The following is a 72,089-nucleotide window of genomic DNA, read 5'->3' as shown; positions in this document are numbered from 1 at the left end:
TTATGGAGTTTATTAACTCATAAAACCCCGACGGATAACCATGGTCAAACGTTTTGCATGGGGGACGTGTAATACTGATAGCCGGGTACCCCGATAGGCTAGAAAACGGGGTATATTTTCATCAACAGTAGCCTACAGGACGTCTCTCTCGCGTTTGCAACAGCTCGACGTAATGTAGGCTACTAAGCCAACAACGTGGGCACAGGTTCCCTGTTAAATCCCAAGATGAAAATGCTCATTAACCAACTACTATATTCTTACTACATCAAATATTAACGTAACCTAACATATCTTAGTATCAATCTTCCACTAGCTAGCTAGCTAGCATTAACGTCAGTGGTTTTTGCACAGTGATTTGCACGGCTACTCGCCACAACTGTTTGTCACCGTATGTATTCCAAAGTTTTGAATACACCCCTCCATAGCATAATTAAGTCCCTTTTGATAGCTCCTGGAGGGACTCAACGCCTGCTTTCATATACTGTCAGCTGCCATTGTCCACAATGTATTTCTAATCAAGTCTGGTTTGTTTGTCCGAGTTTTCACACGGTAACAATGGGGGGCGGAGCTTAGCGACAGGTCAATTCTGTTAATGGGGGGCCACACAATAAATTAATTTATGTTAGTATACACCAACTGGCCTGTAGGTGGCCGAAGACAGTTTTCTGTGAATATCTCGAGAACCGTAGGGCCTAGGAGGACCACCTTTTTTTGTATGTTGGTCTTAAGGGGCCATGTCAACCCAGGGGCCACCTAGATAAAAATTAAAAAGCAAAAAATTAGGTGTTTTTATCACAATATCTCTAGCTGACATGGTCAAAACTGCACGAAATTGAAAGTGTAGGATCATTATGACACCCTCCGAATGCATGTCAAGTTTCATGAACTTTCGTTCATGGGGGGCCATACAATACAATAATTTATGTGTACATTTAGTGACCGTACAGGGGTATTCAATTAATCTTCAGCGAGGTCCAGTTACGGAAAATTTCCTCATGCAAAGGTCCGGAGCATCATAATGTTTAACGTGCGTGTTTAGGCTATGTATACAGTATGTATGTGTGTATAATATTAGGATGGAGCCTAGTTGTAGATAGATAGATAGATACTTTATTGATCCCCAAGGGAAAATTCAAGAAATAGAAGATTGTAGGCCTTTCATTTCATTTACTGTTGACATGGTCCATGGAGGCTCAGATGGGTGTCCCGGGACCTGATGAACACAACTATTTATTTTTTTCTAGTCCAGCTGGTATAATCAGTTAAGAGCAAGCAAATATCACCTTTAAGTAAAGTATCCTTTCTAACATTTTGTTGTATTAGTTCCACAGTATAAAATAGCATTTAAGCTAAAACATGTCTGATGATAATTCTTCATATGTTTTCAGAGCCACCATGTCAGGTGGGTTAAGTGTGGAAGAGTCTGAAATTGAGATTCTTGACATCTATGGAGATGGAGGCGCTAAAGGGTTAAGTGATGATAAGGAAACTAAAAAATTTGTTAAAGAATTCAAAAAGTCTTCGTCAGATGCTGCAGTAAAGAAGATTAAAGAAAACTTTGAGACTCTGGATCATGTGACACTCAACATAGGTGTCACTGGAAATACAGGAGCAGGAAAGTCCTCCTTCGTGAACGCCATACGGGGTCTGAGTAACGATGATGAGGGAGCAGCTGACACGGGAGTGACAGAGACCACAATGGAGCCGACACCATTCCCGCATCCCACAATGCCAAATGTCACCATTTGGGATCTGCCAGGTATTGGTACTCCCAAATTTAAAGCAAAGACGTATCTGTCTGATGTCCATTTTGAACGCTATGACTTCTTCATCATCGTCACTTCAGAGAGATTCAAAGAGAATGACATTAGCTTGGCCAAAGCGATCAAGAAGAAGGGACGACTGTTTTATTTCATTCGCTCAAAGATCGACAACGACATCAATGCAGAAAAAAACAGAAGAGACTTCAACAAGGAAAGGATGTTATCTAAGATCAGAGAGGACTGTAAAAAGAACTTGAATAGTGTTGGAAACCCAAAGGTTTTTCTGATATCCTCCTTTAATTTCAACGATTATGATTTCAACAACTTGATTGACACCCTGGAGAGAGAACTCCCAGAAACAAAGAAACATGCTCTTGTCCTTTCTCTACCAGTCTACTCCTTAGAGGTATTGCAGAGGAAGAAGAGGCACCTACAGAAGATGATCTGGCTCACAGCCTTTGGCTCTGGTGCAATAGCTGTGGTTCCTGTCCCAGGTCTTACACTGGCATGTGATTATGGAATGATCTTGTCATTTCTAGAAAGTGTTTTCAGATCTTTTGGGCTTGAGGATAGCTCTTTGCAGAGGCTTGCAACAAGAGTGCAACTGAACACGATGGACTTAAAAGCTGAAATTAAATCAAGGTTTAATGATGGAGTCACACATGCTGCGGTGAGGTCTTTGCTCGCAACGCCTTCAATGGCCACCATCATGACTCTCAAAGGGCTCATGAGCGGCGCAGTCCCCCTCGGACAGCTACCAGCTGGAGCCATGTCTGTGCCCATCATGCACTATCTGCTCAACAAAGGCCTCAAGGAAATGGAAAATGACGGCAAATCTGTGCTGGAAAAAGCACAACTGCACTAAGTGGAGATTCCATAACTGAGATTCAGGGGGATCCCATGGGTATGTAATTGAGGTTACATTGTAATAAATGCATCCAAGCAAAAGGGCACTGGAAGAATTTGTGTTGTGGACTGGAATAGGTTTGACATTATCTCTGAAGATCAAATTTTTTACAAGTGAACGTGTGGTCATAAACACTCAAATACTGCATTTGCATCAGTTTCTTCTGGGACACAAGGATATATACTACAGTAGGTACAATAAAGATGAATAACAATGTCTGTTTTCTCCTCACACTTAACATGGTAGGATCAATCATACTAAATATTGTGCATTTCTGTTAGACTCATTATATGCATTTTGTTACATCCAAAGTCATATTTGTTTGTTTGTTTATTACCTTAATTGTTACACTTTACATTCATGGATGTATTGTCCATTTGATTTGTCTAACCAACTTTTATGTTTATGGTTTATAGACTTTAATCTTTATAGGGGGCTAAGAGGCTTTATAGGGAGGCTGGGTGCCATTTTCGTTTAACCTTATTTTCTCCTATTTTTGGCTTGTTAAGGAGTGAGGTTAGTTCATATTGTTAATTTTATCTTTTGTTTTGAGGTAAGTTAATTCCACTCTAAATAACTAGATATGGTTGCTTTATTATTTTGGTCTTTCCCCCTGCTAAAGTTCATGTTAATGCTTCCTGTGCGTTTGTAAATAAATCCAAACATTATTTGATAAATCTCTTGTTGTGCTTTAAAGTGCTGGGACAGGAGAAGGGAATTTCTAAATGTTTTGGTTATATCGCCCCAGCCCCCAACCCCTAGCGCTAAAAGTGCAACAATATTAAACAGCGTTCACTTGTGCTATGTTGAGTGATTACACACAGTACTATGTAATATTTTATGGTTGGTAGCATTTGGGTCTTCCATGACTTACTAACATAGGCTTCAAACATCCTGTCATCCAGACCCGGCGGCAGACACAAATTCATGGACGGGCATTACACCTTTCCAGGGGGGGCACGGAAACTTTAATTGATCACGGTAGTTTAAGCTTACACTTTGCACAAAACATTCTAATATGAAAATGTAGATGCAATTGTTGTAAGATGGTGCAGCTCCTTTAAGAAAGCCCCGTGCGCAGGGATGGAGAGAGAGAAAGTGAGAGGGGATGTGTGTGTTAGAACTGAGATGCGTGTGGAAAAAGTAGACGTGCTGTTGAGACTGGAGCTAGTCATATTCAAAATAATGCAAAAATAAATCCGCAGATAAAACCAAAATCCTCGTTCATTTGCTAACCACTTTCAGATAGAGTGTTAGGGAGTTAGCCCCGAAGTTACGGATAACTTCGGCCCTGGAGTGGTAACAAGCTCCCTGTTCTCCAACTAGGTCAGAAGAAAAAAACAGTAAAGGTTAACGCTATCAAACAAACCCAGAAACTACTTGGCCTACTTCTACTAACTACGATATGAAATATAGCCTACCTGCGAGCCGATTAGCAAATGACAGGGGTTAGTGCAGAAGTGAAGTAGACTGCGCCACGTAACCTCCTCTCCATTTAGGTGATGGGCTTACCTAATGTTCCTGATTGATTAGCTACGGAATAATACAGATTTTACAAGTTTTATTTGCTACTTGCTAGATTGACAAACGTATAATAAAGGCCTACATTTAATAAGTGTTCAATCTATGGGATTGGGATTGGAGCAGCCAAGCTCATCCAGGGCGGGCACAGATGATTTCCAGGACGAGCCTGCCCCCCCAAAGCCCCCCCCATGCCGCTGGGACTGTCATCACAATGTCTAGTGACATTAGTTGGTTGTACACCTTACGTTAAAGGAGAATTCCGGTGTGATATTGACCTAAAGTGTATTGAAACATGATACCGAGTGTGAACGTATGTCTCATAGCCCATCTCGGCTATGAGGGCCCTGACATTTAAAACGAGACATTGAGATCTTTGAAAAAGCACTGGTAGTTTACTTACAAGACGATTTATACAGACAATATCTTCACAAAGTTTAGCGTTTGCAGCCATCTTGAATTTAGTCACGATAAGTCGAGCAACGAGTAAGAATGAACAGGTATGATAAGGGATCAGATTCCAAAAATAATTCAGTGGAAATGCATGGATTCCAGTTTTCAACTGGATTATTTTTAGTTTTCAACTGGAATCCATGCATTTCCACTGAATTATTTACTAGTCACTTATCGTGACTAAATTCAAGATGGCTGCAAACGCTAAACTTCGTGAAGATATTGTCTGTATAAATCGTCTTGTAAGTAAACTACCAGTGCTTTTTCAAAGTTCTCAATGTCTCGTTTTAAATTTCAGGGCCCTCGGAAGTCTACCAATGAAGTGTGGAGATACATTGAGCCTCGTAAATGGGTGTAAAACAGTGATTTATTTGCATGGCTAGCCTGATGCCAAAGCACCACTATTGAAAAAGCTGTTGGTAGCATCGGCTAACTAGCGCCAGATTTTGGAGTGCAGGGGACAAGCCGAGATGGGCTATGAGACATACGTTCACACTCGGTATCATGTTTCAATACACTTTAGGTCAATATCACATCGGAATTCTCCTTTATAAAAAAAGTTAACATTTCATTACTAATAATATCCATGTTAGTACAAGATGTGTTTTGAGAACATTGTTTCACTGTCAGAAATGGCTTATGTAGAAAATATCCAGTTGAGCAATATTTAAAAACATTTTTTCTGAAAAATATGCTCTGTTCGCCATTCAGTGTTATTTCTAAGACTAATTTCTAATACTTAGTTGTACAATGCTTTATCATGTCACAGTCTGTAATCCAATGAGCTGTACAGAGGTATAATATGTTTCAATAAACGAGTACCTTGCCAACTGCCCTGTGAATTATAAAAGGATATAGGACACACAAAGATGTACAGAATGACCTCACACTTCATCCCATGTGCTTTGGCATAAGGAACAGATAATAAGGGCTTCATGGCTAAGAGATTACTGTACTCTGGCCAAGCTTCAACAACACACATAAGATCGATATTACCCCAACCACTCCCCTCCGGGAGGTATTACAGGGCTCTCCGCACCAAGACCAGCAGGTTCAGAGGAAGCTTCTTCCCTGCGGCCGTCACCCCTACTGAACTCCAACTCTGCACCTTGGAAACAACCAACCAATTTTTACTACTCTTACAATGTTAGTGTTAATAAACTGCACATATCCATATTTATTCTGCTCTTATAACGTTACTGTTATTACACTGCACTAGCCTGACGAGCCAGACCCACATCAAGATGTAGGGTCCAGGGACTCACCATTCGCAGTGCTCAGTCCGAGGGGCGGGATAAACGGTTGTCTTTCAAATTCCCTCTGCACGCAATAGGAAAACGCTACAACCCATGCTTTTCCCACCAGTGGAGCTAGTTGGCTAGTTGTTCAAACTTTGCCAACTTAAACAAAGCTTAACTCATGTCACACTGTTTGCCAGCAGCAGCATCCATCTTCTTTGTTTTCAAGTAGCAGGGAATTCACGCCGAACCATCGCAACTCTGGCATCATTAGGCCTAAGCCCGCCTACCGACTCTATACACGATGTGATTGGCCTGGTCGAAGTTTCATTTTTCCAGCTTGCAAGCCAATGGAGAGTTGCTAGACTACCGCTGCCACTAGGGTGCGTCTAGATTTCTAGGCTAACACTGCACATATCCTTACTGTAAACCATGTCTCTTAACTGTATACTACTGTCTCTACACTGCACTATACTGTATGTCATACTGTTCATAATGCACTACCTGTCTATACTGTTCACATTGCACTTTTCTGCTTTTTTGCACTTCTGGTTAACTGCATTTAGTTGTCTCTGTACAGTACTTGTACTCTGCACAATGACAATAAAGTTGAATTGAATCAAATCTAATCTAATCTATTTGCAGACAACATCCATATAGAAAAAAAATTGGATGACTGATAGCTGAGTGTGACTTCCTTCTGCAGGAACATAGGCGAATATCTTGCCCCTGTCGGATTGTACTACAGCATTGTAGTAATTAGCAACATAGCAAGAGGATAACCACCACAACATTTAATTAATGTTAGCCTGTTTCATTACAGTAGACTACTCATAATACAATAGACGCCATAGCTGCATTAATCTTTTATTTAGGCTATCCCAATCTGTGAATTAGTGAAACACACTCAGCACACAGTGAACACACAGTGAGGTGAAGCACACACTAATCCTGACGCAGTGAGCTGCTTGCTACAGTGGCACTCGGAGAGCAGTGAGGGGTTAGGTGCCCTGCTCAAGGGCACTTTAGCCGTTCCTACTGGTCAGGGTTTGAACCGGCAACCCTCCGGTTACATGTCCAAAGCGCTAAGCAGTAGGCCATGGCTGCTCCACAAGGGGCTGCTGCATTGGCTGGGAATCGAACCCGGGCTTGTGGCAGGTGAGAATTCTACCACTGAACCACCAATGCTGCTACTTTTTCATGCTGCACTATTTTCACTTCCCTGCTCTTCTACATGAATACATGCAACCCATACACTCCCACATGTGAAGTTGTTAGTATATAATAATAATAACTGAATCCAAAATCAAGAAAATACATAGAGAAATATGTCACAAACACACACACGCACGCCCACATCCTGATTAACAGAATAATTGTAAAACAGACACATTGAGTGCAACAATAAAACAACGATATAATATAGTCCAAAGCAGTTTTTTATTTTATTCTAAAACAATGTCTAATAAGGGCTATTATGGTGAGAAACAGAAATAAAAAATGCCCTTGTCTACTTAGGTTTCTGCCCAGCCCAGAACAGTTTAAAACACTGTATGATAATATAATAACAAAATTGTTTCACTCTTTGTGAAGAAGTCCCATTGGATTGTTAATACTAGTTACTAATACTACTAATTTAACTACTCCTTAATCACATATGAAAAGCACTTCACTTTAGAACAGGGAGCATATTCTCACTCATACTGGATTCATTCATACAGTATGTATTTAGGCAGAATTAACAGTTGTAGGTTTGCATTTCATTCCACAAGAACAGACCATGCTATTTGGGTGTTGTTAATGGAGAACGGCTGTTCTTTTGGAACTGCTACATAATAAGGCCAGAACTATGCATTGCCTGTTATGACCATAATTTGTGTCCTTAATTTACTAGTAATAATCAGTAGTTATATCTGCTTAGTCTTAGTTATTGGTCTGTTAATGGTTGAATATGGTCATGCCTTGTAAATTATTAATTAACGAGTGATAACTGCTAATTAAGGGATAATATCTTACTAACAAGGATGTTAGTTACTGGCTAATTAATGATTAATTGGGTGTGTTAATTTACTGTAAAGTGTTACCGAAAGCATGATTGATGATTGTTATATGAGGCAATACAAAGCATCCCACTTTGACAAACTATTCATTCAGACATTTCTTTAATGCTGTTGCATATACCTTGTGTAGTAATTGTATTTTTGTTGACGTCTAAGTGACACGTTGGCTTTGGCACCGAACATGACTAGCCTATTAACCAACGTTCGATATACAATTGCTTGAGGGGCTGCTGTTGTTGTGTCATTGTTTCAACCTCTGACACTGCCAACAATGCCAACTTTGGGCCAACGGGTGTTTGCTATCTGGGCTCCTCCAAGTGACAAACCTAATTTGCATATGACATTACTGTGACATGGCCAAAAGTTAACCAAAACTGTTTGCCAGAAACCTAAAATTTTTGTAAGGGTAGTTTTTCTGTTTGAAGCAGTTGACCTTTAAGGTCAAAATGTGACGCTAGCGAAACCACTAGGTGGCCACTAGGTGTCACCATGAAGATATGGGTGTTAGGTTCGACACAATTTCCAGCACAATTGCTTCAAACGTTTCATTGTTTCACAAAGCCTCACTTTGACCATCCCTATGACTGGTTTTAATGCAAATCAGCCATTAGAAGAGTTTCTGTCTAGACTATAGATATGAATACGTATGCATATTCCTGCTGGTTTGAGTGCAGAGATCCTGTAACGCCTTCCGGATGGGAGTGGGGTGAACAGTCTGTAATACAGTACATCTAATATCAAATACAGTAAAATTACAGTTTCCTTAAATAGCCTACTGAAACATGACACAATATGAAGAGCAAGTTAGTGCATATACCTGTCAACAGCTTTCCAAAAACGGGATTTTTTTTTATTACATTAGGACATAGACACAGTTTATGTGACAAGTCATGTTAGAAAGTGATGATGATAAACATGATGATGCTGTCTTTTTAAAAAAGTAGTAGGCTATCCATACAGAGCACAGTTTAAAGGATTTTTTTTAGCACTTTAAGTTTTAACAACATTGCACTTACGTGGTAGTGAGTAGAGGGTCCCTAAAGCCAAACCGAAGTATCCCGAGGTCTTTATGTGGTCGGATAGAGAGTCCAGAATGAATTTCATCAAGCCAGTACCCGGAAATGTTGCCATCTCGATTGCCAAGTGTGCTCTGGAAATTCACAATTTCGTCGCCGTTTAAAAAAAAAAAAAAAAAAACTTAGTCCAGTATTTCTTTTGAAATTGAAATGAAGTTGTATGGTCTGGACTATGATTGTTTTTTTGTTTTTTTTTTAAACGGCGACGAAATTGTGAATTTCCAGAGCACACTTGGCAATCGAGATGGCAACATTTCTGGAAAGGTACTGGCTTGATGAAATTCATTCTGGACTGTCTATCCGACCACATAACGACTTCGGGATACTTCGGTTTGGCTTTAGGGACCCTCTACTCACTACCACGTAAGTGCAATGTTGTTTGGAACTGTAGAAGAGGTATAAAAATAGCGTTTTGTAGCGGCGAAATGATATGCCCTTCTCACTTCCACGCTAACGAGCTTTGACTAAAAACGGTAACATCTAACTTTCCCAAAACACATCCGAATGACATGATTTGGATGTCAACTCAACGTATGTACTCCCAATCATCCGTAAATCGATCTAAAGTGCATTTTACTCCGGATAATTCCTTTAACAGGGTTATTTGTACTGGTGCCAGAAAACACGTTGAAAGAACATACTAAACACGTCTGTTTTATTTGAAACCAAAATACAACCTAAAATAACGTGTTTTGCTGCTTGGGAATTTCCCAATGAGTGTAATTCCCTTTAAGTGTTTTCAGTAAACGGTAAGTCAAAAATTCCATTGTATCATTGTTGGGAAACAGGGTACCGAATTTCTAGTTGAGCAACATTCATGAGCATGACTTGAAGGTAAGCATTCCTTTCATTCTAACTAAATTCATTACTCCTTTCATTCTAACCACATTCATTACTGTAGCCTTCATAAAAAGCTGCAATTTAGAAATAACACAATGTTCATGCTGCAACACTAGAGCTATAAAAGTGCATAGGAGTGTATAGGAGATGTATCTAAATAAATAATACATAACAACATACACATGCATTAATGAGAAATACACACACACACACACACTCACAGACATACACAAAACCACAGGGTATGTGTGACTCCACCCTAAGTTCAAGATAGATAGCAAGTAGAAGTTGGGTAAGTGAGCTCGTTGATTTGTGTCTCAAAAGGTAAGCCTGTAAATTTTGGTCTTATAATGATTTGCTAATGGTCGTTTAACTTTTAAAAAAAATTGAAAGCCCAAGCATTCAGGTTAATTGCTAACAGCTACAAAAAGAAAAAGATACACAATTGACTCAGGACTATTTGAGCCAGTGAATATTGACATATTTTGTCTCTTTAATGTATTTGAGGACATACATTTCATGTAAATGCAGAATGTCAATGTTTTTTCCTGTCAATTTGGTTTCTTATCCAGCATGAACTGACTGTTGACTCTTCAGAACAGATACCAGATCAGACAGATCAGATCAGAGATAAAAGGGCATCACAAAAGGTAAGACTACATGAACAGTGAACATTGCAATGGTTTCCTCCATGGTATAAAAGTTGTATGGTAAACTGACCACTGCAAACACTTACACACACAAAAAAAAACGCCTTTACTGACTTTGTCATAATTCTTTTGTTTGATATTTTAGACCGACAAAGCACCAGCATATTTTCCGACCGCAGCAAACAGCAATTTGAAGAGAAAATGATTGAGCTGAGCTTCTTCTTCTGATGTAGTTTTGAAGAAAGGTGAGACATTTTCTTTGTATCAGAGTACAGTGCTAATCATCACAGTATATGTAATAACGGAATCTTATGAATATACTGAATCATATATTTGATTTTAGCACTGAAGTGTTGGAAATGTGCACATTCCTCAAAGGTGGAAACTAAAGGGAAGTGGATAAGTGTCTCTGCATTACAATCTGCTCTATAGACTCTGATGTATATTCTATATAATGCTGTCTGTGTAAATAATCACTGTAAGATAAGAGGCCAGAAATGTAATGCAGAGTATTAACCTTCCTGTTATGCTCGCAACACAGTAGATCTAGTAAGAACTGACCAGCCTGACACATAAATGTAATTAATGCTTTATGCAAACATTAGATTTTGATGTATTTTAACTTGAACAATCCTTTATCTTTGTCTTTTTAGAGTTAATTATATTATATTTATATTCTATGGAAGCCTGTTTCTGCCACTTGACATAAAATAAAATTGTCCTAACCGGACGTAATGCGAGCGAACATATGAAATCTGTTTAATTACATTGTTTTCAATTGGAGTGTCCGGACTGCAAGTGACGGAAGCAGCGCGATGCAACTCGACGTTTTGCATTTCTGTATTTTCTTTCTGTCGCTTGCCTTACCCTGCTATTTTAATGAGGAATATGATGCAATAGAAGGGCATATTTAACAGATTCAGTGTAGACAGACGCTCGCCCATAGTGTTAGCCAATAATGGAAAATTCCCAGTGAACTTATGCTGACAAACCTATATGCATATGGCATTGCCGCAAATTTGTGGCAACTGTTTGCCAGAAACCTGAAATTTCTGTAAGGGGTCGTGAATTTATGAAAAAAAAAAAAAAAAAACTGTTATTTTCCTGTCACTGATTCACATCACCTTACTTTGCCAAGATGTTATCACATCACCGAACCTTTGAAACAGTGCTTGTGTCTAGGGCCTGTATGATGTGATTACACTGCATGCTACTGCCATACCTTGATACCTATACTGTACTGGTTTCTTTCTATAGGCTGTATGATTTATATAGGCTAGTCTATAGGCTACATCATAATGTAGGCTAGTGCATTATGAGTTTAGTCATTCAGTTAGGCTATTCCTTGACATCATGCCATGCGTGAAAGTACAGTTTGGGGAAGATGAGTTTCTTTTTGAAAAAAGATGAGATCTTTTTTCTCGTAAATTTGTGAGTTTATTTTCTCGCAAAGTTGCAACTTTACAATGTCAGAGAAGACAAATTTAACATTTTATTTTAATCTCAGAATTATTACCCCCTCCCTCCTCCAAATCACTATTTTTTTTCATACGATGGCCCTAAAATAAACCAAATGACCTTGTATAAACCAAATGACCTAATGTTTTTGAGTGTCTGTTTTTTTCAAAAGAGGGGATACATATGTTATCATACCCTACAGTGCATACATCTAGTACTAATCTAAATCTCAGAATTCAGAAAGTTCACAATGGCGGAACCACTGCATCGAGTTGACACAGAAGCATAAACTAGACTTTAAGGCCCGGTACACACCGAGTCCGATGTGATATTTCACATTCCATTTCATGCTCACTTCACGCAGGTTCATGCAGTGACCTTTGAGTGAATGATGGATAAATATTGCCCGCTAGACTCATATAGAGAGGGCTCATAAACTCATCAACATTTGAAACAGATTAGCCTTTGTTCATTCATGTGGTGCATTTTGGCTTGAGAGGTGCTGGGGAAATGAGAGCTTACGGTGATCCTTCTCGTCCCTGGTCTTTTGCTTTGTCTACCTGTGTTATTATTATAGTGCAGTTGAACCACAAAACACAGATAGAACTTTGTGAAATGGGGGCATACTGTAAGTTTGACATAAGGTACAAATGCAATTTTTTGCATAAATTGATAGGTATGGGGGTGTCCTTTCACAATCTGACGGGAACCGATCCGGCAACCTTAAGCATTTTCTTTAAAATAGCATCATCTGCCACATCCCTTTTTTGATCATAGAAAACTAAATTAACATATAAACCCATCGTGTATTATATGGTATCAAATAAAAACTCTTTGCTTTGACCATGAAGAAGGTGAAAAAATAGTTTAGGTCCCTCCAGAGAACAAAATACCTTTTGGAAAGTGACCTTTAAGGTCAGATTATGTTCCTTTTTGCCGCATAATAGCTTATACCTCTAAATCATGTCATGTTTGGTATTAAATTAAATAAATTATGGAACTGCCATGTAGCCTAATATATACAGGGATACAATCATTCAATAGTAATTCATTTTAATATGAATATTATAGCAAGTCTGATGTACCCTAGTTCACCAACTTGCCGGTTGGCTATAATTTCCCTTGAATCTGTCACTGAATTTCAGACAGCAATGTTGTGAGGTACTTCCCAGGTAGTTAGCACATTAATTATAACTGTCCATTAATTTCCCCCAGGATTACAGACAGCAATGTTTTTCATCTTAACTTTAAGGCTTTGAAAACCGACATCACAGCCCAGGATTGATACAAACTAAACTGATTTGTGAAGTACTTGACAGTTAGTTAGCATGTTAACTATAATTGTCCTAGAATTTGACCCCTGAATCAGGCCTATAGTAAAAAATATTTTTCATCTAAACATTTTCTTTAATAGCTGGGAAGGAATATGTGAAAAATCATGAAGATTGGGCACTTCTGGACAAGTTTTAGATTTTTGGCAGGGTGTTAGGTATAGGCCTAAGGTTTTCAAAAATCCATGGATACAAGTTGGGGTGGTCCCCCTAGTGGCAGTTATCCATAAAATCCAAAATGGCCCCCGCCGAAAAGAGAAAAGGTTATATCTCAGCTTCCTTTAGTCTTAAATTGTTGTATAATGTATTTTCTCTACTTTGTTTGATACAAGGAATCCAATTTTGATATGTTCTTATTTTAAGTCCATTTAAATCTAGTATCATAGTCATATTTAGCTCATAAACTGTCAATATCTCTGAAAATATCTGAAAAAGTCACATTGAAATATTACTCAGGTCCCTAGACCCATATTTTACCTCCAAGGTATGCTTTTCTTTGTTGATTGGACAGGTCATTATCACTATAGTGTCAAAAATCATAGAAATGCATGAGCTTAGTTTGTAACGGCAATATGGCAGTTGTCTACGCAAATCACACCCCTTCCGCGGCAAAATGTTGACATGTGAATACATTGAACCAATCATGTGCTGTGTTGTGAATACATTGAGCCAATAATGTGGTGTGTTGTGAAGACATCGTGCCAATCATGTGTTGTGATCTCACCGCTGGAGCCATATTGGTGTCGTGAAGCCTTGCACACGTGCATTTCTGCCGAAATGGATGCCCGATAAGTGCCCAAAAGGCGTTGCAAGGAACTTGCCTAAAAGGACTTTGCTTAAACATCATGTATTTATTCAAAGATTTTTGGTTTCACTCATCATCATTGTTAGTACAGCCTCCCTCACACTTGCACAATGTGGTACAGCAAAGTCCAGCTCGGTGGCACTTACAGTTGCCCATACAGGCAACCACACAGCCACAGTTGAGGAGGAGTGAGCATCCCTTGCTGGCATCTTCCAGATCTGTCCAATATGGCACCCAGACTTTGGTTCTGTCATTCCATTCCCAACCCCACTCACTGGGGTCTGGAATCTCTGGAGTTTTGGAGAGGGACTGCTTCCAGACAAAAGCTGCAGTGTGCAGGGCACGCTTTCCACGCTGGAATAAGGCATAATGGGTCGGGGGGATTGAATCCAGGGACTTGAGGCCATGAGTGAAAAGAAGCTTCCGGGTTTCATTGACTGACTCGACACCGCAGTTCTTACTATACATGAGTACAGTCCAGCATTTGAGAACTTGCATGTGCACTGATTCCAGTGTGAGGACCCAGCTGGTTGGGTCTTGGTGATCAGAATGAGGGTGTCGGTGACTTCTGGGTAGCTGCCCACGCAATCCATGCTTTTTTTTTTTGCCAACTTACTGATACAACGTCACATCATGTGAACGCTTCCCAATATACTAACCACCAATGAGAGCGTCTCTCGTATGAAAATTCCTGACACTTCCCATCTGAAGCTTTGTCGGGTCTTCAGCCCCGAATGTTTAAAATGTATATAGCCCTGAATATCATTTTAAAAGTAGTCTGACAAAGCTTATTGTTTTGTGACACAGCTAAACACTGGTACCTCATAGAACGTATAACATAGCCTAGGTGGTCGCAACTCACAAAAGTAAAGCAGATAGAAAGAACTCACGCAAATCTAGCCTACAACACGCAGACAGCTTCATGCGCAGGGGAGAGAGCGCGCGCGCGCACAGGTGCTTTATGATTGTTGGCTTCTGATGGTATCTTGCTAATTCACTGAGCATTAGGTGACACAAATGGTATTGCCTTTATCTTATAACTCCTTGTCTGAGCGACTACCAGGCCTATGGTTTTTAAAAGTCAGATATTCCATGACAAAGACATTCGAAAATTAAGAATGTTTATTGACTTGAAAAATACACTAAATTTTGCAAACTCCCGTGAAGACATCGCGGTCTGGTGCGCTATCAGTGTTGCGCGGGTTTGGTCACAAGCGGCCCGCGGTCGCCCGATATTTTAATCAACCCGACCGCAACTCGGACCGCGAATATTAATTAGGACAAAATTATATCCGACCCGCGTATTTACAAAATGTGTGCTTTTGGTTATAGCCTGCATGCAGTGTGACAGTAGGCCATTTCTGTAAAACAAACTAATTTATTTGCGAAACTTTATGCAGTACAACTACACGCAGTAGGCATGCAGGACATAATGTTTGCGCAGGAGAGAGAATGAGAATAAGAGCGCAAGCACGCACGCAACCACCAAGGATTAGAACACTAGGATAAGATTTGAAGGCCATGGACATACATCTTTCTTTCGAAAACAGAAATGGTGAGGCAAGGTATAGGCAAGAGAGATACATTGCTGGTCAAAACGTTAGCGTAAGAACTGGTTTATAATGCTGAATGAAGCACAAAGCACATTTACTAAAGCACATCCACTGTTTAAAGTCACAAACACAACGAACTTAGGTAACTTTTATGCATGCGCGAACCTATACAGTACATACCGGTAGATATGGCTGTGTAGTCTGTGCCATAACATTTATTCCTGCAGGCTGCCCGTTTTGGCTGTCTTACTTTTAAATGGCTTCGCAAGAAGTAGGCCTACATAGACCATAACTTGTACTACTGTCATCTTCTTTAAGAACTTTTCCCAATATTTCCCATAGCCTATATCGCTTTTACTGAAGGGGTGTCTATTATTTTAACTTGCGTCTTCAGCTTCTTTACTGTTGACTTTACTGTATTGATGCTAGCCTTCTCGTGATATTTTAAGTAGGCCTATTTGTAGAAAATATATATTTAATTAATTTTATCGAATATCATTAAAATATTTTGTTTATGACTCATAACCGCGGGTGACCGCTTAATTTCGGGCAGACCGCGCAACACTGTGCGCTATGTAGATCGTTTCTCGTTCCATAATTTCTCAGAATTTAGGTCTACTAGGCCTACAATAACGTCATCACCAAATACATCTTTTATTATTAGTTGATCAACCACAAAGAGTAGCATAGGCCTACTGTGCACAGTGCACTGACGACTGTAGCAGCCCAAGGTAACCAGTTGTTGTAGATGAGAGGCAACCCCTTGTTTCAGATAGCCTGGACAACATGTTACCTGGGTGTTGCCTACGTTATTAATTAATGGTAGCCTACAATAGTTAATTGATTCGCGTAACATATTAGTTGGCTCAAAGAGTAGGGAATCAGGATGGAGAGAGTCACGCGTGTGTTGCTTTTGCGGGATCGAATCCAGTTTAATGCTAGTTTTCAAAACATATTTTTTTTTACATGTCTTTTGTCCGAGTGGCTGTAATGTAGCCGAGCGCTCATGGCGTATGAAAAGCGACTTCAAACCGCCTAAAACAACTTGTTTGTGAATGTCTGACAATTGCTGCAGCACATACACGCGCAAGGAAACCAGGAGAAACCAGAAGGCACAGAACACCGGAACGATTTTAAGGCTATTTCGCATAGGCTACTCAATGGTGCTATTTCACACGCATTATAGCGACCCCCACTCACCAGGGTTAGGTGGAAGGTGTTAATAGACGATTGGCGTAGCCTACAGTGGACTAGGGCTGTCAAAATTGCTCAAAAATGACGTTCGAATATCCCCTCTAAAATAAACACATGTATTCGAATATATTGGAATATCTAGGCTATATTATTTGCGCATTATGTCAGTGACGCGCATCATGTCATCTGTTTTTAACTTTTTGTATGGTTATTGCTTGACAGGGGGGATCCCAAGCAGCTTTCAGCCATAAGGCATTTCCTAATTCACCCGACACTGATATTCAAAATGTTGAAACTATTTCGGCATAGCCTAAGCAGTTTAATTAAATGTAATGTTAGTTGTAAACAAACGGGCTATTTGGTGAGGCTTGGCCTCACAAATAGGCCTATTAACTGACCGCCCGATTCACGTTGGCTGGGGGGCAGGGGGGGCCATCAGACATTTGTTCCCAAGGGTCTATGAATTGTTAATCCGGCCCTGCCCTCAACGAACGCAACTTTCCACCTCTGAGACAGCTTAAAAGAAGTCTAGAGGACTCCTAACTCACTGACCTACTTACTGTAGGCTGCGCAAACCACAGGCCTTTTTTTGGGCAAGCCTGCATTCGAGGCAGGCCTTCTGTTGAAGAATTTTATATAAATCCTGCGCTAACAGTAATCCTCCTACCCCCGCTACCACAGCTGTGGATAGTGTGGCATGCTCATGTCTCCTTCTTGCAAACTAGGCCTATAGCCCAACCATTTACGTCTTAAAAAAATAACAACTTGCCAGATATGCCTTCATATCTTTGGGCTTCATTCAGCATTTTGTTCTTCCACTGGAAATGACTTCTATATTTGCTGCCTGCTGCATCCTTTCTGTTTGTATTGTTTAGAAAAGGTTTGACGTCTTGAGTTAATGCATTAAACATTGTTTGCTGGTAACCAGCCACAAATAGCCTACAGATTCTTGCGTGCATACATTCTCTATTCTCTCCAAAATGTGCCCGTTCTATAGGCTGGCCAAGTGCGTAATTCTGCGGCATAAAGCAGATGTATTTGTTTATTGTACAGAAAAATAAAAATAACCTGTCAAGCAGTCAATTGACTACATTGCAGTCAATAAGTATGGGCAAATTACGAAACCAAAACATGGGTCATAGTTGTCTAAGCCTCTGCTGTGAGGCCAAACCCATGAACAAAGACGCATTGATATCTGCAATAGAGTTTTTTTGGCGAAACAAGCTCACAGCCGAACGAGTCATAGCACTGAAGGGAGAGGCAACTGCCATGTGATCTCCCCATGGGCCAATGGATGTACAAGTTTTCTCCTGTGACCTACGATATTTAATCCAGTGTTTTGTCAAGTTGCAAAATGCTATTAGTTTTAACGAGTTTTTATGATAGTATGAAGTACTTTTTGTATAGGGTACTATCTTAATTGCTTTATACTCAATACTTGACCAATGGCTACTGCATCTGTCTATTGAAAGTGAGAATGTGGCATGTGATCTACTGTGTAGGCTTCATAAAATAAAATAAACAAATTGCTAATGGCCTACATGGGGTGCGTTTCCCGTACAACTACAGAGGTTAGCTTTTTACTAACAGGATGCATCGTTCAACTAACCAACATGTAAGTTACGACTGTTTCCCAAAACTGTCGTACTTACATAGTACTGTAAGTTTGGACCATGATAGTTTCCAAACTTCAGTAGTCTGGACTAAGGTGGTTAATGACGTTTAGTAGCACGTGAACGGGCACCTGCACATACTTCTGTGACGCATTGCGTTAAGGCCAGCAGATGACAGCCGCCGTTGCACAGCAGTTACCAGTCCCCTGTCCAAGAGTTTGAATCTGGGTTAAGATTTTGACAACAATATTGACATCGTTGTTTACCTAAGTTTATCTTTTGTGCAGATCATATTATCAAAATCAGAATCCGCCTTCTTGGCTTGGTTTGCGTAAACTAACAAGGATCCCCCCCCCCCCATGAAAATCAAAGGCTAGGCTACATATTCTCAGCTGACTCGTCAAAAAGTATGCACCACCTTATTATTATCTGCAGGTGTGTGACTTTTACTTACGTGCACATGGCTGCAAATTGACTTTTAATTTATGTATTTTCAGATATATGTGCTGTATATGTGCTGTTAACATCTATGTGGGTGGGGTATGTGGTAACAGGGTGGTGGGTGAAGAACCGTAACTGTGTGTACCTATGTATTTCATGTCTGTGAGGCTTGTATGGTATGTGAAAACAAATTTCCTATGTAAGGACAAATAAACAAACTAACTAACTATTTTCTGCCTTGGGCATTTTAAAATATGGATGTATGGTGGTTAGAAGTGTAAATATAAATTAGAAACCTAAATATATTTATAATTATGAATTTTCAAACAAATAACTGGCGTCAGTGACGTCTTTGACATGAAGATCCCTGGAACTATGCTTCTACTAGCATTCTACCACAGGTCGAGAGTGTGTAGTAACTACACAACTTTACGATAGTGGTTGCGAACGTTCGTTGCTACTATGGTTTTGGGAAACACTAACGTAGTGTAACGATGCATTGGACTAGGCCTATGTAAGTTCCAAATATGAATGTAATTCTGCGGCATAAAGCAGATGTATTTGTTTATTGTACAGAAAAATAAAAATGACATTGCAGTCATGGCAGTCAATTGACTACATTGCAGTCAAGAAATAGGGCAAATTAATTTACGAAACCAAAACGTGGGTCATAGTTGTCTAAGCCTCTATAGCGTAGCCTGTTAAAAACGTCGCAGAAGCCTACCCAAGGCTACAGATTAATTCTGAACAGTTATTTCTCTACTGGCTCAATTATCACACCACTGTTTTGATTTGCGTAGTTGCTTTACCCCAGCACTGACAATAATGTAGACAGCAAATTTCGATTTCGATTTTCGTTACCAGTAGTCAAGCCTTAAGCCATACCCAAGTAGCCTAAATCGAGGTAAATCGAGCTTTTTCAGAAGGGGCGGCAGGCAGAGCGATGTACAGTGGCAGACCGACGCACAGTGGCTGAAAGTGGTACTAAAGCTTCACGCAGCCATTTGAAAGCAATGCCCACTGTATAAGTCCTTGAATTTCCCGCCTTAATTACAGTAAACAAGTAATGAGCATCATTACTCTTTGCCAGAGTGACTCGCTGAGCAAATTCAAATTGTGCTCCCGCGAGAACTCTGGATTTCCAGGGTAGTGAATAATATTTTTCATCCAAACATTTTTTTGGAATGCTTAGAAATAGGGTCCACAATCCAATTTTTTTTTTTCAGTGACAAGAGAGCAGCTCAAGATGATTTAAAACCAGAAATGGCTTCGTCAGACTGTTTTTTCAAGTGTGAGAAAAGTGCGAAGTTGATTACAGGAGAGGACAGAATCAAGAAAATAATTTCTGTATTGCAAGGAATGACATGTATCATTTGGAATTATAGCAATAAATATAACAACAAAGTAATTGACATCAATGTGACATCAATTGTGAGCTCCAGAAATCGAAACTTAATCAGGCCAATGAAATCGTGTATAGAGTCGTTAGGTGGGCTTAACATAATGATTGATGGCAGAGTTGCAACAGTTTGGCTTGAATTCCCTGCTACTTGAAAACAAATAAGATGGATGTTGCTGCTGGCGAACAGTGTGACACGAGTTAAGCTTTTATTAAGTTGGCAAACGTTTGAACTAGCCAACTAGCTCCGTTGGTGGGAAATGCTGCCGCTGTCCTATTGCGTCCAGAGGGAATTTGAAAGACAACTGATTATCCCGCCCCTCGGACTGAGCACTGCGAACGGTGAGTGTCCAGACCCTACATTTTAATGTGGGTCTGGCTCGTCAGGCTACCGCGACACAGTATCGTTGATATGAATGTCGCATATCGTTACAGCCCTAGAAAACAACCAAATGCACACTTAGCACATTTAGCCCCAAAATGGTCTTTTGAACAGTGGTGGTTCTGTCCGTGTGTGTGTGTGTGTGTGTGTGTGTGTGTGTGTGTGTGTGTGTGTGTGTGTTTATGAGTGATGTTGTGTGTTGTAAGTGTTTGTGGCAGATTTTGATGCCTTGATGACTGATACTGGGGGCTCCCATTTAAAGCACTGTGGTTCAATGTCAGCCATTTTCACAGTCATGAGGCCATCCTTAAAAATATTCTTGTTTGCAGTAACAGCCAAAAAAAAAAAAGGTATGAATTTAAACAAATGTGCATATTGTGACGTAACTGACTGGGTCCTCAACCTGTGCCTTCAGGCGCATAACTGCAAACCTCAATCTGATGCAGGTTATGTAGACCAGCCTTTCTCAAACTTCTTTGACCTGAGGCCCAGTCATGGCAGACTTTGGGGTCATAGGGCTCATCTACACGTACCCAACCCCACTCCCTCCAAATCAAATTGTCATTATCATTATCACAATCATTATTTTGCCTATATTGTTATACATGCACTTTCACTTAAATGTTTTGTGACATGCACATCAGAGGACTGCTTTACTAATCTAAGATATAATTAGTTTCATTGCTTTTGCATGGTTGCATGATGCTTGCATAAGAAAATAAATACTTCTCAACAATTATATGGGTGCTATTGTTTTGGGATGTTTCCCTCATGCAAGCATCATACATGGTAGGAAATGGAGAAAAAAAATACATGTTTTTTAATGAAGTTTAATTTGAATGCCTGAAGGATTCAGGAAACACAATACCAGCTTTTTTGGCGAGCAGATAGGCGTAACTGATCTGTTGATCTTTAACAGATAGAAAGAAGGCTACAATATCTTTTGGCCACGTTATATTCAAATTTGACTATACAATAGGCCTACTCAGTGCTATACAGTGTATTATACAGTCTCTGCTCTGTTTCTATGCAAGTTCCAAAAAGCAACGTTGTTATCAAGTGTCGTTAAACAATTAAATAGCATTCAACAGGTTGAAGCGGAGCTTTGATACCAACGTTATCGATTAGTTTCAGTTTCTCTCGCGCAGGCGCCTGCATTGAATGAACGCTCATACCACCACTTTATTGTATGGCTCCATGTTTAATGACATCGATAGCAGAAACGTTTGTTTTCTTTTTTTGTCGGTCCGCGGTATCTTGATTAACTGCGCAGCAAATTATCAGACGAAGCACCGGGCCTAATTTCACTCCACGACTCCGCGGACCAGCAGTCTCCACGTTGCGGACCGGAAATGTTGCCATCTTTGCTGCCATCTTTAGGGGAAAGTCCGTAGGAGTCGATTGCCAAGTGTGCTCTGGAAATTCACAATTTTGTCGCCGTTTAAAAAAAAAAAAAAAACATAGTCCAGTATTTCTTTTGAAATTGAAATGAAGTTGTATGGACTGGACTATGTTTTTTTTTTTTTTTTAAACGGCGACGAAATTGTGAATTTACAGAGCACACTTGGCAATCGACTCCTACGGACTTTCCCCTAAAGATGGCAGCAAAGATGGCAACATTTCCGGAAAGGTACTGGCTTGATGAAATTCATTCTGGACTCTCTATCCGACCACATAAAGACCTCGGGATACTTCGGTTTGGCTTTAGGGACCCTCTACTCACTACCACGTAAGTGCAATGTTGTTTGGAACTGTAGAAGAGGTATAAAAATAGCGTTTTGTAGAAATAATATGCCCTTCTCACTTCCACGCTAACGAGCTTTGACTAAAAACGGTAACATCGAACTTTCTCAAAACACATCCGAATGACATGATTTGGATGTCAACTCAACGTATGTACTCCCAATCATCCGTAAATTGATCTAAAGTGCATTTTACTCCGGATAATTCCTTTAATAGGAAGACTAATTATGCTACAATAGCTTTTGGCCATCTTATAGGCCATTTAAATTTGAATATATTAGCCTATACTCAATTCTAGACATTGTATTAAATAGTCTCTGTTCTATTTTTATGGAAGTTGCAAGAATCCACATCGTTCTATTAAATGTTGTTAGTTAGCCTACATAATTAAATAGCCTTCCAACAGGTTGAAGCGAAGCTTTGCTAACAATGTTATCGAGTAGTTTCAGTTTCTATCGCACAAACGCGCACATGTAGACATTGAATGAACACGCATACCACCACTTAATTGTATGCCTCTGTGTTTGATGACACCAAATTAGCAAGTATTTCCTCCTGATTGCAGAAACGCGAAATTTGCACAGCAAATTATCAGACGAAGCACCGGGCATAATTTCACTAGTTTGAGAAACGCTGGCCTAGACACACATGAACCCCAGAAGGCACACGCATTGACACATCAAGTCCAAAGCAACAGAACCACTATGCTGTGATTGTGAACTGGTACCTGGCTCTTCCACTTCTCGATCAGCATCAGTTGTGTTTGCTAGTCTGGCTAGTCATGGCAATTGCAGTTGGTTAGCTAGTGGTGGTGGGAGGGGACATCCACAACAGCAGGCTGGCTAGCCGGTGGATTCATGGAAGCACTCCACATATTTGTTAATTTTGGTGTCTTCTTTAGTAATTATAATCTTCTTTCATCCTTTAGATCCTTTCACTTTCTTTTTTTTGGCCCCACTCGCATGCTTTCTTTGACTGGAAATTTTGGGTGAAGGCAGAAATGGATTTCCTTTCTTGCCTCTACTATGGAAAGACTGTTGAAAGCCTCAGCAACATGAGATACATGCTATTCACCAACAAAAGAGATCCTCCTAAAATAAAGAGTCTTCCTCCAACAAGAGATTGTGCAGCGGAACGCAACAAGCATGCATGGCTGCAAGTCATTCTGTGGGGAGCTGCTGACAAAAAAAACCCTCCCGTGTGTACTGGTGATCTATCCCTGTTTGGTTGGAAAATAGAGGATGGAATTCCTGTTCATGGCAACACTGACATTGCACCCAAAACAGCTCTACAACTTGTTGCATGCTCCAGGGCCTCTTGCAGCTGTCAGTCAGATGGACTACCATGCACCACCTACTGCCATTGCAAAGGTGGCGAACAGTGTGCAAATAAAAATTCTAAGATGGCTACACTTTCAGTGGAGGATACTGATGATAGTGAGGGAAAAATGTCTGATTGAATGAATGTTTTTTGGAGGAGACATTTGATGTTTGTGATGTGTACAAGGCCAGCCTGGCAACATGTTCTGTATATAATTGCTTTCAGAATCTGTGAGAAAGTACTACTTTGTTCCTGTAACTTTGTCTATTTGATTAATTGTTGAGAGTTGAGACAATTTATTGCTCAGCCTACCATTTCAGCAGTGTGACCTTACCAGATTTTACAGATATTATGTTCTCTGGAGGGACTTGAACTTGGCATGACACATTTTTATATTTCAATGTATGAAAAACAAAACAATGATATTTCAAGCGAGTTTAATTGTAGTTTTTAGGCCTTGTGAAACAAAACTCTTACCTTGATTGTGAAACTACCCACTCAGTGTGTAGTGTTATTGGCGTGGTGGAAAATATCAGAGACAAGCACACAATTCGAGAACAAGGCGACAGCCTGCTTCTTTACTTCACGTTCAACAATACACTACACTTTACATCCTTATACGTCACATGTAAAACCATTCCAGCCAATCAGAGGCATTCACCATTAGACTATATAACTTGAACAGGTAGCTGCTCATGCTACACAGTGGGAAGTATAGGGCGTTGTATACTGGTAAAAACAGTGCACTAAATGCCTTGTGCCAAATAGGGCAGTGAAGTCATTGAATTCTGATTTTGTTTTATCAGAGTGTGGATGAATAAAACTCTGGGCACAGAGCTTCCAGGGAATCCATAAGGACATCGCATTGAATGCACTCACACTGTTTGCATGCACTGCAGCATCTGGGTTATGAGGCTTATGCCAGTTTTTATCATATTCATGGTTACATGGTGGTTATACTGTACAAATGCCCATATGGCTGCATAATAAATACTAGAACTAATACTACTAATACTAGCACTGATTACTGTGCAGCTATGCCTGTGCAGGTAGTCAGCAGCTGTCAGCAACAGGGATAAGGGGTAGGCTATACAGTACATGCAACAGTATCCCCATCCCCAGCTGGTACAATCAGGTTAATAGCAAGCAGAGAGCACCTTTAAGTAAAGTATCCTTTCTAACATTTTGTTGTATTAATTCCACAGTATAGAACAGCATTTCAGCTCAAACATGTCTGATCATAGCCCTTAATATGTTTGCAGACACACCATGTCAGGTGATCTTAACGCAGAGCCTGAGAGTGACATTCTTGACATCTATGGAGATGGAGGTGCTGAAGGGTTAAGTGATGATAAAGAAACTCAAACACTTGTTAAAGAATTCCAAAACTTTTCATCAGATGCTGCAGTAAAGAAGGTTAAAGAAGACATTGACACTCTGGATCATGTGACACTCAACATAGCTGTAACTGGAAATACAGGAGCAGGAAAGTCCTCCTTCGTGAACGCCATACGGGGTCTGAGTAACGATGATGAGGGAGCAGCTGACACGGGAGTGACGGAGACCACAACGACACCGACACCATTCCCGCATCCCACAATGCCAAATGTCACCATATGGGATCTGCCAGGTATCGGTACTCCCAACTTTAAAGCAAAGACGTATCTGTCTGATGTCCATTTTGAACGCTATGACTTCTTCATCATTCTCACATCAGAGAGATTCAAAGAGAATGACATTAATCTGGCCAAAGCGATCAAGCAGAAGAAACGACTGTTTTATTTCATTCGCTCAAAGATCGACAACGACATCAATGCAGAAAACAGAAGAAGAGACTTCAACGAGGAGAGGCTGTTAGATAAGATCAGAGAGGACTGTAAGAAGAACTTGAGTAGTGTTGGAAAGCCACAGGTTTTTCTGATTTCCTCCTTTAATTTGAACGACTATGATTTCAACAGGTTCATGGACAGCCTTGAGAAAGAACTCCCAGAAAAAAAGAAGCATGCCCTCATCCTTTCTCTACCAGTCTACTCCTTAGAGGCATTGGACAGGAAGAAGAAGCACCTACAGAAGATGATCTGGCTCACAGCTTTTGGCTCAGGCGCAATAGCTGTGGTTGCTATCCCAGGCCTTACAGTGCCATGTGATTATGGAATCATCATGTCATTTCTAGAAAGTGTTTTCAGATCTTTTGGGCTTGAGGATACATCTTTGCAGAGGCTTGCAACAAGAGTGAGACTGAACTGGAAGGACTTAAAAGCTGAAATAAAATCAAGGTTTAAAGATGGAGTCACAACTGATGCAGTAACATCTTTGTTGGCAACGCCTTCAATGGCCTCTATCATGACGCTCAAGGGGCTCATGAGTGGTATAATCCCATTTATGCAGCTACCAGCTGGAGCCATTTCAGTGGCTGTCATACACTATCTGCTCAACAAAGGCCTCAATGAAATGGAAAATGACGCCAAATCTGTGCTGGAAAAAGCAAGACTGCACCAAGTGTAGATTTCATAACTGAGTGTTGTAGACTGGAATCTGTTGTATTATAGTGTAGTTTTGTTTTGACATAATACTCTCTGAAGATCAAACTCTGTACATTAAAAAAAAGTGAATGCGTGATCATAAATGCTCAAACTGTATTTACTAGTTAATTCTGGAACAGTAAGGATGAATAACAATGCATGTTTTCTCCTCATACTTAACTTGGTAGGATCAATCATATGTGTATTAAGAATGTAACAACAATAAATCATACTCTTCAGAAAAACATATCAGTCATTTAATGTGAAGATAATTGTAAGTAAAATATGTTTGTACGATGTATTGATACATTTGACTTTAATAAATAGATCCTTAAGTGCACTGACTCTTTTCATTGTCTGCTTTAGAGGAAGCATCACTAACATTTTGTCTAATGCAAGTGTAAAAATGTAGTTTTTAAAAAAGTATATTGTATTCTGGCATTGACAGGTCCCACTTACAGATACGTTATGTTTGGATATATCCAATGAAAAAAAACAAGCAGTTTATGAAGACTCTCTCAAGCAGTGAGTTTATTTATGAATTGCATAATTAACTGTTCTGCTAACTAGCATACCACATTATAGCTATATGAATACACAACATATAAAACCTTATCTTCACTTTATCTTGCTTTTTCAGAGTTGCAATGGCCCGTTCAAGAAACGTCTACACTGACCCTGACTCAGATTATTATTTCAGGGAAATAGTTGACATATATAAATCAAGCTCCACAACAGAGGCAGCTACTACCATAATTAAGGGTAAACTTGAGCAGCTCCAAAATGTCACACTTAATATAGCAGTTACTGGAATGGCAGGGGCAGGTAAATCAACACTGGTTAATGCCATCAGGGGTATACCGAACAATGACCCTCGAGCAGCTCCAACAGGCGTGACAGAGACAACCATGTCCCCTGTCAGGTACGACCACCCCACCATGCCAAACGTCAAAATATGGGACCTCCCCGGTATTGGAACCACCAACCACCAGGCAAAGAACTACATCAAGCAGAAGAAATTCGAGACGTATGATGTCTTCATCATCATCACTTCTGAGAGATTCAAAGAAAATGACGTCTTGCTGGCTAAAGCCATTCTTAAAAAGAAAAAACTTTACTATTTTGTCAGGTCAAAGATTGATAATGACATTTATGCAGAGCAGCAACTAAGTCGCCTCAATGAAGCGCAAGTCCTTGCCAATATCAGATGGGACTGTCAAAGATACCTGAGAGATTTAGGCAACCCAAAGGTCTTCCTGATCTCTTCCTTCCATTTGGAAAAGTATGATTTCCCAGATTTGGTAACTACTCTGAGGGAAGATCTTCCCGAGAATAAGAGATTGGCTCTCATTCAGTCCCTGCCGGTGTACTCTATAGGTGTTCTGATTATGAAAAGAAAGCAGTTCAGGAAAATGATTTGGCTAACGGCCTTTGGTGCAGGGGCAATCGCACTGAACCCAGTTCCCGGTCTGTCGTTAGCGTGTGACTTTGGTATTCTGTTGAGCTTTTTTGGCAAAGTCCACAAGGCTTTTGGCCTAGATGACGAGTCTCTCCACAGGCTGTCTGTGCGAGTTAACAAACCAGTATTGGAATTCAAATCAGCCATGACATCACAGTTTAGGGATGGTGTGAATCCTGGAGTGCTGACCAAATTCCTCTCCACGCCTCTCGTCACCGCCTCTGCCACAGTGCAGTATGTCATGACTTTTTTTGTGGGCGTTGGTACCCTCGCAGCTGGAGGCATCTCTGTTGCTACAGTGTATCATCTATTGAACAAGGGAATAAAAGAGATGGAGGAGGATGCCAAAGCAGTACTTACCGTAGCTCATTTAGTTTGAAAGAACATGTACCTCCTTTTACACACATTTACGTTTACATTTATGCATTTAGCAGATGCTTTTATCCGAAGTGACTTACAAAATGAGCAATAACATTCAAGCTATAAATCAGAGCAGCCCTAGGGTAACAATACATGTTACTATGCACAGGAGACCTACCTATCATTGAAATGGCTACAAAGTGAGAACAATCAAGCTTCTACTTCAGAAAAATAGTAAAAAGCATTAAGGAACTAGCAGAGTATAAGGTAATTCAATGAAATGGAAAGTTATTCTCAAATAAAGGTTTTATTTATGCTTTAGACACTGAATTGATGAGTTCAGATTAGCAACGCTAATTAACACTATGGGCATAGGGAACTGGTCTCAAATGTGTATGTTGCCAGAAGTGTTTCTGAAGTCAACTGATATGCAAAAGTACCTCAACTGACAGAAAGGGCAGGACTCATTTTCTACTTGATTGACAATGTTATTGTTTCAATGGCGTCAGCCCTATATTTGCCTTATTCACCCGGCGGCCAGAACGAGGCTACAGGGTACACTTGTCATCACCCTTCAGTCTAGCAGATGGGAGTAATGCACTCCATTTGCAAACTGCCAAAAAAAAGCTGGGTTAGCTGGCCTGCCAGAGTAACATTCTTCTTCACTGAGACATTCTTTTTGGCAGTTTGCAAATGGAGTGCATTACCACCATCTGCTAGACTGAAGTGCGATGGCAAGTGTAGCCTGTAGCCTCGTTCTGGCTGCCGGGTGAATAAGGCGAATTCCCAATTCCCATTTTCTCAAAATTAAACCCTATGTTCCCACATTTCTACATTTTCAAAATTAGGGTTAGGTTAGGGTTGGAAATGGTTAAGGTTAGGGTGGGAACATAGAAATGTGGGTGGGAACATAGAAATGTGGGAACAGGCATGCTCCCATTTCAACTAGTGATATCTTCACTTTGTAAATGTGAGCAGAGAAAATGTTGCAATGAATGTCAATGTTGTCATTCTTGAATGAAAATAAATATTTTTGCTACTTCTGTCTTTTGTTGCTTTAAGAGCTATTTTCTTTATATTGATTCATATCAGCTTGATCGCATGTTTTTTCTTCCCCCATGCATCCATGCACACACACACAATCATTTTGTTGCAAAATCTTTGAAACCTGAAACTGAGATGTCTTAAGAATATTTACATGCACAGCAGACTCTCTTAAGATTTGTACGGTAAGGATAAGAACATTAAAAAGATAAACACAATAAACACATAGCTCAAGCATATCGTAACTAATTTTAACAGAGTAGCTCAATAACAATTCATGTGTGGATATTTAATGGGTTAAGAACAGTGTTGGGGAGTAACGGAATACATGTACCGGCGTTACGTATTCAGAATACAAATTATGAGTAACTGTATTCCAATACAGTTACAAGTTAAGTAGTTGGTATTTAGAATACAGTTACATTGTTGAAATCAATGGATTACATGACGATACTTCTCTGTTTCATACGTTTATTTACTCTCTAAATAAATTAAGGCAACTCCATTTCCCAGAAGCTCCTGAAAGCAATCTATGATGAAATTGTTTCCATGTTTAAATCCAAGCCCCGCCGTCTTGCACTAGCCTCAAAATGCAGCCAGCGCGCATTATGGATGCGTCATCGAAGACCCTGAAATGACTGTTTGCACAGCAAATTAGGAGTAAAGTAGTGGAGGTAACTCCTGTTCCTCACTGATCGTGGTTCCTGATTTCTGTTCAAAGGATATTTTCCCAAGTATTAATAGCTCAGGCTACTTCGACCAATCGGTTACACAGTTTGCTAATCAATAAATTAAGCCTAGTTCATGTGTTGATTTAGACCTACAATAAAACCAGTCTCTAAAATAGGCACAGCATTCTAAGTTTATTCTAACTTAAAATAGCTTTATGGATTATTATTTTTTTCTAATTAGATCTAAATTTACGTTTTAAAATGAATTATATGGTGCAGCCTCTGAAGAATTATTCTTGCGAGTAGCATATTTTTTAACGTGCGGTTTTTGATTGTCATTACGCGATCACGTTTATTTTGAGAGCACTGATATACAGTAGCCGATAGTATGTACATTTACAGGTCATTTGCGTTCCACCTGCCATATGCGCCCCTCACTTGTACTGGGCTGATGCCACCGAAAAATCTCACAGCACAGGCACACCTTAATTATAATTTCTGGCAACGCCCTTAAAGTAGACTATTTATTTTGTTTGTTTTAATTAGCCTAGTCTGCTGTATAGTTTTAGTGGTCACCTTGCTATTTATGACCGCCGCGCAGCGAAGATTTTTTTTCTTTTTCGCATGTACAAATTTCCGTCAAGGATTCCCGGGACACTGAAAGACCAGGGTAGACGAAACTTGGTGGGCATGTAACCCCATATGGATAGCATGGAACCATCGTTTTTCGTTTTGATCTGTAGCCCCCCCGCTGGACTGCACCCCCCGAAAGGAGGGTAGGGCAGACACAGTTTTCTGTGAATATCTCGAGAACCGTAAGGTTTAGGAGGACCATTTTTTTTGTATGTTGATCTCAAGGGGCCATGTCAAACCATTCCATAACCACTCATTTCATGTATAGCGCCACCTAGTTAAACACAAAAAAGTAAAAATGAGGTGTTGTAATCGCAGGTATCTGTGACCTAACATAGTCAAAACTGCACGAAATTGGAAGTGTAGGATCATTATGACACCCTCTGAATGCACACCAAGTTTTGTCGAATTCCGTTCATGGGGGGCCACACAATAAATTAATTTATGTTACTATACACCAACTGGCCTGTAGGTGGCCGGAGACCGTTTTCTGTGAATATCTCGAGCAGAGATAGAGAGACCGACAGAGACACCATTCCAACTTTAAAACGTCCGGTCAGTACCGGTGTAAGTTGGTCGCGAAGATGACGTCAGGTGGGCGTGCCGTTCGTCCGCCATATTGGATTGAACAGAAAGCGAAACTAAATTTTCACAGGTCACAAATTTGGTCCGAACGCCACGAAACTTGACGTACATTATCCTTGGACCAAGCCTCACAAATGTTAGCGGAAGGATTTTTGATTTTCGAAAGCGTTTGCCCGTCACAGCCAAACGAAATCGGCGGCGAAGCTCCGAAACAGGAAGTCGTCCATATCTCAGGAACACTGTCACATATCGATACCAAATTTTGTATATGAACTGGGGACTCCAGTGTGAGGGTGCATAGGCAAAAAAAAAAAAAGAAATATTCCAAAAGTTTCCATCATTTGGCAAACCACCCACGGGTATTTGGTAACTCACACCATTCACCTTTTCACCATTCACCTTCTATCACAATGCCTTCCATGAATGCACAATGTCTCCAGGTAACCTTGCCCAATCATGAAATCCTTGCTCTGCCATGGGATAGTATGGACTTACGAACTGAAATAGCAAGGAGAACAGTAGCTATATATAGCTTACATAATAGAGTTGTTTTCACATTGACGGTATTCAAATTAAATTTTTCATTATTGTTACATATCATGATGGGAGAGTATTATTAAAAATGTTACAAGTATGCAAATGCATATGTTTACGGGCATTTAGGTTTTACTGTGTTGTTTTGTTGTAAAGACATGCAAGGCATTCTGGGCCATGTAATGAACAGTGGTCGGCAGCACTCCATAGGCTACGTATTAATATGAATAGGTGTTTCTGTAAACCTAGGGACAATAAACAGCTATCTCTGTTACAAAAACGAGCTGGTAATCGCTCATTGAAGAGGGAACTATGATAAAAAGATTGTTTTCCTAAAAGCATGGAGTTGACGAAAGAATAAACGAGCAATGTCACGTTAATGTTAAATAGCCTACCTATCTGAACGCTAGGTGGCAACGTTGTATTACATTTCACTAGTGTAGCCTACTTGAAATACGGTGTGAGATTCACAAGTAATGAAGGTGCAAATATTATGTAATTTATCATGGGAAATTATTGGAAATGTTATTTCTTGTTTATTCTTGCAAACCACACACATCCATTCGGAATCACACGTACACATTTAATACTGAAAGACTATCATTTCGTTTATTTGATGTCGCCTAGCAACACAGCCTTCAGAGCAAAGATTCTAGAACAGAGCTTCAGAGAGACACGTTTTGAGTTTGTGGCCAAAAACCTAAAATATCGGTTTCCATGTGCTGGATGGTGTGCGTCCTTTATGAAAGTAAGTGTTTTATACAGTTAACGTTACAGACATAATGAGTCATGTTGTAGTGGTCAACATAAATGTGCCCCTTCTGTTATTAGAATGCTAAGCGGAGAAGCATGCTAAGCAGAGATTTAGTATCATTCATTTCTTGTGTGGCTAGCTATAGGGAGGAGATGTATGATGCTAATTGGGATTTATGTTGTTTAGCGTAATGCCATGGTCATTTGATATGAGATGCTTGCACTCGTAACTTCGTCACGTGTAACTTTAGGACTGCTATTTTTTTTACTAACAGTAATTCACGAAGCACTTTAGCCCTAAAAGTACAGTAGCACCTACGTCTGTGACAGCTTAAGGGAACTTGCATTGTAGGCATAACTAAGGGATGCAATAACACCACCAACAACCAAAACTAGCCTACTCATTGTCAACATGTACATGAAATGTAACGTTTCATGTAAATCAAATTAAAATGTTTTCTTTGCAAACGTAGGCATAGGCGTATGGTGACAGATTAATTTAGTAATGCTGCTGTGTGAATCAAGGTAAGCGTGCAGGAAGTGGCCACTTCTTAATGGGACCCACTGTATGGAAGTGGGCTAAGTAAAATAGAGATGTTTTAAATAAGATAAGGTTAATCAGAATTCTACGATATGCCCGCTTGACAACGGCAGAGATAGAACTGGCCTTTGGCCATAGCAACCATCCATTTAGAACGACTGGCCTTCATAGCAACCAAAGATCTGAGCTGTGTTGCAATGTGAGGCAAAGTATAGAAAGGTGATGAAACATACAGAGACAGGTCAAGAAATATAGTGCAATGTAGACAGTAGTATACAGTTGATTTACAGACGGTGGTTTAGAGTAATATGAAGTATTCCTTTATTCTGAGATAGGCTACATCAATAGGCTCTCAAAACAACCCCAGGCTCACAAAACAATCCCAAACAGACATACGGTCTTTATAGAGCAAATCCATATAGATTATTTGTCAAATAAACCAGTAAAACATAATTTGTGGGATGGAATATATAACATTCACACTCATAGCTCATATTTTTTTTTAAATAAATCAGTGAAAAAGTATCCTGACAAACAAGTAGCTTTTTAATGCCTTGGTCATATTTCATAATTTCAATTCCTCTGTAGGTTACCTGATAGCCCAGTTTGAGAGGTGCAAGACACGTGACATTATTTATTTTTGCAGCCAATCACTGCTGTCATTTTATTTTATTGATTTGATCTCAGTCATAGAAGCTAAATTCGAAGGCAGGCCAAAGGTAAAATCCAACGAATCACATTCAACCCGCAAGCCAATAGTTGAATAGCCCTCTCCTAGAGCTTTTGGGATATTGCCACTGCTCCAACACTGAAAGGCACCGTTACAATGCCTGGATCAAGCCAGGTTCAGCATAGCGTATGCCACTGTATGCTCACGTTGCTGACCGGACCAGGGCAAGCACACTTTCGCAGTTCCCGCCGGAAATGCAGTCTAGTTTATTGTGTGGCCCCCCATGAACGGAATTCCACAAAACTTGGCGTGCATACAGAGGGTGTCATAATGATCCTACACTTCCAATTTCGTGCAGTTTTGACTATGTTAGGTCACAGATACCTTCAATTACAACACCTCATTTTTACTTTTTTGTGTTTAACTAGGTGGCGCTATACATGAAATGAGTGGTTATGGAATGGGTTGACATGGCCCCTTGAGATCAACATACAAAAAAAAATGGGCCTCCTAAACCCTACGGTTTTCGAGATATTCACAGAAAACTGTGTCTGCCCTACCCTCTTTTCGGGGGGTCCAGTCCAGCGGGGGGGCTACAGATCAAAACGAAAAACAATGGTTCCATGCTATCCATGTGGGGTTACATGCCCACCAAGTTTTGTGTACCCCGGTTTTTCAGTGTCCCGGGAATCATTGACGGAAATTTGGGCATGCGGAAAAAAAATCTGACTAAACCTATATGACCGCCGCTTCGCTGCGCGGCGGTCATTATAAGTTAATTTCATGTATAGCAAAGGTGTTACCACCTTGTCAGAATGTCTGAGAACTACTGAGTGTGTAGAAACTCGTTCTCCCTTCCAAATCGCGAAGATGGCCTAGGGTTGAGGACTAAGAGGATTAAGGGACTAAACTCTTGAAAACCTCATCTTCATGAATTCACATTCCATGATCAAAACACGTGTAAAACCACGTGTTTGGCGAGATCGTGTAAAAACGTGTAAAAACACGTGTTTGGCGAGATCTCTATCCAGTGTAATGGAAACAAAAAAATAATCAGGATACGTCAACTCACAGTTTCTCGGAACAAACATCATGTCATGAGGCAGCATCGGCGTCATGTGCGGACCTTAGGGGGCCAGGCCCATCCAAACAGGCCAATGTGCCCCCCAACTGAGTTCTCTACCTGACATAAAAAAAACACCTACTGGTAAATATTATTACAGCTATGACTGAAATTAAAACCATATTGAACACTGATGTTGAACACTGATGTTGAACAAAATAAAACATGAATAACACAAACTGTGTGATGAAGGTGGATTCTGCACACTCGGACACCGTTTCAGTGAGTGCCACCGACACCAGCATTCCAGCAACGCCAAATGAACATTAAATCTAGACCAGTATATTGTTGAAGAACCATCCAGTGTTAATGACAAACTCACACATGTGTATTAAAACTGTATTTTAGTGCTTTGGATCATGTTGGTTGACAAATGACACATTGAGCGCAACAGCACGGCGGGGTCATTCCATGTCAAATCAGACAAAATCCAGGAAAATAGTTGCTGCACCATCTCAGATTTTGCTCAAAGATTGTCAAAAGTTTGTTTATTAAATTCTGATGTTTTCATACATTCTTTCACCCATGATTCAATATCATTTTTACACTCTCAGAAATGCCTTATCTTGGAGACACATCCTGTATTTTTGGTGATTTTGCTGTGGATTTTTGCAAAACAAATAACAGACTAAACAGTAGGTGGAGGTAGAAGCGCATTTTTAAAAAATCTTGCCAACTTCAGCTTTAAAAGACTTTCAAAAGGAAATTATGAGGACAACAAAAACAATGTTAGAGGAGATTGCGGAGTTATCCGTTTCCCACTACTGACCATTTATAAAATGTGAGAGGGCACTTTGACATAGGCTGTACGGACTGTGATTTGGACTGTGATGGAATATGAAGAGTGGTCTTTGCCTTTGTGTAATGGAATTGTGAGTCTTGAAGTCTTCAATATTTGTTTCCTTTAAACTAAACATTTACCTGAAGCACATGATATGCCAATTGAAACACATTCCACTAAGATTGCAGGTAGGTCCAGGTAGCCTACCAGGTTCAAAATTCACTTTTAATTGCAAACAGAAAATATCTAGCTAGCATCATGTCATTACATGCTTCAATTTCCAAATGAATGAAAGTTGTTTATACCAACTTGATAGTATGCTTATCATTGTTAATATTGTGCTATAAATGTGGCACAAACAATGTTAGATTTTGTGGACTAGCCATAGGCTATATTTGAACGGAGCTGTAGACAATGCTCTTAAAGTGACAGTAACATGAATTTAACAAAAACAGGTGGAGTATGTAGTTGCAGGACATGACTACTCAAATATGCAAACATTTTCAGTAATGTATTACAATAAACTGGAGTAAAGAGCACTTCCTTCTCAGACTCAGCAAAAAATACCTGTGCACACACACACACACACTGATGTTATCTATATACTGTATAGTCTATCTATCTAATAGGCTGACACCAGACATAATTTCACTGCATTTCTTACTTCCAGTAACTATATGCATGTGACAATAAACTTCCTTGTATCTATCTATCCACAGCCTTTCAAGAGAGTTCCATTATCAGCATCATAGGTGGCCCCACAAGGCTTCCGTTTTAACATTCCATATGTTATCTTAATGCAGAGGAAGTAGATTGGGAACCAAATAGAATGTTCAAGCATTGTTTTTGTTTTTATTGTTGAAAGGATCTATAAACAGCAACGGAGTAGTTGCTCCAGTGCAGCGGCATATCTCTCAGGTAGACATTGTGTCCTTTGTGCAGACAGCAGTAGACACTCTTCAGGTTGAAAACAAATGGAAATTGTTGTGCCTTAGTGCAGCCAACAAGGGCTTTTCAGATCCAGTTATTCTGCACTTGAGTTCACGGAAACAGCAACAGGAATTCAAGCAATGACTGTGTTTTTTTGTTTAGAGAGCTGGAACTCCCAAAGCAGAAAGCACAGAGACTCTTAAATCTACAAAGAACAGGCATGAGGACAGACTGCTCTTGAGTAAGGTACAAATGTTAATAACCTATTTTGCTAATTTGCTTGCCATCTACTCTCCTTGTTTATCATACATAAATATTGCAAGGAAGCAAACAACTGAGACAGAGTCGAATGGTACTCTTGTTTGGAACAATGACGAGAATATCCATAAATTGTGGCAGAGCTTTAGATATCTATCAACCATATAAATTAAGTAGAACAAGTCATTATGATTGATTGCTGAATAGTTTTATATAGCAGATTTTGAATAAATATTCATGTTTGTTCCACAAAAGATGGATATTGTTTTTTATATATATATATTTAGTTATTTAGATCTTTATATATAGTTATTTAGATCTTTAGATCATGTGCAAATGCTTAATCACCTCATCCATATTACTCATTATATCACAGCAGCAGTAACAGCGGAGCAAATCATCACGTCCACTCCATGGACACCCTTCATGGTGATGAAGACGTATGCATTGTCCCATGGTCCTATGCTGCGAACATCTATACCGACAACTGTCTTGATGTTGAAGATGATCAGTACTCCTTAGAGGGTATGTGTGAGGGGGTGGATCCCTATGTTGACGAAGTTATCTATGAGGAAGATCATAACTCACAGCATATCTGTGAAGAAGAAGATGATATTATATATTATGACAACAATGAATGCAGCAATGGTTACACAGAGCCTTCGTGTATGTATGACATTTTTCAAGAAGAATTTAGACAAAAAATCAGAAATGAAGATGTGTCCTCTGCTAAAATTCCACCAAGAGGTAACGCGAGCACCACAATTGCAGAGAGAGTTGTACAGAGAGTTGAACGTCTGGATCATGTGACACTCAACATAGGTGTCACTGGAAATACAGGAGCAGGAAAGTCCTCCTTCGTGAACGCCATACGGGGTCTGAGTAACGATGATGAGGGAGCAGCTGACACGGGAGTGACAGAGACCACAATGGAGCCGACACCATTCCCGCATCCCACAATGCCAAATGTCACCATTTGGGATCTGCCAGGTATTGGTACTCCAAAATTTAAAGCAAAGACGTATCTGTCTGATGTCCATTTTGAACGCTATGACTTCTTCATCATCGTCACTTCAGAGAGATTCAAAGAGAATGATATTAACCTGGCCAAAGCGATCAAGAGGAAGAAAAAACGCTTTTATTTCATTCGCTCAAAGATTGACAACGACATTAATGCAGAACGCCAAAGAAGAGATTTCAACAAGGAAAATGTGTTATCCAGGATCAGAGAGGACTGTACGAAGAACTTGAAAGTTGTTGGAAACCCACAGGTGTTCCTCATAAGCTCCTTCAGTTTGCAGGAATATGACTTCACCAGGTTGATCGATACACTGAGAAGAGATCTCCCAGAGAAAAAGAAGCAGGCCCTCATCCAGTCTCTACCAGTCTACTCCATTCAAGCTCTGGCAAGAAAGAAGAAGCATTTTCAAAAGATGATATCGCTCCAAGCCTTTGGTTCCTGTGCCGGTGCAATACTGCCCATTCCTGGTCTGACCCTGGGTGTCGACTATGGCATTGCAAAATCATTCTTCAGCAAAGTTTTCCAGTCGTTCGGCTTGGATGAAAATTCCCTACGGCGCCTTGCATCCCGTGTAAACATGGACCAAGAGTATCTGAAGAACGCACTACAGTCGCGGTTTAAAGACGGAATCACAGATGAAGTGTTGATGTCCTTTCTCAACACTCCCGCGATGGCATCGCTCATGACAATGAAAATGGTGCTATCGGCACTTGTAGTCGCTGGGTCACTACCTGCCGGGATCATTTCTGTGGGCATGATGCGTCGTATACTGAACAAAGGACTGAAGGAAATGGCCAAAGATGCTGCTGCAATGCTGGAAGCAGCTATGCTTAATCAACTGTAAATAAATAAATAAATAGAAACTGCTGTAGATCATGGTGTGACTTACTGTGAAGGGACTGATGATGGCCTGAATTTGCTGTGGTCTAATGTTCGATGTTTAAACATACTTGACTGAATAGCTTGTGATTCTTGACAATAAAGTTCATTTATAAAATTTAATTAAATTATCCTGATATTAAAGTTATTTTCCCTCAAATGCTTGCCTATTCTATTGGTTTTACTGGCTTTCCTGGTTCATGGATAAAGATGGTGACAGAGTATCATTTAATAAAGACAACAGTAACCGTAGTTTGTGTCATGCTTAAGATGCTTAATACAGTCAAATTATAATTTGTCTTTCTAATCACAGCACATCTTATAGAACTATGGTGTAAAACACAGAACCATACAATATTCATCAACAGCAACATGCACAGTAGTATCCTTTCTCTAGTTTACCATTGTCATATTAGCATTTGCACAGCAGCATTTTATTTTCATTCCTTCTGTTTCTACTGGCCTTATTGGCTGACAGGTCATGCAACATAATTTGAGGACACTTGTACTGCATATTGAATGCTCTCATGAATTGTGACTATATGTAACATACAGTAGATTTAAGTAGTTTATCCAACATTTCTTCCTTCCTTGGCAATTTGTAACATCTCAACGTACAAATACCAATCTTAGACTGATTCTTAAAGCTGATAGCTTATCTCACCAAGTTAATAGTGATGTTACTTTTTGTGAAGTGTGTTTTGTGGGAGAATGAACGCTGAAGCCTTGTGCACGCTTAAGCCAGTTTATTTATTTCCGTTGGAGCGTTAACTGTGTTGTAACCACATCTTCTGTTATATTCTGTTCCTTACATGTTCACTCCGACACTGAGGACCAGATGTACGTACTGTATGTAGCGCTCTTGCTCCTTAAATTAATAATAAGAACAATGTGAACTACCGTATCTGCTAGGTTCTAGGAGCTATAAGGTTATTAGAAATCGTATGAATGACTAGGAGAGTAACAAATAAACAATAAAGTCATTCAAGTTGGTTACAATTGAACAGGTGACAATTTTATTGTCTACAGATCAGAGCAATATAAAGTGCAGACAGTAATATAAAATTAAACCACCCAAAGAGCTCTTCCCCAAAAAACAAAATAAATAAAATATGTATGTATATGTGTGTGTGTGTATGAAAGTTCTTGAATGTGTGAATCAGTGTCTCTTTCAGTATGCACAATCTTAAAAGATCTTATCTGGAATCCGGTTGAGATTTGGTGGTCAGTCAGTCAAGTCAGTCAATTCAATCTTTGTAGGCAAATCCTCGCTCTCCGGCTGGCCACACCGGTGGGTAGGGGTCTGTCTACAATCTTCAGATCTCGGGTTGGCTCGCCACTGAACCGCACGGTTCAGAATCGGTTCTGGTCGGGAGTCAATAAAAAAACCAATCTACACATAGTGCAGAATGCAAGAAATTAATCTAGGATCTATAACACTGACTTCTCTATCAAATCAAACAATCTAATCATGTGATACAACCAAAACATAAAATACAGCTGTTCAATCATGAAATGAATGAATACAATGAATACCATTTTGGTAAGCAAAATGGATTGGCTATCACCATCAACAAAATTAATAAATGGTATTTGAATGTAAACAAATGGATTGTCTTATTACCATTCACAGCAGTACAGTATCTAAATTACAATATATTACAATTTTACTCAACTATTTATCTGTTAAAACTTTACATGTAAACCTTCTTTCTTGTTGTGTAAATATATTTACAATGTGTAATACAGCTAATTTATTATTTATCATATATGATGTAAGCTTATTTATATGAATAGTTTCATTACTTCTTTACATAAAAATAGTGGATCAAAACAAAACAACAAAGAGTGTGAACCGGAGAATCAACCTCTAGAGCAGGGGTCCCCAACATTTTATGTACCATGGACCGGTTTGATTCCTATTTTTTTTTCACGGACCGGCGGTGCATGCATTACTTGAAAACAACTAGCTCCAGTTATGTATGAACAGTGAAGGTAACGATCTCTTGTGAAAAACGTGAACCTGAAGAAGTGAAAATTGAACAATATGAACTATGAATATTGAACAACTTGAAGCTACATCTATAAGTGTGAACATGCTTAACAAAATATGGGAACAAAACATGGGAACTAAACGTGCATTACGAATATAATCAGTGGGAGCCCTGCTTGTTTCCCTGCAACAAGAAGCTTCCATATGGGGGTGATGGAAGACAGTGACACCCTCAGTGTGTTTGAAATGTCCAGTCGATTGCGCAATTTGGTCTTAGTTGCAGTCATTGCCGAAAACCCGGCCTCGCATAGATACGTGGTGGGAAACGTTTTCAGCGCTTTTACGGCTATCTCGAGATATTCTGCTTTGGTTTTGATCCAAAAACCCGCCAGAGAGGTTTCCTTATACACACTTTTAAGACCACCGTCATTTGCAATTTTGATCAACTGCTCTTCCTCCTGCACTGACAAGTTAGGACTATTCGGGATATTGACAAATGGGTTGCGGACCCACTCATTGGTTTGCCGTGGATCTTTGGAGGATGGGAAGTAACGCTCAAACTCATTTGAAAGCGCAACAAGGTGATCGCGCACCAGCTGCGAGAGAAAGGGCCCTGCAGTCTCTCCCAAAACCCCAACTACTGTTTGGAACATATCAAATACACCCCGGTCCACTCGTCGTCCCCACAAATCAAGCTTGGCTTTAAATGCAGCGACTTTATCTGCCAGTTTAAAGACAGTCGTCATTCTCCCCTGGAGTGACAGGTTGAGGTCATTAAGCAACCCGAATATGTCACACAGGTAAGCGAGTTTTGACACCCAGTCCTCATCACTAAAATGTGCAGCTAACGGTGACTTTTTTTCTGTAAGAAATCTCTGCAGCGGCTCTCGCAACTCAAACACTCTGGCCAGTGACCTGCTAAAGATGCTTGTTTTTGTTGCTCATTCTAGCAGTTTAGCTACCTTCGTGTGACACTACCGTTCGCCAAGAACTGATCAAGTGAAGTGAGCTGACCTGAGGCTGCGCAGCGCTGAAGGCAATGTAAAAGTGTTGAAGGTGGGACAGACAGACGTAAGAAAATAGACCTTGCAAAATGCAAACATGCGTGCAATCAAACAACTGCATATAGGCCTATGCCATGTAAAAACGTGACATTATTGCGAATTAAATTTAGTTTAGTTTGCATGTATTTTTTTTTTAAACTCATGTCGTAGGCTACGGCCCGGTTAGGAATGTCCTGCGGCCCGGTACCGGTGGTTGGGGACCGCTGCTCTAGAGGATGATTTCCATGAATGGCTTCCATGGTAACGCTACATTTACTATTGATCATGTTACCAACGTTCATACAATAACACTAGGGCGCGAGCCCGCATTAGCCAGCTAGCCAACCCTACCGTTACAGACTTACAGTATAGAGCTAGCCTACAGCCAACAGAAGTAGCCAAACTATTTCGGAAATAGTATTAAATGGTTAAAATGATTATATAGTAATGTTAGAGATCTAAACTGCTGGTTAAGACATTGAATATAAGTAACCGAACATCACTTATCAGACTCCGATTGGTTTTTATAAAAGTGTAATTATCATGGTCTACATCACAGCATTCGAATCTACTTAACTGTCATTTTCAAGTTTACCAATGTCGTTAGCAAGTAGCTCTGCTTACCGGAGCTTCGTGGTGAAAAGCATAACGTTGAGCACTGGCTTCACGTCGGTTTTGACTTCTGGGTTGATCTTTGATATGAAATAACTAATTAGTATTGTATTTGATTACATTTAGGAAAGAATTGAGCGATGTCAAAGTATTTTGTAGCAAGTAACTCTGCTTACCGGAGCTTCGTGGTGAAAAGTATAACGTTGAGCACTGGCTTCAAGTTGGTTTTCACTTCTGGGTTGATCTTTGATATAAAATAACTAATTAATACCATTAAAACCATTGATTTTCGTTTTGATCCGTCAAAAATTAAAAACATCTGACGTCAGGGTCGGACTGGGAGCAAAATTCGGCCCTGGCAATTTTCTCCTGGACCGCCCCCCACCCCCCCCCCCCCCCCCAACACACACACACACACACACACACACACACAAAAAAAAACCCTGATTCCCCCCATAAATAACAAACACACAGTATTATACTGTAGCAACACTTCATAAACTGAACCCAAACATTTAGATTTGGACCTATAGCCTAATCACAATAACACAGGGGTCCGGGGGTGTCTCTCCGTTTTATACTCCTGGGAATCAAGAAAAAAAGTGTCCAACATTTTCTTTTTTTTTGTGATTTCCTTTCTATTTAGGATTAAAAAAAACATTTTACAATTTTTATTTTTTTTAATTTATTTTTATTTTAAATTTTATAGCATGTCCCCTGTGGTGGACAAAAGGACAGTTTTACTATGAAAAGGTAGCCATGAAAATAGACAAAAATGGACAAATTATGCTTTTAGTGGTATTAAATTAAGGGTAAACTTAACCAAATATAAGGGGGAAATGTTATTTATCCTTCTAGACTACTTTATTTGCCTTTTTGGACAGTTGTATTTTTTTTCTGGATTGTTCATTTCATTTTCATGTTTTTCTTTCATCTGCTATAATTCATTTTTTAGTCTTACTCTTCCTCGCTATCTTCTTGAGGCACAGGTTCATAGTCCTCATCTCTGTTTCACTCACTCATCACCTGAGAGCTCCAAATCTGACCCCCCCTCATTCATCCTACACAAATGATCTCCTAAATTTCCAAAAAAATCAAAATATTTTGGTCTTGGTGTCCATTATAATGGACATTCATAAAGTCACTATTATTTCAAAATGTAAATAACTTAACTTCTTTCAAAATGAATCATATGATTCCTGACATTTTCATTTCATTCCATAAAATGTGCTTGTTTTGATGTCAACCATTTTTGAGAACCAGGAAGAGGAGGTTCCCAGCAACCCAGCCAATCACATGATATATCATTAGAAAGCCCAGGATGTCCTCTTTAAAAGACCACAGGAATTGATAGAATAGCTCAAAGGGGTAAAGGGGTATGCTTCTAGAACTTATGTCCACTACAGAGGACATAGGTCTATGGATTGGTTCTCAGGAGGTTAAACAATATATTAATGGAATAAAACTAGACCTCTGATTGCTGTTTACTGTTAAACTGCGATAATGTGAACACCAGCCAGCATGCACTGGAACTAGTGGCTGCTTTGACAAATCCACTTGAGGGGTGGGGCAGGGGGGCGCGATCGTAACACACACTGAACCTGTCATGAAGAGGCCAAAATGATTGACCTGTCACTCCCCAAGCCAAATGGATGCAACTGCATAGGCTAGGCCTAGGCCGCAAATAGGCTAAATATATATTTTTTTTTTTAAATCCCGGAGGTCACCCGCCCACATGTGGACCGGCCCACCGGGCATTTGCCCGGTTGTAGGCTACAGATTACCAGTCCAAGCCTGTCTGACGTCGACCAAACCATTTTATGCAAGTGTTGTCGGGCTAAAGATTAGCATTTTGCTCCACCACCTTAGCTGCAAGCATGTCTTGGAATATCAAGAATGTATGAGGTTAAGGTCAGTGCCCTCCACATCAGCAGGTAACACGGGGAAAGCAAAAGAAAAGTAGAGCCAAATGTCATTTCAAGACGTGTTTGCTAGAGGCTACTACAGAAAATGCAAACGGTGGATCAAACTCTATATTAATAATATAGCCGCAAGCGGCAATGGCGGGCCCGAGCACCTGCGGGCCGCAACCCGTGTCATTTCAGAATCCAACAAAGCACCGACGTGGTGCATTTGTAAAATGTACATATTTCATGTGTGTGCTATTTGTTTTTGCATGTTATTTTCTGGCACATTTACTTGATTGGCCAGGTAGGGGCGCAATGCAAAGCAGGCCCATTGTGTGTCATCATAATCATAATATAAATTAACCTGAGAATTTCAAATTATTCATTTGAAGCAAAGAACATTTCTGATACACTTTTTGGCCAGATGGTGGCGCTATATTAGGCATTTGAATTACATATGTGAATATCATCACAATAATTATATCCAATATTTTGCAAAAGTAGTTATTATCATGAACTATCTGTCAAAATAAGCCCTGCCCCCTGAAACGTCATAAATCACGTCATAACCACGCCTCCTTTTTATGCAAATTAGCCACGTGGTTGTCGCCACGTGTTGTTTGTTATTGTTATTGTTTTGTGAGTCATGTGACAGTCATGTGACTGGTGTCAAACCCCTGGGCGGCCATATTGGATGTAAAGTCATGTGACAGTCATGTGTCTGGTGTCAAACAATGCCACGCCCCCTTGGCATCCATATTGGATGTAGTGTCATGTGACAGTCATGTGCCTGATGTCAAACCCCTGGGCGGCCATATTGGCCCCCAAACCCCCATGTGTGTTTTGTGGATAATGGGGGATCAGATAAACTTTGTAAGAGATGTTTAGTGGTAAATGGGGCTAAATACAAAAAAAAAGAAAATGGAGTTGCCGGAACCCGGATTCGAACCAGGGATCTTTAGATTTTCAATCTAACACTCTCCCAACTGAGCTATTTCGGCTGCAGGGCTTCAATGGTATGCAATGCATCCTACTTTGTAGGGGTGGTGTTTTGTCCGGGCATGTCTCTGAGTGTGTTGTTTGAGACCCCTTTCATGTCGGGGGTCTGCCTACTACCTACGTACACTAGTGCTGATAACATTGTAAAAGACCTGTTTATGAGTAGTGACGTCTGTATGCAGACACCTGGTTATCTATAAACCCTTTTGTAGTGGGTGTGTTTTGCCCCGGCGTGTCTCTAGGATTGAGATTATAAAAGCTGTGGGTGATGTATAGCTATCATTGTTAGCAGTGATTTTGAACAGAACTTACCATGGCTGACATGATTGAATCGGCAAAATCAAAGAGACGGATTACACTCACCCCTGTTAGCGCTAAGCTATCGAATCCTGAAATGACTTATGCACCGCAAAGGAGGAGACCTGAAACTTTTGTTAATTTTCTGAGTAAACCTAATGATGGCGTGGAATACCAATGGTTGTTGAACGATGGGCGCATCGGAGGCTATGTTTTTGACAAGGAAGATCGCAGTGTGAAGCTATACGCATTGACATCTCCGGATTTGGCGTTTTCAGACGACATGGCGCACATTTCATTTTGTGATGCAGATTGGGTGATGTTTAGGGACTCTTGGAAGGATATTGTACAGCCTGCTATGGACAGTCGCTACACAGCATCATGGAATAGTCCAGCCTATGTCAAGTCTTACCACATGTATGCTAACTGTCCACAGGATTTCATTCGCCTGTCTAGCAGTGCATACAGAAGACCTACATATTATAATGAAAAAGATTTGAATGAATTCGCATATACACCTAAAGTGGAGTATCTTTGGAAAGACCGGCATGTTCTAAGTGATGTTTTCAAAAAGGTTGATAGATTGTTCAAATGGAGTGCTGGTTTGGAAAGATACCAGGGCGTCAAGGCATGTCTCTTCCAGACGTGCCAAGATGATCTGGAACTGGCCAACCATTGTGAAGAAGCCGCTCCGGAATCAGCGCCCCCTCGTTCATGAAGCTTAAAAAGAGGTTTTCATACGAAGGGTTCCTTTACTCTCAGAGCTGTTGTGAAGATCATACAATGTCTCTATATGTGGATGAAGTTGAAATGACTGAAGCGCATGTTTGGCCTGATGGTGTGGATCAAAGTTCAAGAAGTATGTTTTATCAAGAGGAATCAGTAATTGAACAAGAAATGATACATTATGACATGGATTACTTGTGTGAGAGATTTGCGATGCTAACTTTGACGGATGATAAAGAGGATGTTAGAGAATGCCATCTTGTGGATGATGACGCCCCTGCGGGTGTACCTCCTACCGGTAACAAAAACGACTCTGAAGATAAAGGAGAGGTCACACATGATTGGGTAGCGGAGAAGTCGCCGCCCTCCAGACTACACCCCTTGAATGGTTAGTGGTTGTATACGATCACACCAGCCGGATCATCGAGACGTTCAGAACTGTCGTGATGCCTTCAACAGATGTTAAGATGACTGATGCGTGTGTATACTTTCAAAATACCTGCGGTGGGGTGGGCATGATAGATTGTTCAGAAGACTTAGAGATTGGTGTGTCATTAAACCCTGTATCATCAGCAGATGGAACCGGGACTTCTAAAGCTACTGGTGAAGACCTTGTTGGTTGTTTGGCCGAGCTACCTCTTGGACTTATCAAGGCCTGTGTGTGTATTACACTGCAACACATCATCACGCAGAAGTTACAGGGGGACTGTTTTGGATGTCAAGTAAACCACCCCAGCCAGATTCAACATTCTTGCCTCTTTGAACCAGATGCGTACTACTTCCAAACAAATGTTGAGGATATAAAACATCGGCTATACAAAAGACCTCTACTGCAAAGCGTGAATCATCTATTGGGACATTACGGCTATCAGACCCATCCCCAAAAAATTTGGGGGTCTGTAGAAGCTATCGTCTACGAATTAACAGGGGAACCATACATCTGTGGGTATTTACACACTTTCAAGGAAAATCACATACAGGATTGTGATACAAACATTATTCTTGAAACTCTGACATATTGGGACAATTAACGGTAATGGGGAATTGGTGCTGTGGTTCAGGCCCACCAAAAGAGCGTGTGAAATATGAGCTAACAGCCTTACTGTGTAATGTCATAGCAGACGAATCTACATGTTATGCAACTGATATTGCTGTACCTTACCATCATTTTAAAGCCTTAAAAAATCAAATGACGCTTGCTAGATCATTGTCTGAAGAATGGTCCGATCTACTGAATATGGGATCCTCCGTTAACAAGGCGTATCATGTAACAGTGCATGAAATTTTAGAGAACATGTGTATGATTCGGCAAGGGTTTTTCAAGATAGGGCATATCATAGCTCTTTGTACATATGTAACTGATGTATGTGTCATCAAACAAAGTAAGAATGAGTCTGTGGATGTCTATGAGGTTGTGAATAGCCTAGTGGAATTTCTGGTTGCTAAGGACTTTGATGTGTGTGTTAAATTTTTAAACTACCTTGATTCTCTACCCAATCCTGTATGTGATTTTCCTTGAAAGTGTGTAAATACCCACAGATGTATGGTTCCCCTGTTAATTCGTAGACGATAGCTTCTACAGACCCCCAAATTTTTTGGGGATGGGTCTGATAGCCGTAATGTCCCAATAGATGATTCACGCTTTGCAGTAGAGGTCTTTTGTATAGCCGATGTTTTATATCCTCAACATTTGTTTGGAAGTAGTACGCATCTGGTTCAAAGAGGCAAGAATGTTGAATCTGGCTGGGGTGGTTTACTTGACATCCAAAACAGTCCCCCTGTAACTTCTGCGTGATGATGTGTTGCAGTGTAATACACACACAGGCCTTGATAAGTCCAAGAGGTAGCTCGGCCAAACAACCAACAAGGTCTTCACCAGTAGCTTTAGAAGTCCCGGTTCCATCTGCTGATGATACAGGGTTTAATGACACACCAATCTCTAAGTCTTCTGAACAATCTATCATGCCCACCCCACCGCAGGTATTTTGAAAGTATACACACGCATCAGTCATCTTAACATCTGTTGAAGGCATCACGACAGTTCTGAACGTCTCGATGATCCGGCTGGTGTGATCGTATACAACCACTAACCATTCAAGGGGTGTAGTCTGGAGGGCGGCGACTTCTCCGCTACCCAATCATGTGTGACCTCTCCTTTATCTTCAGAGTCGTTTTTGTTACCGGTAGGAGGTACACCCGCAGGGGCGTCATCATCCACAAGATGGCATTCTCTAACATCCTCTTTATCATCCGTCAAAGTTAGCATCGCAAATCTCTCACACAAGTAATCCATGTCATAATGTATCATTTCTTGTTCAATTACTAATTCCTCTTGATAAAACATACTTCTTGAACTTTGATCCACACCATCAGGCCAAACATGCGCTTCAGTCATTTCAACTTCATCCACATATAGAGACATTGTATGATCTTCACAACAGCTCTGAGAGTAAAGGAACCCTTCGTATGAAAACCTCTTTTTAAGCTTCATGAACGAGGGGGCGCTGATTCCGGAGCGGCTTCTTCACAATGGTTGGCCAGTTCCAGATCATCTTGGCACGTCTGGAAGAGACATGCCTTGACGCCCTGGTATCTTTCCAAACCAGCACTCCATTTGAACAATCTATCAACCTTTTTGAAAACATCACTTAGAACATGCCGGTCTTTCCAAAGATACTCCACTTTAGGTGTATATGCGAATTCATTCAAATCTTTTTCATTATAATATGTAGGTCTTCTGTATGCACTGCTAGACAGGCGAATGAAATCCTGTGGACAGTTAGCATACATGTGGTAAGACTTGACATAGGCTGGACTATTCCATGATGCTGTGTAGCGACTGTCCATAGCAGGCTGTACAATATCCTTCCAAGAGTCCCTAAACATCACCCAATCTGCATCACAAAATGAAATGTGCGCCATGTCGTCTGAAAACGCCAAATCCGGAGATGTCAATGCGTATAACTTCACACTGCAATCTTCCTTGTCAAAAACATAGCCTCCGATGCGCCCATCGTTCAACAACCATTGGTATTCCACGCCATCATTAGGTTTACTCAGAAAATTAACAAAAGTTTCAGGTCTCCTCCTTTGCGGTGCATAAGTCATTTCAGGATTCGATAGCTTAGCGCTAACAGGGGTGAGTGTAATCCGTCTCTTTGATTTTGCCGATTCAATCATGTCAGCCATGGTAAGTTCTGTTCAAAATCACTGCTAACAATGATAGCTATACATCACCCACAGCTTTTATAATCTCAATCCTAGAGACACGCCGGGGCAAAACACACCCACTACAAAAGGGTTTATAGATAACCAGGTGTCTGCATACAGACGTCACTACTCATAAACAGGTCTTTTACAATGTTATCAGCACTAGTGTACGTAGGTAGTAGGCAGACCCCCGACATGAAAGGGGTCTCAAACAACACACTCAGAGACATGCCCGGACAAAACACCACCCCTACAAAGTAGGATGCATTGCATACCATTGAAGCCCTGCAGCCGAAATAGCTCAGTTGGGAGAGCGTTAGATTGAAAATCTAAAGATCCCTGGTTCGAATCCGGGTTCCGGCAACTCCATTTTCTTTTTTTTTGTATTTAGCCCCATTTACCACTAAACATATACAACTCTTACAAAGTTTATCTGATCCCCCATTATCCACAAAACACACATGGGGGTTTGGGGGCCAATATGGCCGCCCAGGGGTTTGACATCAGGCACATGACTGTCACATGACACTACATCCAATATGGATGCCAAGGGGGCGTGGCATTGTTTGACACCAGACACATGACTGTCACATGACTTTACATCCAATATGGCCGCCCAGGGGTTTGACACCAGTCACATGACTGTCACATGACTCACAAAACAATAACAATAACAAACAACACGTGGCGACAACCACGTGGCTAATTTGCATAAAAAGGAGGCGTGGTTATGACGTGATTTATGACGTTTCAGGGGGCGGGGCTTATTTTGACAGATAGTTCATGATAATAACTACTTGCAAAGTTTCAGATTAACCAATATAGGCATTACCAATTTCTGGCACATTTTCCTGCTTGGCCAGGTGGTGGCGCTATGCCAGGCAGGCCCATAGGGTCTCTGGATATCATCATAATTATAATATCTATTAACCTGAGAAGTTTCAGACCATTCATTCAAAGCATAGAGCATTTCTGGCATATTTCCTGATTGGCCAGATGGTGGCGCTATGCTAGGCATGTGAATTATATGTGTGAATATCATCACAATAATGATATCCAATATTTTATAAGTTTCAGATCAATCACTTAAGGCATTGTCCATTTCTGGCACATTTCCTACTTGGCCAGGTGGTGGCGCTATGCCAGGCAGGCCCATTGGGTGTCTGAATATCATCATAATCATAATATCTATTAACCTGAGAAGTTTCAGACCATTCATTCAATGCACTGTGACTTTATGACACATTTCCTGTTTAGATATTAAAATGATGACATATTACAACATATCAAAAATCCCTTCACAATTTAACATCAGCAACATCTTGGCATCATATTTGCCAAATTTCACATGAATCTGACAAACCGTCTAGGAGGAGTATGTTAAAATTGATCATGTGACATCAGTATAATTGTCATTCTTTCTGTTGCCAGTTGGTGGCGCTATGCCAAACATGCATTATGGGCATGTGAATATTATCATTAACATGGTCTTCCATGACCTGTGAAATTTAAAACATTTCAAGCAATGCATGGTGAATTATGACACATTTATTGTTTATGTGGAAGGGTATTAAAATTAAGAATTTCGCCATTTCGTCAAATTACAACATATCAAAAAAAAAGCTTCACAATTTAGAATCAGGAACATCTCGGCGTCATGTATACCAACTTTGACATGAATCGGATCAACCGTCTAGGAGGAGTACGTTAAAATTGATCATGTCCACAACGCACAAAATCTCAATTACCTCACTTCCTGTGGGCGTGGCTAATGGCATGTTAATACAAAAGTTGTTTGGTTTTGGGAGTTACATACACCCACCAAATTTGGTGTGTGTATCTAAAACTATATGCCAACCACAAGTCACAGTGACATAAGGGGGCGCTATGGAGTTCCTGGGCAACGCCCGGTGCCAAGCTTTTATCCTTGTCTATTCACTGTATAACTTGATGTGTGCGCCAAATTTCATGTGTTTTCACCCATGGGAAGCACCTCTTTTGGCATCATGATTCATCACATATTTCATCACATATTAGTCTGCACAAAATCCCAAATACCTCACTTCCTGTTGGGCGTGGCTAATGCATTGTACATACGAAAGTCGTTCATCTCGGGGAGATACAGACACCTACCAAATTTGGTGTGTGTAGATGAAAGTATATGCCCACCACGGGATCAGTCATCTAAGGGGGCGTAAGGGGGCGCTAGCGAGTCTCTGGGCCATACCCGGGGCCAAGCTTTTTTACCTAGCTGCTTTGTGTGACACCTGATGTGTGTGCTAAATTTCAAGACTTTTCGATTATGTTAACCACCTCAAAATATTTGCCAACCACGGGATCAGTCACCTAAGGGGGCGCTAGCGAGTCCCTGGGCCACGCCCGGGGTCAAGCTCTTGTACCTAACTGCGATGCGTGACACCTGACGTGTGTGCCAAATTTCAAGAGTTTTCAGCCATGTTAACCACCTCAAAAACAGAAAGCAAAAAAGTAGAATAACAATAACTAGAAAAGCATTTCCTGAAGGAAATACAGTGCATGAAAATGCAAAAATATGATGTAAAATATCATACAGAGTAAAAACAAACTATATTGGTTGCTAGGTAGATGAGGTTTAATATAGTTGACTGAACAGTTAAATAAGTGGATAGTTTAAATGGTTAAATTATTTAGGTAGATAGTTGACGATAACTGACACTTGGAATGGCTCTAATGTTTGCTAGCAGTTATGCTAACTATATTAACAAAGATAATAATGCTAACCAAGTTACTATGCTAACTAGCATGCTAACAATGTTAAAATGCTTAGTATGCTAACCATGTGACTTAGCTAACTTAGTTAATCATGTTTAGCAGTTATGCTAACTATGCTAACTAACATGCTAACAATGTTACTTAGCTGACTTAGCTCATCATTTTAAGCAGTTTTGCTAAAAATGCTAACTAGCATGCTAACATGCTAGCATGCTAACCATGTGACTTAGCTAACTTAGCTAATCATTTTAAGCAGTTTTGTTAAAAATGCTAACTAGCATGCTAACATGCTAGCATGCTAACTATGCTAACCATGTGACTTAGCTAACTTAGCTAATCATTTTAAGAGGTTTTGCTAAAAATGCTAACTAGCATGCTAACATGCTAGCATGCTAACTATGCTAACCATGTGACTTAGCTAACTTAGCTAATCATTTTAAGCAGTTTTGCTAAACATGCTAACTAGCATGCTAACATGCTAGCATGCTAACTATGCTAACCATGTTACTTAGCTAACTTAGCTAACTAGCTACAGTGGGTAGGAGTCATAGTTGATGACAAGTAACAGTTACAATGGCTGAACAGTTAAAAAGTTCAGTAGTTTAAAGGGTTGAATTTTTTAACAGTGAAATATTGTAGTGAGGACTTTTATTTTGAAACAGTTTTTGGCAGAGGAAGCAGTTGAACAGGATGTGTAGTCTTAATAGGGCCAGTTTGTATGCTTAAAGCCTGAGACTGGCAGTTGGTCCAGGTGGCCCGAACACCTGCCATAGGATTCTAATTGCTTAACGGCCGTATTGTGATGTCATAATCATAATGTTAAGTCAATGGGGAAATTTTGATTAGTTTTTAATTAATAGTTTAAAAAGTATAAAAGTTACAAAGTTGAAAAATACATAGCACCCATGTCCTAAGTAAGACCTACGTAACATAGTTTGAATGAAGTTTCTACGTTAAACGGTTGAAGCTGCATTAAATGCGTTAGAAGAAGAAGAAGAACTAGAAAACGCAATTCCAGGGAATTACAAGTGCATGAAAATGCAAAACATATGGTGTGAAATATATTGTTAAAACAGATTATGTGCTAATTGGCAACCAACATGATGAGGTTTAATATAGTTCAAATGACTGAACTAGGTAGATGAGGTTTAATGTAGTTGGAATGACTGAACTAGGTAGATGAGGTTTAATATAGTTGGAATGACTGAACAGTTAAATAGGTGGATAGTTTAAAAGGTTAAATTATTTGCTAGGTAGACACAGTTTAATATAGTTGGAATGACTGGACAGTTAAATAGGTGGATAGTTTAAATGGTTAAATTATTTGCTAGGTAGATGAGGTTTAATATAGTTGGAATGACTGAACTAGGTAGATGAGGTTTAATATAGTTGGAATGACTGAACGGTTAAATAGGTGGATAGTGTAAAAGGTTAAATGATTTGCTAGGTAGATGAGGTTTAATATAGTTGGAATGACTGAACTAGGTAGATGAGGTTTAATATAGTTGGACTGACTGAACAGTCAAATAGGTGGATAGTTTAAAAGGTTAGCCTGAGAAACTGATAGGGTGCAGGTGGCCTGGCCACCTGGCCTAGGATTCTAATTGCTTAACAGCAGTCTTAATAGAGCCATATTGTATGCTTAAAGCCTGAGACAGAGTATATAGTTTAAAAGTTAAATATAGATAGTGTAATGGATGTTGATAGACAGAAAGTTGAATGGATGTTGATAGGCAGATTGTTTAATGGACGTTGATGGATAGTTTAATGGGTGGATGAGTGAATGGTTTGAAGAGGATGAATGGATAGAAAGTTGGATGAAATGTGTCATATCCTTGTAGAATGGAGAAACACAGAGAGAGTTGGTCTAGTTCAGTAGAAAGCAGTTGATACAGGTGCAATCAGTTGAACTGATTCTTTGATGGGGCCTAGATGAGCAGCTGGAAGATGATACAGGTGCAAATCAAGTTAATTAGTCCATTGTGATGTCATCAGCCCATGTTAACTCTATGGGGAAATTTTGATTAGTTTTTAATTAATAGTTTAAAAAGTATAAAAGTTACAAAGATGAAAAATACATAGCACCCATGTCCTAAGTAAGACCTACGTAACATAGTTTGAATGAAGTTTCTACGTTAAACGGTTGAAGCTGCATTAAGTGCGTTAGAAGAAGAATAATAACTAGAAAAGCATTTCCTGAAGGAAATACAGTGCATGAAAATGCAAAAATATGATGTAAAATATCATACAGAGTAAAAACAAACTATATTGGTTGCTAAGTAGATGAGGTTTAATATAGTTGGAATGACTGAACAGTTAAATAGGTGGATAGTTTAAATGGTTAAATTATTTAGGTAGATAGTTGACGATAACTGACAGTTGGAATGGCTCTAATGTTTGCTAGCAGTTATGCTAACTATGTTAACAAGCATGCTAATATGCTAGCATGCTAACTATGATAACCATGTTACTTAGCTAACTTAGCTAATAATTTTTAGCAGTTTTGCGAAAAATGCTAACTAGCATGCTAACATGCTAGCGCTAGCATGCTAACATTGCTAACCACGTTACTTAGCTAATCGTTTTTAGCAGTTTTGCTAAAAATGCTAACTAGCATGCTAACATGCTAACTATACTAACCACGTTACTTAGCTGACTTAGCTAATCATTTTTAGCAGTTTTGCTAAAAATGCTAACTAGCATGCTAACATGCTAGCATGCTAACTATGCTAACCACGTTACTTAGCTAACTTAGCTAATCATTTTTAGCAGTTTTGCTAAAAATGCTAACTAGCATGCTAACATGCTAGCATGCTAACTATGTTAACCATGTGACTTAGCTAACTTAGCTAACTAGCTACAGTGGGTAGGAGTCATAGTTGATGACAGGTAACAGTTACAATGGCTGAACAGTTAAAAAGTTCAGTAGTTTAAAGGGTTAAATTGTTTAACAGTGAAATATTGTAGTGAGGACTTTTATTTTGAAACAGTTTTTGGCAGAGGAAGCAGTTGAACAGGATGTGTAGTCTTAATAGGGCCAGTTTGTATGCTTAAAGCCTGAGACTGGCAGTTGATCCAGGTGGCCCGACCACCTGCCATAGGATTCTAATTGCTTAACGGCCGTATTGTGATGTCATAATCATAATGTTAAGTCAATGGGGAAATTTTGATTCGTTTTTAATTAATAGTTTAAAAAGTATAAAAGTGACAAAGTTGAAAAATACATAGCACCCATGTCCTAAGTAAGACCTACGTAACATAGTTTGAATGAAGTTTCTACGTTAAACGGTTGAAGCTGCATTAAGTGCGTTAGAAGAAGAAGAAGAATAAGAACTAGAAAAGCATTTCCTGAAGGAAATACAGTGCATGAAAATGCAAAAATATGACGTAAAAAAATCCTACAGAGTAAAAACAAACTATATTAGTTGCTAGGTAGATGAGGTTTAATATAGTTGGAATGACTGAACAGTTAAATAAGTGGATAGTTTAAATGGTTAAATTATTTAGGTAGATAGTTGACGATAACTGACAGTTACTATGCTTACCACGTTACTCAGCTAACTTAGCTAATCATTTTTAGAAGTTTTGCTAACTATGCTAACTAGCATGCTAACATGCTAACCACGTTACTTAGCTAACATAGCTAATCATTTTTAGCAGTTATGCTAACTATGTTAACTAGCATGTTAGCATGCTAACTATGCTAACCACGTTACTTAGCTAACTTAGCTAATCGTTTTTAGCGGTTTTGCTAAAAATGCTAACTAGCATGCTAGCATGCTAATTATGCTAACCACGTTACTTAGCTGACTTAGCTAATCGTTTTTAGCAGTTTTGCTAAAAATGCTAACTAGCATGCTAACATGCTAGCATGCTAACCATGTGACTTAGCTAACTTAGCTAATCATTTTAAGCAGTTTTGTTAAAAATGCTAACTAGCATGCTAACATGCTAGCATGCTAACTATGCTAACCATGTGACTTAGCTAACTTAGCTAATCATTTTAAGCAGTTTTGCTAAAAATGCTAACTAGCATGCTAACATGCTAACCATGTTACTTAGCTAACTTAGCTAACTAGCTACAGTGGGTAGGAGTCATAGTTGATGACAAGTAACAGTTACAATGGCTGAACAGTTAAAAAGTTCAGTAGTTTAAAGGGTTGAATTGTTTAACAGTGAAATATTGTAGTGAGGACTTTTATTTTGAAACAGTTTTTGGCAGAGGAAGCAGTTGAACAGGATGTGTAGTCTTAATAGGGCCAGTTTGTATGCTTAAAGCCTGAGACTGGCAGTTGGTCCAGGTGGCCCGAACACCTGCCATAGGATTCTAATTGCTTAACGGCCGTATTGTGATGTCATAATCATAATGTTAAGTCAATGGGGAAATTTTGATTAGTTTTTAATTAATAGTTTAAAAAGTATAAAAGTTACAAAGTTGAAAAATACATAGCACCCATGTCCTAAGTAAGACCTACGTAACATAGTTTGAATGAAGTTTCTACGTTAAACGGTTGAAGCTGCATTAAATGCGTTAGAAGAAGAAGAAGAACTAGAAAAGCATTTCCTGAAGGAAATACAGTGCATGAAAATGCAAAAATATGATGTAAAATATCATAGAGTAAAAACAAACTATATTGGTTGCTAGGTAGATGAGGTTTAATATAGTTGTCATGACTGAACAGTTAAATAGGTGGATAGTTTATATAGGTAAATGATTTACTTGGTAGATAAGGTTTAATATAGTTGGAATGATTGAACGGTTAAATAAGTGGATAGTTTAAATGGTTAAATTATTTAGGTAGATAGTTGACGATAACTGACACTTGGAATGGCTCTAATGTTTGCTAGCAGTTATGCTAACTATGTTAACAAAGATAATAATGTTAACCAAATTACTATGCTAACTAGCATGCTAACACACTAGCATGCTAACTATGCTAACCACGTTACTTAGCTAACTTAGCTAATCATTTTAAGCAGTTTTGCTAACAATGCTAACTAGCATGCTAACATGCTAGCATGCTAACTATGCTAACCATGTGACTTAGCTAACTTAGCTAATCATTTTTAACAGTTTTGCTAAAAATGCTAACTAGCATGCTAACATGCTAGCATGCTAACTATGTTAACCATGTGACTTAGCTAACTTAGCTAACTAGCTACAGTGGGTAGGAGTCATAGTTGATGACAGGTAACAGTTACAATGGCTGAACAGTTAAAAAGTTCAGTAGTTTAAAGGGTTAAATTGTTTAACAGTGAAATATTGTAGTGAGGACTTTTATTTTGAAACAGTTTTTGGCAGAGGAAGCAGTTGAACAGGATGTGTAGTCTTAATAGGGCCAGTTTGTATGCTTAAAGCCTGAGACTGGCAGTTGATCCAGGTGGCCCGACCACCTGCCATAGGATTCTAATTGCTTAACGGCCGTATTGTGATGTCATAATCATAATGTTAAGTCAATGGGGAAATTTTGATTCGTTTTTAATTAATAGTTTAAAAAGTATAAAAGTGACAAAGTTGAAAAATACATAGCACCCATGTCCTAAGTAAGACCTACGTAACATAGTTTGAATGAAGTTTCTACGTTAAACGGTTGAAGCTGCATTAAGTGCGTTAGAAGAAGAAGAAGAATAAGAACTAGAAAAGCATTTCCTGAAGGAAATACAGTGCATGAAAATGCAAAAATATGACGTAAAAAAATCCTACAGAGTAAAAACAAACTATATTAGTTGCTAGGTAGATGAGGTTTAATATAGTTGGAATGACTGAACAGTTAAATAAGTGGATAGTTTAAATGGTTAAATTATTTAGGTAGATAGTTGACGATAACTGACAGTTACTATGCTTACCACGTTACTCAGCTAACTTAGCTAATCATTTTTAGAAGTTTTGCTAACTATGCTAACTAGCATGCTAACATGCTAACCACGTTACTTAGCTAACATAGCTAATCATTTTTAGCAGTTATGCTAACTATGTTAACTAGCATGTTAGCATGCTAACTATGCTAACCACGTTACTTAGCTAACTTAGCTAATCGTTTTAGCAGTTTTGCTAAAAATTTTAACTAGCATGCTAACATGCTAACTATGCTAACCACGTTACTTAGCTAACTTAGCTAATCGTTTTCAGCAGTTTTGCTAAAAATGCTAATTAGCATGCTAACATGCTAACTATGCTAACCATTTGACTTAGCTAACTTAGCTAATCATTTTTAGCAGTTTTGCTAAAAATGCTAACTAACATGCTAACATGCTAGCATGCTAAAAATGCTAACCATGCTACTTAGCTAACTAGCTACAGTGGGTAGGAGTCATAGTTGATGACAAGTAACAGTTACAATGGCTGAACAGTTAAAAAGTTCAGTAGTTTAAAGGGTTAAATTGTTTAACAGTAAAATATTATAGTGAGGACTTTTATTTTGAAACAGTTTTTAGCAGAGGAAGCAGTTGAACAGGATGTGTAGTCTTAATAGGGCCAGTTTGTATGCTTAAAGCCTGAGACTGGCAGTTGGTCCAGGTGGCCCGAACGCCTGCCATAGGATTCTAATTGCTTAACGGCCGTATTGTGATGTCATAATCATAATGTTAAGTCAATGGGGAAATTTTGATTAGTTTTTAATTAATAGTTTAAAAAGTATAAAAGTTACAAAGCTGAAAAATACATAGCACCCATGTCCCAAGTAAGACCTACGTAACATAGTTTGAATGAAGTTTCTACGTTAAACGGTTGAAGCTGCATTAAATGCGTTAGCGGAAGAATAAGAATAAGAACTAGAAAAGCATTTCCTGAAGGAAATACAGTGCATGAAAATGCAAAAATATGATGTAAAATATCATACAGAGTAAAAACAAACTATATTGGTTGCTAAGTAGATGAGGTTTAATATAGTTGGAATGACTGAACAGTTAAATAGGTGGATAGTTTAAATGGTTAAATGGTTAAATTATTTAGGTAGATAGTTGACGATAACTGACAGTTGGAATGGCTCTAATGTTTGCTAGCAGTTATGCTAACTATGTTAACAAAGATAATAATGTTAACAAAGTTACTATGCTAACTAGCATGCTAACATGCTAGCATGCTAACTATGCTAACCATGTTACTTAGCTAATCGTTTTTAGTAGTTTTGCTAAAAATGCTAACTAGCATGCTAACATGCTAGCGCTAGCATGCTAACTATGCTAACCACGTTACTTAGCTGACTTAGCTAATCGTTTTTAGCGGTTTTGCTAAAAATGCTAACTAGCATGCTAGCATGCTAACTATGCTAACCACGTTACTTAGCTGACTTAGCTAATCGTTTTTAGCAGTTTTGCTAAAAATGCTAACTAGCATGCTAACATGCTAGCATGCTAACTATGCTAACCATGTGACTTAGCTAACTTAGCTAATCATTTTAAGCAGTTTTGCTAAAAATGCTAACTAGCATGCTAACATGCTAGCATGCTAACTATGCTAACCATGTGACTTAGCTAACTTAGCTAATCATTTTAAGCAGTTTTGCTAAAAATGCTAACTAGCATGCTAACATGCTAGCATGCTAACTATGCTAACCATGTGACTTAGCTAACTTAGCTAACTAGCTACAGTGGGTAGGAGTCATAGTTGATGACAAGTAACAGTTACAATGGCTGAACAGTTAAAAAGTTCAGTAGTTTAAAGGGTTGAATTGTTTAACAGTGAAATATTGTAGTGAGGACTTTTATTTTGAAACAGTTTTTGGCAGAGGAAGCAGTTGAACAGGATGTGTAGTCTTAATAGGGCCAGTTTGTATGCTTAAAGCCTGAGACTGGCAGTTGGTCCAGGTGGCCCGAACACCTGCCATAGGATTCTAATTGCTTAACGGCCGTATTGTGATGTCATAATCATAATGTTAAGTCAATGGGGAAATTTTGATTCGTTTTTAATTAATAGTTTAAAAAGTATAAAAGTGACAAAGTTGAAAAATACATAGCACCCATGTCCTAAGTAAGACCTACGTAACATAGTTTGAATGAAGTTTCTACGTTAAACGGTTGAAGCTGCATTAAGTGCGTTAGAAGAAGAAGAAGAATAAGAACTAGAAAAGCATTTCCTGAAGGAAATACAGTGCATGAAAATGCAAAAATATGACGTAAAAAAATCCTACAGAGTAAAAACAAACTATATTAGTTGCTAGGTAGATGAGGTTTAATATAGTTGGAATGACTGAACAGTTAAATAAGTGGATAGTTTAAATGGTTAAATTATTTAGGTAGATAGTTGACGATAACTGACAGTTACTATGCTTACCACGTTACTCAGCTAACTTAGCTAATCATTTTTAGAAGTTTTGCTAACTATGCTAACTAGCATGCTAACATGCTAACCACGTTACTTAGCTAACATAGCTAATCATTTTTAGCAGTTATGCTAACTATGTTAACTAGCATGTTAGCATGCTAACTATGCTAACCACGTTACTTAGCTAACTTAGCTAATCGTTTTTAGCGGTTTTGCTAAAAATGCTAACTAGCATGCTAGCATGCTAATTATGCTAACCACGTTACTTAGCTGACTTAGCTAATCGTTTTTAGCAGTTTTGCTAAAAATGCTAACTAGCATGCTAACATGCTAGCATGCTAACCATGTGACTTAGCTAACTTAGCTAATCATTTTAAGCAGTTTTGTTAAAAATGCTAACTAGCATGCTAACATGCTAGCATGCTAACTATGCTAACCATGTGACTTAGCTAACTTAGCTAATCATTTTAAGCAGTTTTGCTAAAAATGCTAACTAGCATGCTAACATGCTAACCATGTTACTTAGCTAACTTAGCTAACTAGCTACAGTGGGTAGGAGTCATAGTTGATGACAAGTAACAGTTACAATGGCTGAACAGTTAAAAAGTTCAGTAGTTTAAAGGGTTGAATTGTTTAACAGTGAAATATTGTAGTGAGGACTTTTATTTTGAAACAGTTTTTGGCAGAGGAAGCAGTTGAACAGGATGTGTAGTCTTAATAGGGCCAGTTTGTATGCTTAAAGCCTGAGACTGGCAGTTGGTCCAGGTGGCCCGAACACCTGCCATAGGATTCTAATTGCTTAACGGCCGTATTGTGATGTCATAATCATAATGTTAAGTCAATGGGGAAATTTTGATTAGTTTTTAATTAATAGTTTAAAAAGTATAAAAGTTACAAAGTTGAAAAATACATAGCACCCATGTCCTAAGTAAGACCTACGTAACATAGTTTGAATGAAGTTTCTACGTTAAACGGTTGAAGCTGCATTAAATGCGTTAGAAGAAGAAGAAGAACTAGAAAAGCATTTCCTGAAGGAAATACAGTGCATGAAAATGCAAAAATATGATGTAAAATATCATAGAGTAAAAACAAACTATATTGGTTGCTAGGTAGATGAGGTTTAATATAGTTGTCATGACTGAACAGTTAAATAGGTGGATAGTTTATATAGGTAAATGATTTACTTGGTAGATAAGGTTTAATATAGTTGGAATGATTGAACGGTTAAATAAGTGGATAGTTTAAATGGTTAAATTATTTAGGTAGATAGTTGACGATAACTGACACTTGGAATGGCTCTAATGTTTGCTAGCAGTTATGCTAACTATGTTAACAAAGATAATAATGTTAACCAAATTACTATGCTAACTAGCATGCTAACACACTAGCATGCTAACTATGCTAACCACGTTACTTAGCTAACTTAGCTAATCATTTTAAGCAGTTTTGCTAACAATGCTAACTAGCATGCTAACATGCTAGCATGCTAACTATGCTAACCATGTGACTTAGCTAACTTAGCTAATCATTTTTAACAGTTTTGCTAAAAATGCTAACTAGCATGCTAACATGCTAGCATGCTAACTATGTTAACCATGTGACTTAGCTAACTTAGCTAACTAGCTACAGTGGGTAGGAGTCATAGTTGATGACAGGTAACAGTTACAATGGCTGAACAGTTAAAAAGTTCAGTAGTTTAAAGGGTTAAATTGTTTAACAGTGAAATATTGTAGTGAGGACTTTTATTTTGAAACAGTTTTTGGCAGAGGAAGCAGTTGAACAGGATGTGTAGTCTTAATAGGGCCAGTTTGTATGCTTAAAGCCTGAGACTGGCAGTTGATCCAGGTGGCCCGACCACCTGCCATAGGATTCTAATTGCTTAACGGCCGTATTGTGATGTCATAATCATAATGTTAAGTCAATGGGGAAATTTTGATTCGTTTTTAATTAATAGTTTAAAAAGTATAAAAGTGACAAAGTTGAAAAATACATAGCACCCATGTCCTAAGTAAGACCTACGTAACATAGTTTGAATGAAGTTTCTACGTTAAACGGTTGAAGCTGCATTAAGTGCGTTAGAAGAAGAAGAAGAATAAGAACTAGAAAAGCATTTCCTGAAGGAAATACAGTGCATGAAAATGCAAAAATATGACGTAAAAAAATCCTACAGAGTAAAAACAAACTATATTAGTTGCTAGGTAGATGAGGTTTAATATAGTTGGAATGACTGAACAGTTAAATAAGTGGATAGTTTAAATGGTTAAATTATTTAGGTAGATAGTTGACGATAACTGACAGTTACTATGCTTACCACGTTACTCAGCTAACTTAGCTAATCATTTTTAGAAGTTTTGCTAACTATGCTAACTAGCATGCTAACATGCTAACCACGTTACTTAGCTAACATAGCTAATCATTTTTAGCAGTTATGCTAACTATGTTAACTAGCATGTTAGCATGCTAACTATGCTAACCACGTTACTTAGCTAACTTAGCTAATCGTTTTAGCAGTTTTGCTAAAAATTTTAACTAGCATGCTAACATGCTAACTATGCTAACCACGTTACTTAGCTAACTTAGCTAATCGTTTTCAGCAGTTTTGCTAAAAATGCTAATTAGCATGCTAACATGCTAACTATGCTAACCATTTGACTTAGCTAACTTAGCTAATCATTTTTAGCAGTTTTGCTAAAAATGCTAACTAACATGCTAACATGCTAGCATGCTAAAAATGCTAACCATGCTACTTAGCTAACTAGCTACAGTGGGTAGGAGTCATAGTTGATGACAAGTAACAGTTACAATGGCTGAACAGTTAAAAAGTTCAGTAGTTTAAAGGGTTAAATTGTTTAACAGTAAAATATTATAGTGAGGACTTTTATTTTGAAACAGTTTTTAGCAGAGGAAGCAGTTGAACAGGATGTGTAGTCTTAATAGGGCCAGTTTGTATGCTTAAAGCCTGAGACTGGCAGTTGGTCCAGGTGGCCCGAACGCCTGCCATAGGATTCTAATTGCTTAACGGCCGTATTGTGATGTCATAATCATAATGTTAAGTCAATGGGGAAATTTTGATTAGTTTTTAATTAATAGTTTAAAAAGTATAAAAGTTACAAAGCTGAAAAATACATAGCACCCATGTCCCAAGTAAGACCTACGTAACATAGTTTGAATGAAGTTTCTACGTTAAACGGTTGAAGCTGCATTAAATGCGTTAGCGGAAGAATAAGAATAAGAACTAGAAAAGCATTTCCTGAAGGAAATACAGTGCATGAAAATGCAAAAATATGATGTAAAATATCATACAGAGTAAAAACAAACTATATTGGTTGCTAAGTAGATGAGGTTTAATATAGTTGGAATGACTGAACAGTTAAATAGGTGGATAGTTTAAATGGTTAAATGGTTAAATTATTTAGGTAGATAGTTGACGATAACTGACAGTTGGAATGGCTCTAATGTTTGCTAGCAGTTATGCTAACTATGTTAACAAAGATAATAATGTTAACAAAGTTACTATGCTAACTAGCATGCTAACATGCTAGCATGCTAACTATGCTAACCATGTTACTTAGCTAATCGTTTTTAGTAGTTTTGCTAAAAATGCTAACTAGCATGCTAACATGCTAGCGCTAGCATGCTAACTATGCTAACCACGTTACTTAGCTGACTTAGCTAATCGTTTTTAGCGGTTTTGCTAAAAATGCTAACTAGCATGCTAGCATGCTAACTATGCTAACCACGTTACTTAGCTGACTTAGCTAATCGTTTTTAGCAGTTTTGCTAAAAATGCTAACTAGCATGCTAACATGCTAGCATGCTAACTATGCTAACCATGTGACTTAGCTAACTTAGCTAATCATTTTAAGCAGTTTTGCTAAAAATGCTAACTAGCATGCTAACATGCTAGCATGCTAACTATGCTAACCATGTGACTTAGCTAACTTAGCTAATCATTTTAAGCAGTTTTGCTAAAAATGCTAACTAGCATGCTAACATGCTAGCATGCTAACTATGCTAACCATGTGACTTAGCTAACTTAGCTAACTAGCTACAGTGGGTAGGAGTCATAGTTGATGACAAGTAACAGTTACAATGGCTGAACAGTTAAAAAGTTCAGTAGTTTAAAGGGTTGAATTGTTTAACAGTGAAATATTGTAGTGAGGACTTTTATTTTGAAACAGTTTTTGGCAGAGGAAGCAGTTGAACAGGATGTGTAGTCTTAATAGGGCCAGTTTGTATGCTTAAAGCCTGAGACTGGCAGTTGGTCCAGGTGGCCCGAACACCTGCCATAGGATTCTAATTGCTTAACGGCCGTATTGTGATGTCATAATCATAATGTTAAGTCAATGGGGAAATTTTGATTCGTTTTTAATTAATAGTTTAAAAAGTATAAAAGTTACAAAGTTGAAAAATACATAGCACCCATGTCCTAAGTAAGACCTACGTAACATAGTTTGAATGAAGTTTCTACGTTAAACGGTTGAAGCTGCATTAAATGCGTTAGAAGAAGAAGAAGAACTAGAAAAGCATTTCCTGAAGGAAATACAGTGCATGAAAATGCAAAAATATGATGTAAAATATCATACAGAGTAAAAACAAACTATATTGGTTGCTAAGTAGATGAGGTTTAATATAGTTGGAATGACTGAACAGTTAAATAGGTGGATAGTTTAAATGGTTAAATGGTTAAATTATTTAGGTAGATAGTTGACGATAACTGACAGTTGGAATGGCTCTAATGTTTGCTAGCAGTTATGCTAACTATGTTAACAAAGATAATAATGTTAACAAAGTTACTATGCTAACTAGCATGCTAACATGCTAGCATGCTAACTATGCTAACCATGTTACTTAGCTAATCGTTTTTAGTAGTTTTGCTAAAAATGCTAACTAGCATGCTAACATGCTAGCGCTAGCATGCTAACTATGCTAACCACGTTACTTAGCTGACTTAGCTAATCGTTTTTAGCGGTTTTGCTAAAAATGCTAACTAGCATGCTAGCATGCTAACTATGCTAACCACGTTACTTAGCTGACTTAGCTAATCGTTTTTAGCAGTTTTGCTAAAAATGCTAACTAGCATGCTAACATGCTAGCATGCTAACTATGCTAACCATGTGACTTAGCTAACTTAGCTAATCATTTTAAGCAGTTTTGCTAAAAATGCTAACTAGCATGCTAACATGCTAGCATGCTAACTATGCTAACCATGTGACTTAGCTAACTTAGCTAACTAGCTACAGTGGGTAGGAGTCATAGTTGATGACAAGTAACAGTTACAATGGCTGAACAGTTAAAAAGTTCAGTAGTTTAAAGGGTTGAATTGTTTAACAGTGAAATATTGTAGTGAGGACTTTTATTTTGAAACAGTTTTTGGCAGAGGAAGCAGTTGAACAGGATGTGTAGTCTTAATAGGGCCAGTTTGTATGCTTAAAGCCTGAGACTGGCAGTTGGTCCAGGTGGCCCGAACACCTGCCATAGGATTCTAATTGCTTAACGGCCGTATTGTGATGTCATAATCATAATGTTAAGTCAATGGGGAAATTTTGATTCGTTTTTAATTAATAGTTTAAAAAGTATAAAAGTTACAAAGTTGAAAAATACATAGCACCCATGTCCTAAGTAAGACCTACGTAACATAGTTTGAATGAAGTTTCTACGTTAAACGGTTGAAGCTGCATTAAATGCGTTAGAAGAAGAAGAAGAACTAGAAAAGCATTTCCTGAAGGAAATACAGTGCATGAAAATGCAAAAATATGATGTAAAATATCATACAGAGTAAAAACAAACTATATTGGTTGCTAAGTAGATGAGGTTTAATATAGTTGGAATGACTGAACAGTTAAATAGGTGGATAGTTTAAATGATTAAATTATTTAGGTAGATAGTTGACGATAACTGACAGTTGGAATGGCTCTAATGTTTGCTAGCAGTTATGCTAACTATGTTAACAAAGATAATAATGTTAACAAAGTTACTATGCTAACTAGCATGCTAACATGCTAGCATGCTAACTATGCTAACCATATGACTTAGCTAACTTAGCTAATCATTTTAAGAGGTTTTGCTAAAAATGCTAACTAGCATGCTAACATGCTAGCATGCTAACTATGCTAACCATGTGACTTAGCTAACTAGCTACAGTGGGTAGGAGTCATAGTTGATGACAAGTAACAGTTACAATGGCTGAACAGTTAAAAAGTTCAGTAGTTTAAAGGGTTAAATTGTATAACAGTAAAATATTATAGTGAGGACTTTTATTTTGAAACAGTTTTTGGCAGAGGAAGCAGTTGAACAGGATGTGTAGTCTTAATAGGGCCAGTTTGTATGCTTAAAGCCTGAGACTGGCAGTTGGTCCAGGTGGCCCGAACACCTGCCATAGGATTCTAATTGCTGTGATGTCATAAAGGCCCAATGTTAAGTCAATGGGGAAATTTTGATAGTTTTTAATTAATAGTTTAAAAAGTATAAAAGTTACAAAGATGAAAAATACAAAGCCCACATGTCCTAATTAAGACCTACGCGTCAATGTTTGAATGAAGTTTCTACGTTAAACGGTTGAAGCTGCATTAGCTGCGTTAGAAGAAGAATAATAATAACTAGAAAATCATTTCCTGAAGGAAATACAGTGCATGAAAATGCAAAAATATGATGTAAAATATCATACAGAGTAAAAACAAACTATATTGGTTGCTAAGTAGATGAGGTTTAATATAGTTGGAATGACTGAACAGTTAAATAGGTGGATAGTTTAAATGGTTAAATGGTTAAATTATTTAGGTAGATAGTTGACGATAACTGACAGTTGGAATGGCTCTAATGTTTGCTAGCAGTTATGCTAACTATGTTAACAAAGATAATAATGTTAACAAAGTTACTATGCTAGCATGCTAACTATGCTAACCATGTTACTTAGCTAATCATTTTTAGTAGTTTTGCTAAAAATGCTAACTAGCATGCTAACATGCTAGCGCTAGCATGCTAACTATGCTAACCACGTTACTTAGCTGACTTAGCTAATCGTTTTTAGCGGTTTTGCTAAAAATGCTAACTCACATGCTAGCATGCTAACTATGCTAACCACGTTACTTAGCTGACTTAGCTAATCATTTTAAGCAGTTTTGCTAAAAATGCTAACTAGCATGCTAACATGCTAGCATGCTAACTATGCTAACCACGTTACTTAGCTAACTTAGCTAATCATTTTAAGCAGTTTTGCTAAAAATGCTAACTAGCATGCTAGCATGCTAACTATGCTAACCATGTGACTTAGCTAACTTAGCTAATCATTTTAAGCAGTTTTGCTAAAAATGCTAACTAGCATGCTAACATGCTAGCATGCTAACTATGCTAACCATGTGACTTAGCTAACTTAGCTAATCATTTTAAGCAGTTTTGCTAAAAATGCTAACTAGCATGCTAACATGCTAGCATGCTAACCATGTGACTTAGCTAACTTAGCTAATCATTTTAAGCAGTTTTGCTAAAAATGCTAACTAGCATGCTAGCATGCTAGCATGCTAACTATGCTAACCATGTTACTTAGCTAACTTAGCTAACTAGCTACAGTGGGTAGGAGTCATAGTTGATGACAAGTAACAGTTACAATGGCTGAACAGTTAAAAAGTTCAGTAGTTTAAAGGGTTAAATTGTTTAACAGTAAAATATTATAGTGAGGACTTTTATTTTGAAACAGTTTGGCAGAGGAAGCAGTTGAACAGGATGTGTAGTCTTAATAGGGCCAGTTTGTATGCTTAAAGCCTGAGACTGGCAGTTGGTCCAGGTGGCCCGAAAACCTGCCATAGGATTCTAATTGCTTAACGGCCGTATTGTGATGTCATAATCATAATGTTAAGTCAATGGGGAAATTTTGATTAGTTTTTAATTAATAGTTTAAAAAGTATAAAAGTTACAAAGATGAAAAATACAAAGCCCACATGTCCTAATTAAGACCTACGCGTCAATGTTTGAATGAAGATTCTACGTTAAACGGTTGAAGCTGCATTAGCTGCGTTAGAAGAAGAATAATAACTAGAAAAGCATTTCCTGAAGGAAATACAGTGCATGAAAATGCAAAAATATGATGTAAAATATCATACAGAGTAAAAACAAACTATATTGGTTGCTAAGTAGATGAGGTTTAATATAGTTGGAATGACTGAACAGTTAAATAGGTGGATAGTTTAAATGGTTAAATTATTTAGGTAGATAGTTGACGATAACTGACAGTTGGAATGGCTCTAATGTTTGCTAGCAGTTATGCTAACTATGTTAACAAAGATAATAATGTTAACAAAGTTACTATGCTAACTAGCATGCTAGCATGCTAACTATGCTAACCATGTTACTTAGCTAATCGTTTTTAGTAGTTTTGCTAAAAATGCTAACTAGCATGTTAACATGCTAGCGCTAGCATGCTAACTATGCTAACCACGTTACTTAGCTGACTTAGCTAATCGTTTTTAGCGGTTTTGCTAAAAATGCTAACTAGCATGTTAGCATGCTAACTATGCTAACCACGTTACTTAGCTGACTTAGCTAATCGTTTTAAGCAGTTTTGCTAAAAATGCTAACTAGCATGCTAACATGCTAGCATGCTAACTATGCTAACCATGTGACTTAGCTAACTTAGCTAATCATTTTAAGCAGTTTTGCTAAAAATGCTAACTAGCATGCTAACTATGCTAGCATGCTAACTATGCTAACCATGTGACTTAGCTAACTTAGCTAATCATTTTAAGCAGTTTTGCTAAAAATGCTAACTAGCATGCTAACATGCTAACATAAAAGTTACAAAGTTGAAAAATACATAGCACCCATGTCCTAAGTAAGACCTACGTAACATAGTTTGAATGAAGTTTCTACGTTAAACGGTTGAAGCTGCATTAAATGCGTTAGAAGAAGAAGAAGAACTAGAAAAGCATTTCCTGAAGGAAATACAGTGCATGAAAATGCAAAAATATGATGTAAAATATCATACAGAGTAAAAACAAACTATATTGGTTGCTAAGTAGATGAGGTTTAATATAGTTGGAATGACTGAACAGTTAAATAGGTGGATAGTTTAAATGATTAAATTATTTAGGTAGATAGTTGACGATAACTGACAGTTGGAATGGCTCTAATGTTTGCTAGCAGTTATGCTAACTATGTTAACAAAGATAATAATGTTAACAAAGTTACTATGCTAACTAGCATGCTAACATGCTAGCATGCTAACTATGCTAACCATATGACTTAGCTAACTTAGCTAATCATTTTAAGAGGTTTTGCTAAAAATGCTAACTAGTATGCTAACATGCTAGCATGCTAACTATGCTAACCATGTGACTTAGCTAACTAGCTACAGTGGGTAGGAGTCATAGTTGATGACAAGTAACAGTTACAATGGCTGAACAGTTAAAAAGTTCAGTAGTTTAAAGGGTTAAATTGTATAACAGTAAAATATTATAGTGAGGACTTTTATTTTGAAACAGTTTTTGGCAGAGGAAGCAGTTGAACAGGATGTGTAGTCTTAATAGGGCCAGTTTGTATGCTTAAAGCCTGAGACTGGCAGTTGGTCCAGGTGGCCCGAACACCTGCCATAGGATTCTAATTGCTGTGATGTCATAAAGGCCCAATGTTAAGTCAATGGGGAAATTTTGATAGTTTTTAATTAATAGTTTAAAAAGTATAAAAGTTACAAAGATGAAAAATACAAAGCCCACATGTCCTAATTAAGACCTACGCGTCAATGTTTGAATGAAGTTTCTACGTTAAACGGTTGAAGCTGCATTAGCTGCGTTAGAAGAAGAATAATAATAACTAGAAAATCATTTCCTGAAGGAAATACAGTGCATGAAAATGCAAAAATATGATGTAAAATATCATACAGAGTAAAAACAAACTATATTGGTTGCTAAGTAGATGAGGTTTAATATAGTTGGAATGACTGAACAGTTAAATAGGTGGATAGTTTAAATGGTTAAATGGTTAAATTATTTAGGTAGATAGTTGACGATAACTGACAGTTGGAATGGCTCTAATGTTTGCTAGCAGTTATGCTAACTATGTTAACAAAGATAATAATGTTAACAAAGTTACTATGCTAACTAGCATGCTAACATGCTAGCATGCTAACATGCTAGCATGCTAACTATGCTAACCATGTTACTTAGCTAATCGTTTTTAGTAGTTTTGCTAAAAATGCTAACTAGCATGCTAACATGCTAGCGCTAGCATGCTAACTATGCTAACCACGTTACTTAGCTGACTTAGCTAATCGTTTTTAGCGGTTTTGCTAAAAATGCTAACTCACATGCTAGCATGCTAACTATGCTAACCACGTTACTTAGCTGACTTAGCTAATCATTTTAAGCAGTTTTGCTAAAAATGCTAACTAGCATGCTAACATGCTAGCATGCTAACTATGCTAACCATGTGACTTAGCTAACTTAGCTAATCATTTTAAGCAGTTTTGCTAAAAATGCTAACTAGCATGCTAACATGCTAACTATGCTAACCATGTGACTTAGCTAACTTAGCTAATCATTTTAAGCAGTTTTGCTAAAAATGCTAACTAGCATGCTAACATGCTAGCATGCTAACCATGTGACTTAGCTAACTTAGCTAATCATTTTAAGCAGTTTTGCTAAAAATGCTAACTAGCATGCTAGCATGCTAGCATGCTAACTATGCTAACCATGTTACTTAGCTAACTTAGCTAACTAGCTACAGTGGGTAGGAGTCATAGTTGATGACAAGTAACAGTTACAATGGCTGAACAGTTAAAAAGTTCAGTAGTTTAAAGGGTTAAATTGTTTAACAGTAAAATATTATAGAGAGGACTTTTATTTTGAAACAGTTTTTGGCAGAGGACGCAGTTAACAGGATGTGTAGTCTTAATAGGGCCAGTTTGTATGCTTAAAGCCTGAGACTGGCAGTTGGTCCAGGTGGCCCGAACACCTGCCATAGGATTCTAATTGCTTAACGGCCGTATTGTGATGTCATAATCATAATGTTAAGTCAATGGGGAAATTTTGATTAGTTTTTAATTAATAGTTTAAAAAGTATAAAAGTTACAAAGATGAAAAATACAAAGCCCACATGTCCTAATTAAGACCTACGCGTCAATGTTTGAATGAAGTTTCTACGTTAAACGGTTGAAGCTGCATTAGCTGCGTTAGAAGAAGAATAATAATAACTAGAAAAGCATTTCCTGAAGGAAATACAGTGCATGAAAATGCAAAAATATGATGTAAAATATCATACAGAGTAAAAACAAACTATATTGGTTGCTAAGTAGATGAGGTTTAATATAGTTGGAATGACTGAACAGTTAAATAGGTGGATAGTTTAAATGGTTAAATGGTTAAATTATTTAGGTAGATAGTTGACGATAACTGACAGTTGGAATGGCTCTAATGTTTGCTAGCAGTTATGCTAACTATGTTAACAAAGATAATAATGTTAACAAAGTTACTATGCTAACTAGCATGCTAACATGCTAGCATGCTAACATGCTAGCATGCTAACTATGCTAACCATGTTACTTAGCTAATCGTTTTTAGTAGTTTTGCTAAAAATGCTAACTAGCATGCTAACATGCTAGCGCTAGCATGCTAACTATGCTAACCACGTTACTTAGCTGACTTAGCTAATCGTTTTTAGCGGTTTTGCTAAAAATGCTAACTCACATGCTAGCATGCTAACTATGCTAACCACGTTACTTAGCTGACTTAGCTAATCATTTTAAGCAGTTTTGCTAAAAATGCTAACTAGCATGCTAACATGCTAGC

The 72,089-nt window shown here is 38.7% G+C and overlaps 3 protein-coding genes, 1 long non-coding RNA gene and 2 other non-coding genes across 12 annotated transcripts in view; 4 read left to right on the top strand and 2 right to left on the bottom strand.

The window, feature by feature from the left end:
• Positions 1-3,092, top strand: part of LOC121720219 (interferon-inducible GTPase 5-like) — a 4,148-nt gene extending 1,056 nt beyond the window's left edge. The window contains exon 2 of the mRNA XM_042106196.1: positions 1,389-3,092. Coding sequence (XP_041962130.1) covers positions 1,396-2,628 — 1,233 coding nt within the window. The 5' untranslated portion in view covers positions 1,389-1,395 and the 3' untranslated portion in view covers positions 2,629-3,092. The remainder of the gene's footprint in view (positions 1-1,388) is intronic.
• A 6,252-nt stretch (positions 3,093-9,344) lies between these two features.
• Positions 9,345-29,057, top strand: LOC121720217 (interferon-inducible GTPase 5-like). Of its 7 annotated transcripts, XM_042106190.1 has the most exons (5): positions 9,345-9,381; positions 9,807-9,852; positions 10,431-10,508; positions 10,654-10,753; positions 25,010-26,659. In XM_042106190.1, the coding sequence occupies exon 5, from the start codon at positions 25,017-25,019 to the stop codon at positions 26,250-26,252; it is 1,236 nt and encodes a 411-aa protein (XP_041962124.1). In that variant the 5' UTR covers positions 9,345-9,381; positions 9,807-9,852; positions 10,431-10,508; positions 10,654-10,753; positions 25,010-25,016; the 3' UTR covers positions 26,253-26,659. The 7 variants fall into 7 exon arrangements, with proteins under 7 accessions (XP_041962124.1, XP_041962128.1, XP_041962125.1 ...); XM_042106194.1 differs by lacking the exon at positions 9,807-9,852 and having other exon boundaries at positions 9,363-9,381; XM_042106191.1 differs by lacking the exon at positions 9,345-9,381 and having other exon boundaries at positions 9,556-9,852.
• Positions 29,058-37,079: 8,022 nt separating this feature from the next.
• On the top strand, positions 37,080-38,763 carry LOC121720212 (interferon-inducible GTPase 5-like). The gene has a single exon (XM_042106184.1). The coding sequence runs from the start codon at positions 37,139-37,141 to the stop codon at positions 38,474-38,476; it is 1,338 nt and encodes a 445-aa protein (XP_041962118.1). The 5' UTR covers positions 37,080-37,138; the 3' UTR covers positions 38,477-38,763.
• A 738-nt stretch (positions 38,764-39,501) lies between these two features.
• LOC121720295 lies at positions 39,502-42,522 on the bottom strand. Its single transcript, XR_006034482.1, has 3 exons — positions 42,336-42,522; positions 42,172-42,239; positions 39,502-39,904 (listed from the first exon to the last, which is right to left on the bottom strand). It is a non-coding gene; the product is annotated as an uncharacterized LOC121720295 (long non-coding RNA).
• Positions 42,523-44,994: 2,472 nt separating this feature from the next.
• trnaf-gaa lies at positions 44,995-45,067 on the bottom strand. The gene has a single exon. It is a non-coding gene; the product is annotated as a tRNA-Phe (tRNA).
• Positions 45,068-49,588: 4,521 nt separating this feature from the next.
• Positions 49,589-49,661, top strand: trnaf-gaa. Its single transcript has one exon. It is a non-coding gene; the product is annotated as a tRNA-Phe (tRNA).
• The last annotated feature ends 22,428 nt before the right edge of the window (positions 49,662-72,089 follow it).

The sequence above is a fragment of the Alosa sapidissima genome, chromosome 10, assembly GCF_018492685.1.
Source record: "Alosa sapidissima isolate fAloSap1 chromosome 10, fAloSap1.pri, whole genome shotgun sequence".
NCBI classification, from domain to species: domain Eukaryota; kingdom Metazoa; phylum Chordata; class Actinopteri; order Clupeiformes; family Clupeidae; genus Alosa; species Alosa sapidissima.
This window is presented reverse-complemented; position numbering and strand designations above follow the sequence as displayed.

Coding starts and splice junctions, on each gene's coding strand:
- LOC121720217 (XM_042106190.1), top strand. CDS start 25,017: ATGTCAGGTGATCTTAACGCAGAGCCTGAGAGTGACATTCTTGACATC.
- LOC121720212 (XM_042106184.1), top strand. CDS start 37,139: ATGTGTGAGGGGGTGGATCCCTATGTTGACGAAGTTATCTATGAGGAA.